The 66,459-nt window shown below is 45.3% G+C and overlaps 1 protein-coding gene and 1 pseudogene across 1 annotated transcript; one reads left to right on the top strand and one right to left on the bottom strand.

The window, feature by feature from the left end:
• Nucleotides 1-5,961: 5,961 nt before the first annotated feature.
• Nucleotides 5,962-25,796, bottom strand: LOC143664680 (uncharacterized). The gene is made up of 7 exons (XM_077138132.1): nt 25,729-25,796; nt 24,252-24,350; nt 22,756-22,935; nt 21,143-21,252; nt 8,671-8,767; nt 8,251-8,323; nt 5,962-6,275 (listed from the first exon to the last, which is right to left on the bottom strand). Coding segments are annotated over exons 2-7 (570 nt in total). The 5' UTR covers nt 24,254-24,350; nt 25,729-25,796; the 3' UTR covers nt 5,962-6,167.
• Nucleotides 25,797-26,216: 420 nt separating this feature from the next.
• LOC143664679 (golgin subfamily A member 2 pseudogene) lies at nt 26,217-29,360 on the top strand (annotated as a pseudogene).
• Nucleotides 29,361-66,459: the final 37,099 nt, after the last annotated feature.

Below are 66,459 nucleotides of genomic sequence, written 5' to 3'. Positions count from 1 at the left end.
TATTCAAAAATAAAAAGAAGGCAAAAGGGCCCAAGATAGGTGAGGCCAGCACCCCTTCCTCTTTAACAGGTGCTTGGAGGAACTCAGAAGACCCCGCCAGACAGATGGGGCCCAAGCCCTGACGGAGAAACATCTAAAACCAACCGCTACAGGGGGCTTTTGCACCCCATGGCACCAACCTCCTCAACAGGCAAAAATCATAGCACTAACTTCTTAACCGAACATAATGTGATTTCGTATTTTCAGCCACTCATTGCACATTTTAGGAGAAAAGCCACGATCAAACATCCAATTGGACAGATTTGGCCTTTGCCTTAGTGATATTCATCAGACAGCGTTTCCTAAGGAAACTCAACTTGGCGGGTTAAACCAAAAACGCTCCCACCGAAGGCTTCCAGGCCACGCCGGCGGGGTCAGGGCCCTGTGAACAAGGACCCTAACCCTGAGGCCCTGTGAACAAGGACCCTAACCCTGAGGCCCGGCCAGCAGGCCCCTTCCCAGGCTGGAGCCCCGCTCCGCCGCCCCTCTCCTGTGCCCAGCCGCGCCCAGCGCCCCACTCCCTGCACCCACCGCCCCACTCCCGCGCCCGGCGCCTCACTCTCGCGTCCGGCGCCCCACTCCCGCGCCCGGCGCCCCACTCCCTGCACCCACCGCCCCACTCCCGCACCTAGCCGCCCCACTCCCAGGCCCGGAGCCTCCCCACCCGCGCGGGCTACTCCCCGTGCCCTGCACCCCGCCGCCCGCCCAGCTCGACGCCCCGCCGGGTGGTCCCCCACCCCCACCCCCACCCGCTACCCCCCTCCCCGGCTCTCTGCCACCACGTGCCCACCCCCGCTCACCTTGCAGAGCTGAAAGTGCTCCCCTGCAGCGTCTCGGCCATCTCCGGCTCGCAGCTGTCGGGTGGCGTGGGTGGCGGTTGGGGCTGCGCAGCTGAGGACGATCCGGCGGTCAGGCCGTCCAGACCTTTCCTGATGTGGAATTTCCTCAGGGTCTGAGCGAAGCCCCCTCCCGAGGGTTCCAGCGGCCCCAGGGCGCGAGCGGGGCCCGCACAGGAAACTGCGACTGCGGCCCTGCGCCCACCCGCTCACCTGGCCGCGGGTCGGCCCCGCACCGCCCCCGCCGCTCCTGCTTCCGCTCCGGCTCCGGCTCCGGCTCCAGCTCCCGTCCGGCCTCTGCTCTCGGTCGCGGCCGCCCGGCCCCACGCAAACGCCCGGGACCCCGGGCCAGGCCGGCCCGCCGCTGACTGGACCGCCGTGGCTCCCTGAGGGGTCAGCAACCAGCGCCAACGCCCGCCAAGACACGATAGACGCCAACTGCCGTGACCCGCACACGGGACCACCGGGCGGCAAACGAGTCTGGGCGGAGCAGGCGGCCGGCGTGCGCAGGCGCAGTGCGACCCACCAGGCCTCCGGTTGTGCGCAGGCGCATCGTGTTCACTCCCGCTGAGCTTGCAGTCGGGTGTGCGCAAGCGCAGCAAGAGGACCCCGGTGGTGAACTTGGACATGTGCATGCAGGTCAAAAGGCCAATCTCTGAAATATGTTTTACAACTAATTGTAGTGCTGTGCTTTGAAACTTGTAGCTTTTTTGTATATATGCTATTTTTCACAAAAAAAATTAATAGTATGTTGTTGATTCTCTGCCCTTCATAAATTCACATATCGAGGTCAGTAATTATACTTAAACACCACGTGTTCAAATTAGAAATTAATTTCAAATGAATGAATGAATGATCCATTAAATGAATTAGTTCAATTATAAAAAGAGGATGATTTTTCCCTTTTGGGGATTTTAATATTTGCTCATCCCTTAAATATTTGAGTGAGAACAACTCTTTTTCTCAGGTTGAAAAGCCAGATTTATTTTTTTAAATCCCTCTGCCCAACATGACATTCTAAAAATTACTTATCAGGATTTGAAACTAGTGTTTAAAGCATACATTTTTAGTGTCCTCTCCTTAGGAAAGTTCTCTGCAAGTATTCTCAGTTTACCATATTCTCACTCATTCCCTACAACAACTCAGAATTTCCTAATCCAGCCTCAAATGAATGAGGGAGTAGAGTCATCATATCATCACTTAAACTTCAGTGGTTTCTCAGGTTCTTTACATGGAGTCCAATTTATGTACTGCTTTCCGTGGAAAAAAATGTTCCTTTATAGAAGGATGTGCTTATAAAGAAAACCTGTATTATCTCTGTAAACCAGGTTGCAGACATAGATACTCTATGAAGAGGAGGAAAATTCTGTAACTGCCACTCAAGTTTGGAAGTGACATGTTGCCATTTCTATAACTTGTTAACCCAAACACATTTTTATATCATTTTCTTTTGATATTCAGAAGTAAATTACAAGAAACTTTGCCTCAATTTTAGAATTCATACATTTACTTTTATTACAGATAATTCACACTTATTCCCATTGTCATGGGAACCCTAACCCTAACCCTAACCCTAACCCTAACCCTAACCCTAGCCCTAACCCCTAACCCTAACCCCAAACCCTAACCCTAAACCCTAACCCCTAACCCTAACCCTAACCCCTAACCCTAACCCTAACCCTAACCACTGAACACCTAGAACTTTCACTGAGGTGGAAGTCCCCTGTATTTTTGTTGGATTATCTCCCATCCCCTGCCCTACATAACCTTACCAATAAGTATAGAGTAGGTGCCACTTTTTGCTCACTAAGTCCAATCAGCATGATGTCATAAATGTAATGGACCGGTGTAATGTCTTCTGGGAGGGAAAAACGCGCAAGTTCCCTACGGACAAGATTATGACATAGGGCTGGAGAGTTGATATACCCCTAAGGTAGGACAGTGAAAGTATACTGATAGCCTTACCAGCTGAAAGCAAACCGTTTCTGGTGGTCCTTACTGACAGCTATTGAGAAAAAAGCATTTTCCAGATCAATAGGTACCAGGTACCAGGTGATGTTTTGATTTGCTCAAGTAATGATGCCACATCTGGAGTAGCAGATGCCATTGGAGTCACCACCTGGTTAAATTTACAATAATGTATTTTCATACTCTAACTTCCATCTGTTTCTTCACAGACCAAATAAGAGAGTTTGTCTGGTCTCTTATGGGGTTGTGGTGGGAATCACCACCCCTGCATCCTTCAAGTCCTTAAGAGTGGCACTAATCTCTGCAATTCCTCCAGGAATCTGGTATTGCTTCTGATTCAATATTTTACTAGGTAGGGGCAGTTCTAGTGGCTTCCGTTTGGCCTTTCCTATCATAATATCCCTCACTTCATGAGTCAGAGAGCCAATGTGGGAATTCTGTCAGTTGCCTAATAGGTTGATATCAAGTACACATTCTGGACCTGGGAAATGATCACAGAATGTGTCTGGGGAACCACTGGACCCACTGTGAGATGGACCTGATACATCAATCACCTGATCTCTATAAGCCCCTACTCTGACTGGTGGACCAGATTGATATTTTGTATCTCCTGGAATTAGTTTCACTTCTGAGCCAGTGTCTAATAATCTCTAAAATATCTGATAGTTTCCTTTTCCTCAGTGCTTTCACCCTGGTAAAAGGCCATAGGTCTCCTTGGTGAAGGCTGGGAGGAAGGTTACCAGTGTAAATTTTGGCCAATGTAGCAGGGTCCTTCCCCAAGAATACCTGGTCCTCCCCTCCTTCAAGGGGCTCTGGATCTGAGCACTGTTTTAAGTCTGGGAATTGATCAGGGGGCCGTGACTCTCTGTTTCTGTAATTCAAGTTACATACCTGCTCACTTGACCTAGAATTCTTCTGCTTATATAGTTCAAACAAGAATTTAGTAGACCACTAATCTATTTTACTTCTATGTACCCCATGACCTACTAGCCAAAGTCATAAGTCTCTGTGAGTCAGATTATTTGGACTGCTGCCTTGAGTCTGCCATCCCTTACAGTGGCCACACCCACTTTGCCTACGGTGATTTACTGCAGCCACATGGCTTCTGCCAACTTGGGATCTGGTCATCCCCATTGTGTTTAAGGACTCCAGCTCAGTGACAGCAGTTCGCACAGTAATATCTGCCCTGCAGAGAAGGGCAACTACAGAGCTCTTCAGGGATGATGGCACTCATCGTATGAATTTATTTTTCAAAGTTCTGCTGAAACATGTATCCTCTGGACATTCCTGGGGTATATGAGCAGGTCTTACATGATAAATCCACTCTAATACTCCCATCTCTCTAAGCCTCTGGATCCCTTCATCAACCTTATACCAGGGCAGTTCTGGCATTTCAACCTCAGGTAATGTCAGCCACCTTCTGATCCATGTTTCAGCCAACCATCCAAACAATCTGTTGATGCTTTTCCTAACCCCTCAAGTTACAACACTGAATGCAGAATCTTTGCTTAATGGGCTCATATCAATAAATTCAGCTAGATCCAACTTAATGTCTCTTCTGCCATTATACCACACCCTTAATATCCCCTGATTTCTGTCTATATAGACTAGAAAATTCATGCAGAACTTTTGGAGTATAACATAACTCCTCATAAGTCACACTTTGTACCTCACCTTTCAAGGTCTGTTGGGACTTTAGTCTAGTTATAGGTCTTGAAGAAAAGACGGGTGGTAGTGGAGGGTCATGAAAAGAATTAGAAGTGTCTTTCAAGCCAATTACCTGAAGGTATTCCATTGCAGCTTCATCTGGAGAAAAGGGAATGCTTGTTCCAGACAGAGAGTGAGAGATGTTTCCTCAGAGGAGGTGATTACAGGGTTAGCAGGCAGTGAGGGTTAATCTTGCTAGGTGGAAGCCTTAATTTTGACACTCTTATAGCCTTGCTTGAATTTGGACATTTTCATGGCCTTAGAACTGTAAACTTGCAACCTAATAAATTCCCCCTTTTAAAAGCCATTCCATTTCTAGTATATCACATTCCAGCAGCTTGCAAACTAGAACCCCATATATTCTACCCATGAATCCACTCTATATTTATATACTGAAACATTGTAAACACCTGTTTTAATAAGGCTTTCCTTTTAAAGTAGATTTATAGTTTTAAAATCAAACTTCTCTGTCCACATAAGTCTTCTTTTAAATCACCTTCTCTTACTTCACTGTGCTTTTCTCATTATTCCTTACTGGATGCTCCTCCCCAAATATAAAATTATTTTTGCCATACTCCATTTCCATTTGCTTACTCTCCTTTAAGCAACTGTATACCCCACTCCAACTTCCTTTATTTCCTTCCTTCCCTTTTTCAAAATCAGGCTCCAAAACTCTCCTCTAGGAAGTCTTGTCCAACTGGGCTCTCATATCATCAGTCTTTCATTTCCTTACTCTCTATTTTCATATCCTTTTCAAGCAGTATAGAAAGATGATAGATGTTGGAGTCATTTAATCCATGAGATTTAAATCTATTATACCATGTATTTGCTGTGTAAGTTAGGGCAGAGTACTCAACTTTATGGAAGGTTTTATTTTTCTCTTGTGTAAAGTGGGAAAGATGATAATTCAAAGTGGCCCAAACTCTGCTGTGAGAGATGCAGTCAGCTGTGGTGTCTAGCACACACCTGGCACAATAAATTCCTTCCCCTGTAGCATGTGAAATGTCAGGATAGTGCCTGGAAGGATATTGGAAACTCAGGAAATATTCATAATGATGATTTAATGCACTAATTTGAGACAACACAGGCCAGACCTTGTGGCTTTCATTTAGCACATTCTATTAGGATTAAAGGATTAATATATGCCAGAGGATCAGTCTTCACACTTATGCTTAAGCACATGAAATACAAATCAAATAGATGTAGTAAGATTGATCAGTCTGAGCTGAAGAAGTAGTTAAAGAAGAGACTTGCACAAGCTTAAGGAAGATGCTGAAAGGAAAATGTGTGTAGTAGGTGGAGTCTTGGATTTGTGCACATGGAAGCACATTCTGATTTATTTGAATAGGTACATGTGAAATCAGAGGAATGGGCAAGATTAAACCTTCAATGTATGATTTAGAATTCTGCAATAGCTAAAAGCGTTTTATTCTTTGAAATAATATTCACAAGTTTTCTCAGCCAAGTGAGTTTGGATGTGAACATTTGGGCTCTCCGAGTTGTCTTCTTCAACCTCCCTCCTCAGGAGAGCCACAGAGCCTCAAAGAAACCTACCAGGAGAGGGATGGGCAGCTTCTCAGTCTCCCAAACATTTGTGAGAGAAGCTCCAAAGAGCTCTCATGGCTTTGGGCTTGGTGGAGCCATGCAGATGTTTCCTGAGGAGAGCCAGAGTCCCACCAAAAGGCCCAGTTTATGGTGCATGGTCTCCTGCCTTCTGGTCTGCAGCTGAGGAAGAAATGTGATTATCAGAAGTAGCAGAAAGTTGTAGTTTAATTCATTTACCCTTATTTTCACCATTTCCATTTTACAACATATTGATGCGTATTATTAGAGAAACTGAGTCATTTATTGTGTAACACTTCCCACATTCTCAAATTGGCTGATTGCATCTTGTGAGGTTAATGTGTTATTTTTTCCTTTGGTTTGGAAACTGATAGTTACATCCAGAGGCTTAATCAGACTCAGGTTCAATTTGTTTGCTGGTAATAATTCCCAGACGACGCTATTTACTTCCTACTGCACTGCATCCAGAAGTACTTAACATCCAGTTTTGCTAGTTTACTGATGTTTTAAGAATGATGAGGGAATTCTGGTGTCAGATACCATTTTTACAAAAAAACTAAGAAGATTTGATATACAAATCAAGCAGAGCATGGTAAGCATCAACCTTCATAAGTCTCTTTTTTCTCTAGGTATCCTGTTTGGCTTTCTGATTACTAAACCATGGTGAAAACTCTCCCCTAATAAAGGGATCTACCTTTCATGTCACAACCTGCTTAACCTGCCTCTCAGCCAGCCACTAGTGCTTCTATACTGGGGAGCCCACAACCCTCAGGAACCTCCATACATGAGATGACTCCACTTTCTCTAGTCATGTTCCTTGGGAAGTAGTTATTAACTGCTGCCTGTGTGGTAAGATACCAGGTGGTCTTGTTTCTTGTGACACCTCACCAAGCTACCCAGAGATGATTGATTTTTAACTTCCCAACAAGCCCCATAAAAGGAATGCTGAAGGAGAAGAACTTTCAAAGAAGAGGGACTCAGCAATGAAAAGTTACTTCAAAGAGATCTTTCATACAACTCAGCTATGAAGTTATTACTGATAAAGTAACTTAACATTTTCTTAAATAATCTGCTTATACCAAATATAAGAGTCAATGAAGGAGCCAAGTTTTGGGGAGATAGACAAGAAACATTTCACCAAATACCCCTAAAGGTCCACTAGCTTGGCTTTCCTAGGAGGTAGTGAATGCATCCTTAGGTGGAATGCTCATAGCCCTGGGATGGGCTTCTTGTTCTGCCACTTAGCTGGGTAAGTCACTCAATCTCTTAGAACATCAGTTTCCAGAACTTTAACATGATTGATAGTACCTGCACATCATGGGACTGAGTATTAAAATGTACAAAATGCAGAATGTACTGCACAGCACATGATGTGGTTCACTGCAGCAGGTTAAAAGTAATTTCCATCATCAGAGAACACAAGGCAGCCAAGATGTCCAGTCTCTTCCCCTAATGTAGACCCTCACCCCCAATCCCATTTGGTTGAACAGCCTCCAGAAGGGATGCAGTCATGCCACTTTCCTTCCTACCTTGATATTCACAGACCTACCATCTTTTAAAAGGACAGAAAGAAAGCAAACACATTCTTAAACCCAGGAGAGGATTCTTGCATAGCCAGCAATGTCAACATGTGCAAACATTTGTTTAATATGCTCATTAATATATAGATTGAGCAATTGTACGCAGTGGTTTCCCTAAACTGAACTTGATTTTAATATTTCTAAAACTGTCCAAATATATTCAGTTACTCATCTTTAATACATCTTAAGAAGAATTCTCTATCCCTAACATAAAGCTATTACAAAATAAAAAATTTTTAACTTTGTGCTTATAAAATGACAAACATAAAAATAAAAACAATTTAAGTAGAAATTCTATTCTGGCAAGACTACATGACAAATTTGTTTCAGAGGAGAAAATACCTGTGAGAGAGTACTGGAACGGTAGGAAAAAGAATGGCGAGAAGGAAGATTAACACTCCCCTGACCATACACGTTGAGTCCAGTTTCAGTCTAGACCTGGGTCTAAAGCAGACATGGAAACTGAGCTTGCTGTAGGGAAGAACTGAGAGCTAATTCAGGTTAGAACTCCAAGGTCACTTTGCAAACCCAGATTAGATTCTAATTCAATTCCTTACCTGTTTTCCACTTGAGTCCTTCCATTCCAGGTGTGTCTCAACTGTGCAGTCCTTCATCACCTTCTGCTCTGGCCTTGGCACATGGAAGAGCCGTGGAATGGGGTAAATGTGAGTTCATTTTCTATTAAGGCCTTACGAATCCCATATTCTAATAAGACACATGGATACACGCACAAATGAATTATAATCGGTAGGAAGTGACCCAGAGATACAAAAAAGAAGGTGACTATCTGAAGAAATGGAAACAGCTTCTTAGACGTCAGTTAGGTCTGGTGGTCAGACCTTTGAGGTTTCTCTAAGCCTGATTTTGAGCAAGGACTGATTTTTCCACATGGAAAATCATCTCTGTGTCATGAGTTCATTTTTAAACATGGCGACATGAGCAGAGAGAAGGCACTTGCAGAAAAAAAAGTGGCTCACCTCTTGGCCGCTGGCTCTGGGCTGGGTGTCTGGGCTTCAGGAGGAATTGATCTCGCATTTCTGGAGAAGAGAAATGCTGCTTCAGGAGGCAGGTTCCCTGCAAGATGGAAGAAGAAACGGACTCCCTTGGTTCCTGTGGCAGGAGTTCAGTGGCTTGAGGATGGATCATTTAATACTACAAGAAGGTTCATGTCCTTTACAGAAAAATGTCAAAGTATAGATTTGCATGGACTGGTGATGGTTACGATCAAAGCCACCATGCTGTGAGTTTGTGCACTCCACTGAGGCATGCTGCAGTTCTCCTGAGCTTCTGGCAGAAAGAAAATCTACGTCTTTTCTCAAGGGGGAGACCTAGCATTATGCAGCTTCCCAATCAAAGGAGTTTTAAAAAGTCAACAGAAGAAAATCTTTAAACATTTATCATGATTGAAATACATAGATCAGTATTTCAGTGGACAATGCAGACTTGCTATGTTTCTATCTGAAGATGTTTAGGGTTTTCTACTTTCTGCCTGGGCATAATGAGATTTGTACATTTTAGCAAATCACTTATACCTCTGATGCTCAAATTTACTATTTCAAATACTATACTCCCAAACATGTTGAATATATAGATCAAAAATATCTATTTTCAAGCACTTGTGGTTAATATTTTTTAAATAACTGGGCTATATATGTTCAGATTTACTATGATTACTTTTCTCTACCACAAGATGTTGAATAATCACATATTTCAGTACTTTTTGCTAGTTCTATAACTAGAGCTATCAAGATCAAGGGATGAAGGTCAAAGCATGGCAGGAAGGGTGTTTGTTTTAAAGCTGATGCCCTCTAAGGGTGATCCCCACAAGCAGTGATTAGAGGGAGTACTGTAAGGTGTTGGAAACTCAGAAGCAAAGTGTAAAACAGCATTTTCAGAGAGGAAAGCGGAATACACAATCATCAGGATTCGACAGCAAGTACTTTGTTTTCTTCTTCCATGCTTTTAATCACTTCCCCTATATCAAATTGCAAAGACTCTGCACTGAGAAATAAACTTAGAGATTTAGATTTTACAGAATAGAGCAAAAGTTGCCCATCTTTGGTTTCTAGTTTATCATTGAAGTAACTTGTGTCTTGCTTTTCATTTTCAGTGATCATAGATACAATGTCAATATTCTGGACAAGAATTGTGGAAACTTCCATATTTTAAGGTGAAAGAAGCTTCTATGACAGCAATGAAAATCAATTCATCAGGATAACCAAAGAGCTAATGTACAGTTGAGAAACAAAAGCACATTAAAACATGCTGTATAGAACGGCTGATTACAGACCACTGTGAATGACTATTCTTAGGACTCTTTAGTGCCAGCAGTGGTGTGTGAAGCTGTTTGAAGCCTAAATGTTACCATCTGCATGTTTCACTCACTTTGTTGTTGATTTTTATAAAAACATCAACTTTAATAAAAAAACATGAAATGGATGGAGGAATTTTTATCCTCAGATATCTATGTGGTGTCTCTCTGACTTTAAGGCCGAGAATGCACATTTCATAGGAAAAAAACCTGATCTTTTATTTGAGATCCTTTGAAAACATCCTGAATTACACAGCAATGGTCTCATAAGATTGTTGAAAGGATTACAGGAGATCATGTTCAAGAGAGAGCACTCAAAAATTTCTAGGATCACGTTCACCAGCGGCAAGGCCTGCCACATATTCTGTCCCTTATGTTTTTCATGTTTAAGCTGCTTTTTCACTGTTATGTGCATCTGTGACCACAAAAAGAGCATGATAAGTCCATATATGAATGAACCTTAAAACATTTTTAACTTTTTTTTTTCTTTTTGCATGGCTCAGCACCAGGAATGGCATGGCAGGCAAAAACTCTGCCTGCTGAGGCACCGTGGCCTGCTCCATTTTTAACTTTTAATAATAACAGTGCTGAAGTTAAGAATTAGTTCATGTATTTTAGAGGAAACAAGACAAAACAATTTCCATGACTGTCAGTCTGTTTCTCATGATCAAAAATACTGAGGTAAAGATGACCTCATACGGCAAAGCCTTAACGAGCAGCCAAGAGCGTGGGTGCTTTTTGAATGATGTGAACATCATTTCTTCTTCAGCTCTTGGCCCTGAGTGCCAATCATGTCTGTAGCTCTTCACAGAGGAATAAATCCATGAACCCTACTGGTTCTGCATCCTCCGAGATCAGTTGTCACCATGACGTCCAGGTTCTATGGCTCACGCCATAACTGACAAACTGTTTTCCTCAATTTTGCCTCCATGTTTTGATTTTTTTTAAATAAATTTTTTTACTTTCATTAAATTTTTCCCAACCTGGAGAAGGCTGAGCCCCAATTCAATGTGAGTGCTATCCTTATAAATAGAGGAAATGAGGATCCACAGAGAGACTCCAAGGCAAGTTGCCGTGTGATTTGGAAGCAGAGATTGAGTTATGGCAGAAGCCAAGGGAGAGCAAGGCCTGCTGCCTCCCCCAGAGGCCAGGAGAGAGGCTGGGACAGACTCTTTGCTGCAGACATCAGAGGGCACATGGTCCTGCCCCACCTTGACCTCGGACTGCCAGCCTCCAGAACAGTACGGCAGCACATTTGTTGTTTTAAAACATTAGTGTGTGACATTTTGTTATGGCAGCCCTAGGAAACCGAGACAGTTAGCATCCAGGAAACTGACAATGAAACACAACACATCTCCATCACACAAGACTTCTTATTATCCTTTTACAGCCACACCAACTTCCTTCCCAGTCCTGCTAGCTCTCTGATCCCTATCAACTACTAATATAGTCTCCATTTCTATAATTTTGTAATTTCAAGAATATTATATAAATAGAGTCACACAGTATGTAACTTTTTTGAATTGGCTTTTTTGTTTTGTCACTGGGCATGACCCTCTGTAGACTCAGCCAGGAAATTGCAGGTATCAATAGTTCTTCCCTCTGTATCACCTACTAGTATCCAATGGCACGGATGCATTACAGTTTGTTATAGCACTCATCCTTTGAAGGACATCTGGTTTATATCCAGCTTTTGAATAAAGTAGCTAAAACACTCATGCGAAGGTTTAGCTGTGAGCATAAGTCTTCATTTCTCTGGGATAAGAGCCCAGGAATGGAATTGCTAGGTCATATGGCAGTTTCATATGTTAAAGAAACTGTTCAACTGTTTTCCAGGATGGCAGTTCCATTTTACACTGCCATAGGCGATGTATGAGTGATTATGTTTCTCCATATCCACACCAGCATTGGCACTGTCATTATTTTTATTTTAGTCATTCTGCTAGGTGATAACCTCATTGTGGATTTAGTTTGCATTTCCTTAATAGTGAATGATGCTGAACATCTTTCCATGCACTTGTTTGGCATCTGTGTATCTTCATTTTTATGGAACCTAGGGTAATTTTCTAAAAGCATTTTACATAGTGCTCTCTTTCTGTAAGAATACTGTCCATTTCACAGATGAGGAGGCTGCTGCACAGAAGGTTAATACCTTGAAGTCAAACATTCAGGATTACAATTCAGCTGCTTTTGGAGGTCACACAGTCTCAAAAGCATTGAGGCTTTCCCAGTTCTCACGTGAAGTTTCTCCTTTCTTTGACAACCTTACATGATGGAAATTTGATCTTACTACAAAGTTTGTGGTTTTCTTTACAGTCTTCTCTAATAGGTCTTGAATACAGATCTTTTATTACCCATTAGGCTATAAGAATTTCATGGGAAAAGATTGTATATGATTAATCATTTCATTCTCACAGGTCTTGGCACATTGAGGAAATACAAAAAAAAATATTGAATGATTCTCAATTTTTTGCCATGGGTGGGAAAAAAGAAAGGATGACTTAAAATAGTTTCTCTTTCATTTACTGCATTCACTCAATAAATGGTGTTTGAGCCTCTATGAGGAAAAAGCACTATGTCTGCTTAGCAGGGAACAGTAAATTTTTAGAAAATGTACATGTGCATTCATTTATTCTGGTTTTGATGTATTTTTGAGCAGATTTTTTTTTTTGCGTGGGCAGACACCAGGAATCGTACCTGGGACTCTGATACAGCAGGCAAGAACTCTGACTGCTGAGCCATAGTGCCCGCCCTTGAGAAGATATTTAACCAGACATTAACAGTAATGCAAGATATGGTCTTTTACTGAGGAATTATAACTTGCTAGACAATGCAGAAATACACTATTATAATTGTCTCTTGGTGTAAGGCAGCATATGAGTAAATGCCTGGTGGTGTCAAATGCTTATGTTTTATAAGGAAATGGTCAATTTGAGTTGGAATGGTCAGGGAAGGCTTTGTGGAATTGCTGGGAGAGAACCCAAAAGGCTACACAGTGCTTGCATATGTAGAGATCTAGGGATGTGAGGATCATAGTGAGGAAAATGAGTGTGTCTTGTTCAGGGAAGGGTGAAATGTATGGCCTAGATAAAGGAGCTACACTGGGAACTAGTGAAGATAAATTTAGATTACTAGGGCAGAAATTTACTTTTCTGTATTTTTTTTTGGAGGGAAGGAGGGGGGAGGGGGGAGGAACTGCCAGAGGGAGAGAAGAGGGGGGCCGGGGGGCAGAGGGGGCAGGGGAAGGTAGGAAGAAGTTTGGGGAGAGAGAAGGAAAGAAGAGGAAGGATGGAGGAGAAGTAGAGAAGGGGAGGAGAAGGAAGAGAGGGAGAAGAGGGAAGCAGGGGGGGAGGGAGGGGCAGGGAAGAGGGACGGGTGGGGTGGGGACTTTTCTGTATTTTTGAATAACTCAAATTTAATTTCTATTTTGATCCCCCATTCCAAAAGTGTAGAAATTGACTATGTCTCCATTTTCCCCATCAATGTGTCTATGTTTTGTGATTTTAGAATGCCAAAGAGTTAGGCAATTATTGAGGGTGGGGCGATGCTTATGTATTGTTTGTCCTTCAGGTCATCTAGTTAGGCTGGTATCTGCTGTGTGGCTCTACCTGCCATCCAGTCTGGGGTACTGGTTATATAACTGTTGCTGAGACATAGCACAATGAAATCCTACTGACTCTACTGGCTTTTATCCAGGAAAAGGAGCACATATGCCATAACCTAATGGTCTCTCACGTGTTTTTCTCATGGAATGGGTTAAAGGGAACCTCTCACTGAGGGCTCATGTTCCTCCTTCTTTGATTTTCTGCTAGGGAGTACTAGTTGTGACATAATGAGGAAGATGCCTTGCTTTTAATCATGAGGTTTTCATTCAAATCTTTATGACATGAATCCTTTTTTTTTTTTTGCCCCTAGAGGATTAAGTTTTAAAAACTGTAAGAGTTTGGTTTTCCTATTTCTGCTGTAACATTTCTTCCGTAGGGCAATGACACAGCTTTCTGAAGGGAAGAAGGGTGGATGCAAGGTACACCTCAGAAAATATCACTTCAAGGTTATTCAAAACGGTTGGAATAGCGTTTGGAAATGTCAATGTAAAGAACAGAAAACAAAAGCTGATGAATAAAAGGGGCGTGTTCTAGTGCTGCTGCCTTGGGTTTTCTTCCTCTCTTCTTGTTTGCGTGGGCAGCACTGGGGATTGACCCCGTGTCTCCAGCACGGCAGGCGAGAACTCTGCTTGCTGAGCCACCGTGGCCTGCCCTGCCTTGGGTTTTGATTACTATGTATGGTAGATTATAGTAATCACCCTCAATAAATAGTGAATGATGTTAGTCCTATAACTAGTTGTTTTTCTGGTTCCTTGCTTGTGTAGTCTCCTTCTACACTGACTCTTGGCTTGGCCGTGTGACTTTCTTTGACCAACATAAGCAAATGAGAAGGAACAGAAACTTGAAAAGCATTTGCCCTCTCTTGCTGTTGGGAGCTATTCCTTCACCACATGAAGAAGCCTGGGCTAGCTTATTGGAGCCAGTACCAACTGACAGACATGTATGGGAGCTCCAGTAGAGCTGCCTGCTGAATGCAGGTGGTATGAGTGACCCCAGGAAAGAGGATAATAAATGCCCAGCTGAAATCTCACTGCCCTCCCCCTCTCTACATGGGACATGACTCCCAGGGGTGTGTATACCTTCCTGGCAACATGGGACAGAAATCCTAGAATGAGCTGGGACTCAGCACCAAGAGATTGAGAAAACCTTCTTGATCAAAAGGGGAAAGAGAGAAATGAGATAAAGTGTCAATGGCTGAGAGATTCCAAACAGAGCCTAGATGTCATTCTGGAGGTTATTCCTACATATTAATAAGATATCACCTTTTTAGTTAAGGTGTAACAGAGAGGCTGGAGGAAAGTGCCTGAAAATGTAGGGCTGTGTTCCAGTAGCCATGTTTCTTGAAGATGATTGTATAATGATAATACTTTCTCAACATGACTGTGTGATTGTGAAAACCTTGTATCTGATGCTCCTTTTATCTACCTTATGGACAGATGAGTAAAACAAAAGGATTAAAAATAAATAAATAATGGGGTAACAAATGTTAAAATAAATTTAGTAGATTGAAATGCTAATGATCAATGAAACGGAGGGGTAAGGGATATGGTATGTATGATTTTTTTTCTGTTTTCTTTTTATTTCTTTTTCTGAAATGATGCAAATGTTCTAAGAAATGGTCATGATGATGAATATACAACTATGTGATAAAAATAAATTAAAAAAAAGAAATGCCCAGTTGACCTAGACCAAATTACTAATATATCAAACCATGAGCAAATAAAATGGATGTCTAAGCCATGAGTTTGGAAATGGTTTTATTGAAACAATACAATATAATAGAAATGGAAAGATAGAAGAAATAATTTTTAGGAAGGTTTTCTCAAATTTAGATAATAGGAGATCAAGCCTATTGATAATAGGAGGCAAGTCTAAAAATTCATTAAAAGTGTTATGGTGCTCATTTATTCATTCAATATTCCAATTAAAAGCAAATGATCTTAAGTGCATTTTTTAGTTTAAGGTGCCTCGTGTTCATTCCTGTGCCAAGAAATTTGCTTATTTTTGCACACAGACCCACAGGATATAATCCAAATTCAGCAAACTCCTGCAAATATTCTGGAGAAAAAAAATAGCCCTTAGTGGGATATTAGGGAAACTGAAGTATAAGAAAGAATCAAATATAATGATGCTGGTTCTAATCTTCAGTGACTTGGAAACTGGTGGACAAGTAGCTCAGGGAACCAATGTCAGATGGGATGTTGTCATAACCCTGCAGGTGTACCTTTTTTTTACAATCACTGTAATTTTCACCTTGGCCTCAAGAGGCTATTTTATTGTCATTGGTTAATGAAAAACAAAAAAGTTGTCTTGTTATAAACATATTCTCAGATACTAGACTTATTTCAATCCCTGATGAAATGGATTTCCCTAAAGATTTTCTCAAAGCCATAAGCTAAATGACATAAAACCAAGAAATGGCAAAAATATGAGGGGACTCATGATTCACGCCCCAGGCTCTAAATCTAAACTCTATCCTGTAAAATGGATTGCTGACAGCTTGCTATGATTAACTGGGCTCAAGTAAAACTATTTCTAGTCTCAGACAACCTCTACTAGCCCTATTTAAATATATATACATATATATGTAATATATGTCATATCCAATATCTTATTTAATTCTTACAATAATCCAAGGATTTAGATGTTATTTTTATTTGCATTTTAGAGATGAAGAAACTGAGGTTGACATAGGATAACTGGCCAATAAAAACACAGCTGGTAAATGCTGGCATAGAGGAAAAGTTGTTTTGACATTTAAGTTATTTTTTTCTCAATGATGCTGTTTTATTTTTTCAAAATTGCTTCAAAGCACACTGAATTCCTGAGGTGCCATGGGTAGGGATGGCTGAGCAGGAATAGTGGAGAAATAAAACACAGAGCCCTCTGGGCCCCTTACCCTGGTTCAATCAAAGAACTCACAAATGCATACCTATCTAGGGCTTCCATTTTTAGGTTTTGTTTGAAAAAGGTTCCAAACCATTATATCATATTGTGGCCTCTCCTGACACTATTGTAAGCTCTACTGCTATTTCATGATGTCAAGGACCTCACATCCTTTGGTCTCACAAGAGTGTCCACCTCCCCACTCTAGGAGACACTCTCCTGAAGAAGGGGCAGGAGGACCCGGAGCTCCAGCATCTCTGTCCTCGGACCATGCCCAGGGTCTCAGAACTGCCAGTGTCTCAGCATCTCCCATGACCTCTGACATCTTGTTATTTCTCACAAAAGCCAGCTAAATTATGCACTGCACCTGCAGTGTTCTCCCTATCATCTAGCTCCTTGAGCTTTCCTCCAAGAGGGAAGCAGTGTCTTCTCCAATATCCTGAGACAGTTTTCAATGTGAAATTATACAAGAGAAGCCTGTCACATAAAAGGGCAAAAATGGGGTACATATTTACATATGGCATGGATATAAAAGCAATTTCATATATGACCACTGAATCTTACAAGAAATCCAATAGACAAAACTCATGAAATTTCACTTCTTAAATGAAGAAGTACCATTTAAACTTTGGAAGTAGAAATTCTTTTGGAAGTAGTAATAAAAACATAAAGGAATCTAGAAATTGTTCATAAAAAATGAACTTATTGTGTAGGAAAGAGGCAGCTGAAGAGAAAACACAAGTTTGTTGAACTGTATCCCCTGCCTCAGGCTTCTTCTCTTGGTGTATGTATTAGTTTGTTAAATGCTGCTGGAATGCAATATACCAGAAATGGGTTGGCTTTTTAAGGGGGATTCTTTAAGTTACAAGTTAATAGTTGTAAGGCCTTAAAAGTGTCCGAACTAAGGCATCCAGAGAAAGATACCTTGCTTCCAAAGAAAGAGTCAGGTGACATCTATGTTTCCTCTGTCTGATGGGAAGGCACATGGCTGGCATCTGCTGGACCTTGTGCCTAGTTCCATTGCTTCCATCTTTTAATTCCAGTGGCTTCCTCTCTAAGTGTCTAGGGATCTTAATTAGCTTCCTTAGGTTCTGGCTTACTTAGCATCTCATGGGAAGGCACATGCAGTGTCTGCTGGGCTCTGTATCTACAAATGTCTGTGTCTAGGCATCTGCTCTCTCTATCGGCACTCCAAGCATCTCGAGTTATCTGCATCTATGTCATCTCTGAAGCAGCTATGTTTTCTCCAACATGGCTTCCCTTTTAAAGGCTTCCAGAAAACTAATAAGGACCCACCCTGAATGGGTGGAGTCACATCTTTATCTAATAAAAAGGTCACATTCACGATTGGTTGTGCCACATCTCCATGGGAGTAATCTAATCAAAAGGACACAGCAACAATGAGTGGGTCAATCTCCACAGAAACAATGTAACCGAATGTTTCCACCCAACAACATAGAATCAGGATTAAATAACATGTCTTTTGTGGGAGTACAAAACACTTTCAAACCAGCACAGCATAATTTGGGGAATAATATCATTTCAGCAGGAACATTGTAACTTCATTTCGGGATTATTTTTTCTAGTTTCCTCACCAAGTAGCAGATGAAAAATATCAGCCAAGTATTTCTCTGAATGAGCCACAGTTGGTAGGGAGGTCCAATGAGTATGGTGTCAAGGGTGCTCACATGGCCCAAGCCCCCGAGGATTTGCAGGCATATCATGGGCACAAGCTCAGGTAATGACTAGACTGGGGGGGGTGTCCCATGCCACTGTCCATATGAGGACACTGTGGCTTGGAAATTCTGCTCAGGCTTACACATTCCCCTTGACAGTAAGGCTGAGAGTTGAACTTCAAAGGCCAGAAGTTTTTCTCATATCAAAGCATTTTGTTATCACTCTATGCTTTAGTCAGTTTAGAAAAGAGAAGTGTCTCCACTACTCTGTTCCCAATTTCCCATTTCACAGCCCACCTTCCCAAACCCCATTAGAACATGCAAATGACTATGCCACTCTAGTGGAGGGTAATTTAATCTACTACAACATGATAAATGACCATACAATCTAGAGGAGTATAATTAAAATGGTATTTCAGAGTTAATACAGATTCTAAGTGGGGACTAAGTCCCCCAGGCAGGAAAAATGAAAGAAATCATTACCTGTTTTTCACTTTCCAGTTCTGGACTGCTGAAAGTAAGAGACCAAAGAAAGTTTGGGGCTATAGACACTGATAAATTATGTGCTGTCATATGATTGGATGAGGAATGTTGCTCAATGTTGTGTAATACACCAAAAAGGTATCGCAAGAGAATAACATTGGCTCGTGGCAGCTGGTCTAAAAGTCTAAACATAGAAAAAAGCACTTTCAAAGCAAGCCATTTTATGTAAGAAATTATGAATTCAAAGAAACAGAACAGGGCAATTTTATGTATACTATGATCATAATCCAATAAAAACATAAAGGAATCTAGAAATGGTTCATAAAAAAATGCCTGAAATATTTCCCTGAAACCACTACAGTGTGTTTTTACTTGGACAAATATTATTAATACCTTATTTAAGATAAATGTTTAAAACTCCATAACATTCCAGAATGCGCTCAGCTAAAGCTCACAAATGCTTACTGAGGAAATTAAACATCAATTAAATGTCAAGGTCTTCCTTTATTTCTAAGGAATACTGTCTCATGGTAGAAGTCCAAACTTTATCTACTAAGACTTTCAGGGACATTCTAAGATCCTAAACTCCACTTTGCCAGTGGCCAAGGCCAATTTTATCCCAAATCAATCTCACTGAATGACTTTCTTATATAATTTTATATTTTATTTTCCAATGTTCTAGTTTTTTAACTGATATGCATTTTTTATTGTCATGCACTGAAATGATCTATAACTCATATTCATAGTTTTTACTTTTTTCAACAAGAAGCTACAACCTGCAGAAAAGATGATATCCAAAAATGGGGACAGTGACAGGGACCCCAGTTCTCAGTACTATGGATACAGTACCCAAGGTCCACCCCCACCCAAAGGGTCAGTACACAGAGCTGTGAGCAGTCAAGAACCATTGGAGGTAGTACTACGAGCAGCAGAAAGCTTTGGATTTGGTAGTCCTCATGTCTGAGGGCCTCCCTCCAAACTGCAATGAGGGTAGATAAGGGGTATTAGCAGCCAAGAGGTGTAGGAAGTGATTCTTGATGTACCCAGATAGTCTTCTCTAAACTGTAGTGGGGGTAGAGGATCGTTTTCTTTCATGGCCTTGGATTCTGGTGACTTTGACAACTGTTCCTTGGTTCCTAACTCTTCAATGCAAACTTTATATACTATAGGTAGAAGGGATCTATCGAAAGCAATGGGAGGGAAATAATTCATAATATTTCAATGTTGCTCAAAAAAAATCTGTGCTAAACAGACATGCAAACTACATGATATGGAATTCTTGGGTTTTCACAGAAGTAATGCTCAGGAAAATTGTGTTGGTGGGTACTTCTTTCTAATCTCCTGTATTGCAAGTAGCATTCACATTAAGTCTTTTTTCTTTCTTTTTTTTTTTTTTTTTTTTTTTTTTTGCATGGTCAGGTACCAGGAATCGAACCCGGGTCTCTGGCATGGCAGGCGAGAATTCTGCCTGCTGAGCCACCATGGCTGGTCCACACATTAAGTCTTGCCAGCAATTTCCACTTGTATGGGTATAGACCAGGAATTCTTTTTATTGTTGGGTATTGACTTGGCAACTTCCCCTTCCATTTTCTTGGCCCTTTTCAATGAGTTAAATGCTCCAGTGTTCTCCCACAGTACCTGTTGGTTTCTCTTTGGTGACACAGATTATACTTTATTGTAATTTGGAGCTTATATACTTTTCTCCTCTATAAGACTCAGCTCCTTGGGGAGAGGGATTAGGTCTTTTACCTCTGTGTAAGCAGTTCTAGGCATGAATGCATGCAAAAATATTTCAACGCATTCAACTTCTGAATGAAATAAGGATTTCTCTGGCTAGTTAAATATTTGCCCAAGTTAAGATTATAATGATGGCAGATTGAGGCCTTAGCAACTCTCTTTGACTAATGATTTCATCTATTGATATCAGATTCAAAAGATATACAATAGTCAAGGATTCCATATTAATAAAATGAGCAGAAAAATAATAATTCAATGATAGCAGTAAGGCATTCATCAACTTTGAAACTGACCTCCATAGGTGTAAATGAAACCATTTTGCAACTGTCATTATTTTAGCACACAAAGTTGTAAAATATAAGCTAATTTCTTTCTAAGAGTATACTGATTTTTAAATATATTTTTATTATGAACAACACACAAACATACAAACATTCTTGACATATAAGCATTCTTGAAATGGTTACAATCAATGGCTCACAATATCATCACATAGTTGCGCATTCATTACCATGATGATGTTTTTGAACACCTGCATCTCTCCAGCAAAAGAAAGAAAAAAGGAAAAAAGGAAAAACTCATACATGCTATACTCCTTACCCCTTCCTTTCAACAACCACTAATATTTCAATCTACTCAATTTATTTTGACCTTGTTCCCCCTATTTGTTTATTTCTTATCCATATTTTTAAAGAGTATACTGATTTGTTTCTGAGATGTGATTAGAGGAAAATTATTGTTGTATCATTACCTCTGGATTGCAGTTCTTTTCTCTTTCTCATTCCTTTGATCAAGGACATCAAGCCCTTTATCATAGAGATTAGATGAGTATACACTTCATTGGATATTTTGAAGAATATCCTTTACAGAGATGAAAATAATATTATTCTTCCAGAAAGTATATAATAGAAATATTACAGAGAAAACATTATATAGACAAATTCAGTTCATTCCCCACACCCTTCCCAGCTACCCAAAGCGATCTACACAGAGCACAGTTCCAATTTTCCACCGACTTGTATAGCAAGAAGCATATGCTTGGAATTTCTCCAACTAAAACTTAATGGCATAAGAGCAGAATCTAAACTGTGGTGGGAACTCAGATAAAGCCCCTTCTTTCTTTTGAAGTATCCTCTTTTTTGTACATTTTTTCTAACTAGTTAAAATTATAAGCCTGGTAATACACCATGCTAAACTCATTATTTTCTTGAAAAGAAACACACACACACATTTTGACTAATTTTGCCTTGTGCTCTTATTTCCTAGGAAGGAAAGTTCTGAAACAAACAACACACACACTGAAACAAACAAACAACACAAACACACATACAAGACAGGGTTTCTGACTTGACATATGCGTGTTCCCCCTGGAAGAATGGTCCACTCATAATAGCTTCCTTCTTCCATTATTTTAATGGTACAAAAATTCAAGCGCACACATTTGTAAACAGCAGATATTGGATATAAGCCCAAGTCCGCAGCAGACAAACTACATATTGCTCACTACAACCCTTTGGATTGGAGTATATATATCCTCCCATAAAAGGAAAACAATCAAAATTTAGATATATCACAACTTTAGGCCTATGAATACTACAATTAGAGGCATATAAATACAAGCTTTCTAAGTGGTGGGCTGGGAAGTTTGTGAATTTATAGGGCCAAGACGTTTATGATCAAGTCTGAATACCACACAATTGGGACTATTACAACTTATGAAGCTTTAATTTTTGTGCTGGAAGGAGAGGAAGTTGCCACATCCCTTTGGTAGTTTCAAAGGCATACCTTCTTTCTGCTGGTCTCACGAAACAGTCCAAGTCTCTTCTTAATAGGAGCTACTTCAGGAAATGACATCATGGTAATGACCATGAACCCAAGCAGGTAATTGTTCACTCATTCTAATGTTTACTGAGCTCCTCCTTAGAGAACTAAACAATAAAACACCTTAGGTGGGTTGTCCCAGTGGGAGCAAGTACCCCTGGGGACCCCAGGACAGACCCGCTGCTCACATAAGATGGCACTGCAGTGGGTCCCTTGCCCAGGCTGCCCCACCCTTGGGGTTGTGCTGTGTCAAGGGTGAGACTCACATTTGGGGGCAACATGGGCAGAGTCACAGCCCTCACAGGCCAAATGGAAGCCCACGAGGCAGCACAGTCTGTGGGCAGGGGGCTTACCCTGGTCCCCAGGCACTGTCCTCCACCGCTCCCAGCTATGCCACTAGAGCTTCCTGGGAGGCTGGGAGTGTGCAGGGGTGGGGGAGTGGGGTTGGGGGCCCACCCCTGCAAGAATGGCCATGGCAGACCTCTTTCCTAAAGGGGATCTTGTGAAGTGCTCGCGACTTTTCGTGTGGACAGTTGAACTTACCCATCATCCGTCGTTACTGTGGGAAAGTGACACGGGGCCTGTGGGTGGCCCAGGCTCCCTCTGCAGACTCGTTGTGAGCCACCAGCTGGGGAGGCCATCCTCTGCCCCCCCAGACTGAGATGAGGTGCAGCCACCACAGGCCAGGGCAGGCCAGGGTGAGACACACAGGGCTGCATCTCCCTACAAGAGAGAAAGAAGGAAAGGCAGGCTCAGGACAGTTCACGTCAATGTGAAGGAAGAAAAAACAGGATCTTTTAATCCACTCCTGTCAATGCAGACATACTGTGGGCAAGACCTTTTGATTAGATATTTCCATGAGAATGTGATGCCCCCCCCCCATTTAAGGTGGGTCTTAGTTTACCAGAGTCCTTAAAAGAGCTCACACAGAGTTCAGAGCTGATGCAGGGAGATGACACCACCATGACGTTTGGAGATACAGACAGAAATGGCCCCAGGAGATGATAAGAGATGAAACCCATGCAAAGTCTATTCCAGAGAAGCTAAGTGAAGTCCCACACATGCTTACAGAGGACACCACTGGAATCAGAAGCTGAAAGCAACAAACAGGGAGCAAGGACCAGCAGACACAGCCATAAGCCCTCCCAGCTGACAGTGTTCCAGATGCTGGCAGCCTTTCCTCCAAGAAAATGTCCTCTTGTTGGCATCTTAATCTGGGCATTTTCATGGCTTCAGCATGACAAACTCATAACTTAGTAAGTCCCCTTTGTAAAAGCTGATGCATTTCTGGCAGCTTTAGCAAACTTGAATGCCATCATAACCAGGAAGCTCTCAGGAGGAAGACGTGGGGAACAGAACGATCCCAGGCCTCCGTGAGCCCCAGAGCAAAGGACAGGCCTCCTCTGGGCCCCACACATGGCCACTGATGGAAACTGGGGCAGGGGCCCTGGAGGGAAGCCTCCTGCAGCTGCTGTCCAAAAGCCACAGATGGGAATTCCTGCTCTTGAACAGGGACTCGAGAGCTGAGCCTCCTTGCTGCCACCACTGGGGCCTCCCCAGACCATGGGGCCTGATGACCTGAGACACCACACAGGATAAGGAGGGGAGCCAGTCTCCTATAGGTGCTAGGCATGCACTTGGCTGGGGGCACAAAGCCTGTAGTGCTTTCTGTCTGTCCTTAAAAAACTCACCAAGGACACGGAGTCACCGAGACCACTGAAACTCTCCTCCTGTCCCTCGGTCATGGAGTAGGATGGGCAACAGGGGGACAGCATGGGGCATTCAGAGGGCACACAGAGGTGTCCTCCACACAAATGCTGCCCAGCACTCTAATCCAAGCCCAAGGGACACAGTCACTAGAGCATTTCAGGGTCAGGCGACTGCTGCTGGCTTTTTGTACCCACCCTAGGGAAGTGGCAGGCATTTGGAATATCTTCTCTTGTGGGCAAATCGTGAGGACATGCCCAAAGGGTAAATCTGTAGACAATATTGCCGTGAAAACACCTTCCCCAGCCCCCAGGAGGCCCACAGTCACTTACATGACAAACTTGTCCACGTGCGCAATGGAGACGTCACATTCTTCCCCCGAACCCCTCACAGAGCAAGGCCAGGAAGTGTGGCTTGTGCATGTGAACGACCTGGGGAGAAGCACACATGGTTAGGCTTGCTTGTGTGTATGGACAGTAGGGGAGAGGCACACACACTCAGGGCCGCTCATGCGCATGGACAGTCAGGAGGTGGCACGCACGGTCAGGAACAGCAAGAGAGACCTGCACCCGGGACTCTAGGCATTACCCTACCCTCCCGTATCCCACTGCTTATTTCCTGTCATCATCCATTTTCCCATTTCTATAAATTCATTAAAAAGGATGCAGAATTTCTTTATACCGCCTTTAATAATTTAGGGCCATATTTTCCTAACTATAAAAAGTATATTATGCGGCGCATGGGTGGTTCAGTGATAGAATGCTTGCCTTCCATGCAGGAGATCCAGGATTGATTCCCAGACCAAAAAACCAAACAAATGATAATAAAAAGAAAGAAAAGTACATGCAAATCTTTAAATCATTTACAATCTCATAAATAAATATAGTCAGTGGTGACCTTCCAAGTGTCCCTCCAGAAGGGAGCAAGAAGTGTTTCTATGAGTGTGCATGTGTGCGTGTGGTATTGTGTGTACAGTCGGGCACACACACAATTTGCTCCCTCCTTGGAAACAATAAATGGAGCTCCCCGGAAGTGAACAAGTGATCAAACCTGGCACTGCCCCTCTGCCCCCAGCCCCATTCCGTAACAGAGGAGGATGCTGAGGCCAGCAAACTGACCCCCATCAGCCAGATCTGTTCCACAACAAACACCACAAACCTCAACTTCCTGGGCCCCCGTTTCCCCAGCAGGAGTGTGGACCATCCACCACGTCCCCCATGACCCACCAAAGGGCCTGTGTTCCTCTGCTCACCCCCTGCACCAGCCAGCTTGTCTTGGGAGATTCCTGGAAACCCATCAGGTTCCGGGCCTGCAGACTACCCATGGAAGTCAGACTTGCCAATCCCCACAATGACCAGAGCCAATTGCTACAATGAATGTCCTCATATTTGCATATAATACCCTATGTTTCCATGGGAAACCCTAATACATACCCTTTTAGGCTTCTATTTACTCAGAAATCTGCAGTTTTTCTAACACTGGGGCTTTATGGATGAGAACCTACATGGGTGTGGGATGAGGCGCCTCCTTTGAGCTGAGCAGAGAGTGGCAGTGGCACTGATCCCAGAGAGCACTGGGCACAGGTAGGTGGGGGCTTCCCTCATTGAGCCAGGGTGTCCAGCCAGACCCCTAACCCGCTGTCAGGCAGCCCACCAGGGTCCGCACCAACTCTGAAGGGGCTCTGAGGGGAGGGCGAGATTGAGGGACGGTGGAGTAGGGCAGGGGATAGGTAGGATAGGCTGGACCCACTGCGGAGGTAGGAGAAGAACTGTGCGGGGCTGAGCCTTCCCTTTCTAGCTCCCCACCTACCTCCTGAGTCCAGGACCTGGTACCCATCTCCGGATAGTCTGCAGTGGAGGAGGGTCCAGGGCGAGAGACGAAGATGGGCTTCAGGGCTATGGAGTAACTGAAACCCTTCGTGGGAAATAAAGAGCCACCAGGATGGAAGCTGAGCTCGCACCCAGAGGGGGGCCCACCCGGGAGTGGGAGGAGGGAGTGGCTGTGCCACGCCCTCAGGGTGGGAGGAGACAGCTGCTGGCCCCACCCCCAGAGGTGGCAGTTACAGCGGTCGCACCCCTCCCCCCAGAGTGGGTGGAGATGACTCTGCAGGCAGCCTTCATTGTGAGCTCACCCTCCAGGCCCCACACACAATCACCTGGCCCCACCCCCTTTCCCTGTCAATCTTCTCATTGCCCAATAGGTTGGGAGGCTGAGGCCACGCCCACATTCCATGCTGCCTAGCACCTCCCTGGTCCCTCCCTTCCCTGGCTCAGTCCCACATCAGTACAGTAGCTAGTGAATGCAAGTCTACAGTGGTTGCTGGATTACATGATGTTGCTCCATCGACCCTTTCCCCTGTCCCAGATGTCGGAAGAAGCCAGACGGCAGAAATTGGCCACGCTCAGAAAAAAGTTTTACACAATCCCCCTTCCCGAGATGTCAGAAGAAACCCAACAGCAGAAACTGGCCTCAGCCAGAAAAATGTTATGTGAATTTCAGCTGAAAAACAACCTTCCCATTCCACCAAGAGTGAAGAAGAAAGAGAAGGTACAAAAGGGCCCTGAAACATCAACGTCGGGTGGCCACTTGCCTGGGAATGTGCCCAAAGACCACGCCACTCCTCCTTCACCGGCCGATGACACCACCCCTCCTGGCAGTGTCCATCTTGCCTGTGCTAGTTCCCCATGTACTAGTGGCATGGCATCACCTAAAAACTCTGATGTCGAAAATGGTCCTCTTCCCTTGGAGGAAAACAAGACTATGTCATCTACTGAGAGCCTGCAACAGATTTCACGACCTTTTTTTCATGGGTTCCTGCCTGAGTCCTCACCCAGCATCAACAGGAAGGACCAGATATCCTCAAATGACATGAAGAATCTAGAGAGCCAATACCAAGAGTCATCACTAGCCCTGGATTCTAGCAGTCCTACACATGATCAACTCACAAAGAAGATACAAGAGTTGAATCAAGAAAAACAAGATGCTTGTAAGCAATTGGAGGAAGTCATACAAGAGTTTGAACAAAACTTCATCAACCAGCAAGGAGCTCTAAGACAACGGCTGCAAGAACATCATCAGACAATTGGGATTCTAGTGTCTGAGAAGGCGCAGTTATACATAGCTCTTATGCACACTCAGCAGGCTCTCATGCAGAAAGAAGGTGAGGCAGAGGATCTTGTAAGTCACTTGCAGTCTGAAAGGCGATGTGTAAGTGAGCTGGAGCACACTCTGTCCACGGTCTACACTCAGCAGAAGCAGGTGGACAAGACCAACCAAGAGCTAACCAGAGAACATGACAACCTTAAAGTAGAGTTCTGTAAACAAAGCAAAAGCATGAGGCCCTGAAGCAACATAACTCAGAACTGGAAGAGAAACTTCGGGTCTTGCTCATGGAGAAGTCAGCCATGCAGCGAGGGATGGAGGAGCTGCACAGGAAGCTGGAGATGAGAGAACCTGCAAAACCATCACTGCTGCAGCCTGGAGATCTTAATGGCAACCAGCAGTTACAGCAGGCCCTGGAGGAGCGGGAACAGCTGTAGCTACATGTGGGACAGCTGACAGAAACTCTGAAAAATACGCAACAAGACAAAGACACAATTGCCGAGGCCCTGAGAAAAGAGTGTGCCATTTGTCAGGAGCAGGTTCAGCAGTTTCGAGAACAGGTGAGAACACCGAGAGAGGAAAAGCTACAGAAATTGGAGGACAATTTAGTTCAACTGAAGAACGAGACAGCTGCACCCCCATCCCAGAAGCCCCCAGCCGGGCCCTCCGAGATGGGGCAACGGCTGCAAGCAGAGGCTAGCTAGCTGCAGAAGAAGCTAGAGCACCTAGCAGGGCAGCTGCAGGCCCAGATGAAGGACAATGAGGGCCTAAGTCATCTGAGTCAGGAGCAGGAGGTGAGGCTGCTGCAGTTGGAGCAGGAAGCTGAGCTCTGTGAAGAGCAGGCGGCAGAGCAGAAACACATTCTGGAGACCATGGAGAACAACTGCGGCACCATCACCCGCGCTCTGTCCCAAAACTGCAAACTCACAGAGCAGTTAGATGGATTACAGAATGACTTTATCAGGCTGAGCAACGAAAATATGGAGGTAACCAATGCCCTGCATTCAATTAAGACAGAGCTGGCCAAGAAGCTGGGAAAGCTGCAGGAAAACCTGGAGGGACTCAAAGAGACACCAGAATTAAAGAGCATAGAGGCTCAGGGTTTGCAAGAGCAGCGTGACCAGTACCAGAGCCACCTGCAGCAGTCTATACTTGCCTGTCAGCAGCTCGTGGCGGCCTATCAGCAGCTAGCCACCGGGAAGGAGATGCTGCAAAAGCATTTAGGGATGCAGACCCAGCTAGTGGAAAAGTTGCCACACGAAGATGTTCAGAGGGAGGCTATGGCTGAAATGATGTGCCAGGAATTCCAGGGGACTCAGGAGTGCCTGGAAGCTGCCAATCAACAGAATCAACAATTGCAAGCCCAGTTGGGCCTTATGAGCTTGCTTGTGGAAGGAAATGTTACAAAGAGTGAGCAAGGAGATGAAGACGATCAGCACCCAGAGCTGACCATCCCTGAAGACCTAGACAGTCGAGAGGCCATGGTGGTATTTTGGAAATCAGCCATAGCTAGTGAGGAAGAGCGGGAATGTCTGCAGAGGCAGCTGAAGGAGCAGAAGCTATGCTGCCAGCACCTGGCTCGCCAGGTGACCTCATCTCAGCATGAATCAGAGGCACCCCCTACCACCGGGATCGGTGGGAAAAGTGTATCAGGGGACATTAATCAGGCTCTGCAAGGGGATATGAAGAAGCTGCACCGATGCTTTGCAGAAATTACACAAGAGAAACTAGAATTGATGGACCGGATGGAAGAACTGGAGCATCGCTGCCTCCAGCTATCTGGAGAGATAGATACAACTGTTGAGCGCATCACCCTCTATCAAAATCAGAGGGCAGTAATGAAGGAGCATCACCATGTAAAAGAGGCGAACATTAACCACTCAGCAAATGAGAAAGAAGATATTAAGGTGAAACTGCTTGAGATGCAGGAGATCAATAAAATACATGTTGGTGAGTGCAAAGAATGGCATGGCAACTTTATGGCAGCTACCAAGAGCCCTGCTGATCAGGCAACAACAGCATCCCCAAGCCACCAGGAGCCTGCAGGTGACAACGGCCAGGTCCTTCACAAGGGGAACCTGGCAAATGATGTGGGATCTGCAAAGGGAGAGGCCCTCCAAGGCCAAACTGTTCCAGAGACTCCCACTGCCCAGCAGAAAATACAACTGCTACGTGAGACTCAATACCCTCAAGATCACCATGGCCTGGGCAATAATCCCTGCTTCCCCTTCTTCTACCGGGCTGAGGAGTATGAAGAAGCAAAGGTTCGGGTTATCTAAGCCTGTCTCTCTGGCTGGCAAAACACCGGGTAGTGGGGCTGGGGGCAAAGCCTCAACTTTTTCCCAAACAATCCCTCCCCACCCCCTTTTCTGTCCACATTTCCTACCACCCTTTATCTCTAGAGTAGCAAGGTGGGGCCCCTTAAAGGCTCTTTTGTGCCTCATAGACCCCTTTCTACCTTAACCAAGATAGGATTATGTTTTAATTTCGGGGCTTTGATTATTTGGTTCTAATAGAAGCTAAAAAAAAAACAGAAACAAAGGCAAAAAAAATTTTTAAAATAAAAAAGCTACACAAATATATATGTAGAAAAAGGCAGGACATCTGCTTGTAGAAACCTGTTTAGCAAAGTAAGTAAGGCCTTTCAATGTCCAGATAGAAATATTATTGAGGTGCAATTCAAGAAATAATGGGGGGAGAAGATGGCGGCTTAGTAAGACGCGCGGATTTTAGTTTCTCCTCCAGAACAGCTACTAGGGGAGTAGAAACGATACAGAACAGCTCCCAAAGCCATGACAGAGATAAAAAAGACAGCGTAGCCCATCCTGGAACGGCTGGCTGGCTGAGAGAACCCGCTCTGGTGAGATCGCCGAGGGGCGCGGGTTTCACCGGGCGGGGCGGCAAGCGGCCGGAGTCGCTCCCTTCCCCCTTCCCGGGCCGGCTGGGAGAATTGGACAGGCGGTCCCCTCAAACCTTGGCAGCTGGCGCCACACCACGCGCGGCCCCCCTGGTCAACTGAGAATTGGATCGGAAATCCCCAGGCCGTGGAGAACGGTGACGGGGGGGGCCCTTCCAAACCTGTGACTCCCTGGGAACGGTGCACTCGCCCAGGCGGGCCGCTGCGGCTGGCGCCCTCCCGCCACGCTTGGCACCCCGGGCCGACTAGGAAATTCGGACGGGCGCTTTCCAGGGCTGCGGCGGCCAGCGACCCTCCCTGCGTTCAGACCCCGGGCCGGCTGGTACTCTTCCAAGCCGCTTCGGCTAGCAAACCCCCCGGACGGTGAAAGTTTTCCAAAGTTAAAGCACCCACAGCACCTTTTACTGGTGGGACCCGCAGACAAACATGTGCCACGAGCGCCACCTACTGGGCAGGATAAGAAAAACAGAACCCAGAGATTTCACAGAAAAATCTTCCAAACTTTTGGATCCAACACCCAGGGAAATTTGTCTAAATGCGCAGATGCCAGCAGAAGATAATGGATCACGCTCAAAAAATTGAAAATATGGCCCAGTCAAAGGAACAAACCAATAGTTCAAATGAGATACAGGAGCTGAGACAACTAATGCTGAATATATGAACAGAAATGGAAAACCTCTTCAAAAACCAAATCAATACATTGAGGGAGGACATGAAGAAGACATGGGCTGAACATAAAGAAGAAATAGAAAAACTGAAAAAACAAATCACAGAACTTATGGAAGTGAAGGACAAAGTAGAAAAGATGGAAAAAACAATGGATACCTACAATGATAGATTCAAAGAGACAGAAGATAGAATTAGTGATTTGGAGGATGAAACATCTGAATTCCAAAAACAAACAGAAACTATCGGGAAAAGAATGGAAAAATTTGAACAGGGTATCAGGGAACTCAAGGACAATATGAAGTGCACAAATATACGTGTTGTGGGTGTCCCAGAAGGAGAAGAGAAGGGAAAAGGAGGAGAAAAACTAATGGAAGAAATTTTCACTGAAAATTTCCCAACTCTTATGAAAGACCTAAAATTACAGATCCAAGAAGTGCAGCGCACCCCAAAGAGATTAGACCCAAATAGGCGTTCTCCAAGACACTTACTAGTTAGAATGTCAGAGGTCAAAGAGAAAGAGAGGATCTTGAAAGCAGCAAGAGAAAAACAATCCATCACATACAAGGGAAACCCAATAAGACTATGTGTAGATTTCTCAGCAGAAACCATGGAAGCTAGAAGACAGTGGGATGATATATTTAAATTACTAAAAGAGAAAAACTGCCAACCAAGACTCCTATATCCAGCAAAATTGTCCTTCAAAAATGAGGGAGAAATTAAAACATTCTCAGACAAAAAGTCACTGAGAGAATTTGTGACCAAGAGACCAGCTCTGCAAGAAATACTAAAGGGAGCACTAGAGTCAGATACGAAAAGACAGAAGAGAGAGGTATGGAGAAGAGTGTAGAAAGAAGGAAAGTCAGATATGATATATATAATACAAAAGGCAAAATGGTAGAGGAAAATATTATCCAAACAATAATAACACTAAATGTCAATGGACTGAATTCCCCAATCAAAAGACATAGAATGGCAGAATGGATTAAAAAACAGGATCCTTCTATATGCTGTCTACAGGAAACACATCTTACACCCAAAGATAAACATAGGTTGAAAGTGAAAGGTTGGGAAAAGATATTTCATGCAAATAACAACCAGAAAAGAGCAGGAGTGGCTATACTAATATCCAACAAATTAGACTTCAAATGTAAAACAGTTAAAAGAGACAAAGAAGGACACTATATACTAATAAAAGGAACAATTAAACAAGAAGACATAACAATCATAAATATTTATGCACCGAACCAGAATGCCCCAAAATACGTGAGGAATACACTGCAAACACTGAAAAGGGAAATAGACACAAATACCATAATAGTTGGAGACTTCAATTCCCCACTCTCATCAATGGACAGAACATCTAGACAGAGGATCAGTAAAGAAATAGAGAATCTGAATATTACTATAAATGAGCTAGACTTAGCAGACATTTATAGGACATTACATCCCACAACAGCAGGATACACTTTTTTCTCAAGTGCTCATGGATCATTCTCAAAGATACACATTATGCTGGGTCACAAAGCAAGTCTTAACAAATTTAAAAAGATTGAAATCATACACAACACTTTCTCGGATCATAAAGGAATGAAGTTGGAAATCAACAATAGGTGGAGTGCCAGAAAATTCACAAATACGTGGAGGCTCAACAACACACTCTTAAACAACGAGTGGGTCAAAGAAGAAATTGCAAGAGAAATTAGTAAATACCTCGAGGCAAATGAAAATGAAAACACAACATATCAAAACTTATGGGATGCAGCAAACGCAGTGCTAAGAGGGAAATTTATTGCCCTAAATGTCTATATCAGAAAAGAAGAAAAGGCAAAAATGCAGGAATTAACTGTTCACTTGGAAGAACTGGAGAAAGAACAGCAAACTAATCCCAACGCAAGCAAAAGGAAAGAAATAACAAAGATCAGAGCAGAAATAAATGAAATTGAAAACATGAAAACAATAGAGAAAATCAATAAGACCAGAAGTTGGTTCTATGAGAAAATCAATAAGATTGATGGGCCCTTATCAAGATTGACAAAAAGAAGAAGAGAGAGGATGCAAATAAATAAGATCAGAAATGGAAGAGGAGACATAACTACTGACCTCACGGAAATAAAGGAGGTAATAACAGGATACTATGAACAACTTTACACTAATAAATACAACAATTTAGATGAAATGGACGGGTTCCTGGAAAGACATGAACAACCAACTTTGACTCAAGAAGAAATAGATGACCTCAACAAACCAATCACAAGTAAAGAAATTGAATCAGTCATTCAAAAGCTTCCTAAAAAGAAAAGTCCAGGAACAGATGGCTTCACATGTGAATTCTATCAAACATTCCAGAAAGAATTAGTACCAACTCTCCTCAAACTCTTCAAAAAAATCGAAGTGGAGGGAAAACTACCTAATTCATTCTATGAAGCCAACATCACCCTCATACCAAAACCAGGCAAAAATATTACAAAAACAGAAAACTACAGACCAATCTCTCTAATGAATATAGATGCAAAAATCCTCAATAAAATTCTAGCAAATCGTATCCAACAACACATTAAAAGAATTATACATCATGACCAAGTAGGATTCATCCCAGGTATGCAAGGATGGTTCAACATAAGAAAATCAATTAATGTAATACACCATATCAACAAATCAAAGCAGAAAAATCACATGATCATCTCAATTGATGCAGAGAAGGCATTTGACAAGATTCAACATCCTTTCCTGTTGAAAACACTTCAAAAGATAGGAATACAAGGGAACTTCCTTAAAATGATAGAGGGAATATATGAAAAACCCACAGCTAATATCATCCTCAATGGGGAAAAATTGAAAACTTTCCCCCTAAGATCAGGAACAAGACAAGGATGTCCACTATCACCACTATTATTCAACATTGTGTTGGAGGTTCTAGCCAGAGCAATTAGACAAGAAAAAGAAATACAAGGCATCAAAATTGGAAAGGAAGAAGTAAAACTATCACTGTTTGCAGACGATATGATACTATACATCGAAAACCCAGAAAAATCCACAACAAAACTACTAGAGCTAATAAATGAGTACAGCAAGGTAGCAAGTTACAAGATCAACATTCAAAAATCTGTAGCATTTCTATACATGAGCAATGAACAAGCTGAGGGGGAAATCAAGACACGAACTCCATTTACAATTGCAACGAAAATAATAAAATACTTAGGAATAAATTTAACTAAAGAGACAAAAGACCTATACAAAGAAAACTACAAAAAACTGTTAAAAGAAATCACAGAAGACCTAAATAGATGGAAGGGCATACCGTGTTCATGGATTGGAAGACTAAATATAGTTAAGATGTCAATCCTACCTAAATTGATTTACAGATTCAATGCAATACCAATCAAAATCCCAACAACTTATTTTTCAGAAATAGAAAAACCAATAAGCAAATTTATCTGGAAGGGCAAAGTGCCCCGAATTGCTAAAAACATCTTGAGGAAAAAAAACGAAGCTGGAGGTCTCGCGCTGCCTGACTTTAAAGCATATTATGAAGCCACAGTGGTCAAAACAGCATGGTATTGGCATAAAGATAGATATATCAACCAATGGAATCGAACAGAGTGCTCAGATATAGACCCTCTCATCTATGGACATTTGATCTTTGATAAGGCAGTCAAACCAACTCACCTGGGACAGAACAGTCTCTTCAATAAATGGTGCCTAGAGAACTGGATATCCATATGCAAAAGAATGAAAGAAGACCCATGTCTCACACCCTATACAAAAGTTAACTCAAAATGGATCAAAGATCTAAACATTAGGTCTAAGACCATAAAACAGTTAGAGGAAAATATTGGGAGATATCTTATGAATCTTACAACTGGAGGCGGTTTTATGGACCTTAAACCTAAAGCAAGAACACTGAAGAAGGAAATAAATAAATAGGAGCTCCTCAAGAATTAATGGGGATGAGCTGCAGGCTTCCTTCCACAGTAGAAAGACCATAATAATTTTATCTTTCAAAAGTAAACAGGAAGACATGAGCCTGTCTTAAGGAAGACATTAACCCTCATGTAAAGAACTAACAATCTGTGACCTTGGAACAAAATGCAAAAATGCAGCAATCCAGACACTCATGCATAGCCCTTAAGGAATAGCAAACAGAAAAATATAGAATATTATTATACTTTAAAAATTTTTTTTAATAATAGGAATGTCTTTTGAGAAGCCCAAAATACTGTTATAAAGTAGATAACATTTCTAATACAGATTTAAAGAAAAACAAAAAAAAAACTTAAAACACAAAGACAAAAAGTGCAAAAAAGTAAAATAAAAAACACAGGCAAAAAAAAAAAGACCCACAGTTTTAATAATTGTAGCTTATTTTGAAGAACTGCCTCTTGAAAGGAGCCAAAGCTCATGGGTGGCCTTCATACCCTCTACCAAGTAGTCTCCTATTCATAGGGACTCACCCACCCCCTGTTTAGCGGGGTAGATTCACTCTTTATTCTGAGGGGCTCATATGTCCCCTCTTCAGAGGCACTGGTGGGGACACTGGTACCACTTTATTCAGCTTCCCTATTGGGTAGTATTTACACATTTATGTAGGCAAGGGCATGGGCTGGTGGTGAGATCGATGCGCCCGCAGAGTATAGATACTGGAACTTTGTGACATTTTCTATATCCTGGAGGCAGGACAGCCCCCTGTATAACAGAGGCTGGGGCTGGCTAATGGAGTGTAGTGCTCCATTTAGGGGGATGGGGAAACTTATTTATTGATATATAGAAAAGCACAGAGAAAGGAGGTGGGAATAGGATCTGTACCCTAGTGATAACAACAACTTGATTTATTGATACATGGGAAAGCACTGAGGAAGGAGGGGGTAGGGTGTCAGACCCTAGTGACAACAACAGTTATTTTGATTTTACCCTTAATTCTGAATAAATGGATCCAGCCATCAAAGAAATGCTAAATGAACATGTAATGGATTTAGTCACTTAATTTTTTAATATTTTTGCAAATATGCTCCCTTCCCCATTCCTCCATCACACCCTCCCCCAATAATCTGGAATCCACTATCTCTATGAATTTTCCATTTCTAGTAAACGCTGAGAAGTAACATAACACTTTTGTCCTTGTGTGTCTTCCTTGCCTCACTGAACATGGTATTTCAAGGTTCTTCCATGTTGCAGCTCATCTCATCGCTTCATCTTTTCTCATGGCCAAACAACATCCTGTTGCATGTATGTACTCATTTTGTTTATCCATTCATTTGTTGATGGGCATTTGTGCTCCACCTTTGGGGCTATTGTGAATAATGCTGCCATAAACACTGGTGTTCAAGTGAAAAAAATAATAAAAGGAACAAATCCTTTACAGCAGTTTTAAATAAAAGACAGCCTTTATGGTTTGACTTGGGGAGGGCAAAAAATGTCAAATGTTGTCAGGTTTGAGCACTATGTTAAGTAGGAAAATGGGTTATTGTGAAACAATAGTTGGTTCCTTATTTAACCAAAGTGACAACAAAATGTCTTCTAAATTAATGGATGATAAGGTCAACCTAAACCTCAACAACAAATTTTATTCTGATATGGCATAGATCCTTTTTCTTCTAGTCAGAGTACTCAGGTGGTTAAAACCTTTTTATAATCTTTCATTAAGATCAGACCAATAATCTGCTTTATTTTAACAGGGAAACTAAACTCGTTTTTTATGAATACACAGTTGGATGCAAAAAACCCTTGCAAAATATTGTAAACAAGCCCATCAGTTTTTTGGTTAGCATCGACTACAACAAATAGAATTTGTTTTCACAACCTGGTACAACTTGCCTTATCGATTCAGGTCTTGTCTAACACATTGTAACCAGACACTTATGAAACCACACTCCCTTACACGAGCTTCACTTCTAGTCAGCATTGACCACCACAAACAAGATTCACTTCAACAAACTTTCACAACTTTCCATGTTCATCCAGAGTTTGCCCTCCTCATTCTTAAGCACAAAACCACACCCCTTTCTTTAACAAAGCACATCCTGAATATTTTACATACCCACGTACCTTAAATTACCAAAAAGATCTTCAAAACTTTCTTTAGACATCCTACAAAATGCGATCAGTTTTAAAACTAGCTCATCAAAATATTTTCATTATACACAAAATTACATTTCTTTTTACCATCTTTAACTCATACATATGATGCTCATTTTTTTATACTGGAAGTTAAAACCAATCTCTTTTTTGTATAATATCTTAAGATTTTGAACAAATCTTCAGAAGCATCAAACTCTGAAGGCTGCTCTGAACAATAAACCACCTTAGGATGGAGATTCTGAACTGAAGAATGCCGCAGAGTCCAGGTGTCCTGAAGCTGCCCGGCACAGGTCCCTTCCTGCCAGGGCCACAGGGCAGCGCGGGGGTCTCCTGGAGGTCCACTCCCCCTCTGCTGGAGAGCCCCAGGGCCCATCCCTTCTCATGCCACCTGCCGGATGCCTAAATGTCGAGCCCAACAAAGAAGCAGGAGAGGGGACCAAGCACTGCCACCACACTTCCCGGCGAGCTCCTGCCACTTCTCACCAGAATCACTCCCTTGTCTCCAGACAGGCTCATCCTCCAGAAAGGACATTCGGGTCCCAGAAACACCCAAGGCCTGTGCACAGGCTCACCCACACCCAGCCAGCTGCACCAGCATTAGGCCCTCAAGGTGGGGCGCAGTGGTGTGTGGCTTCCAGGGTGAAGTTGGCAGGAAGCAGAAGCACCTGGCTCTGCCGGCATTCCCCAGGATGCTGAACCCCACGACCAAAAGCACCACCAGCAGCGCGGCGCCAGTGGGGAAAGGCAGTGAGACGCGGAAAAGTAGGCGGTGAAAGTGAAAGGGCTTCCTTTCACCTTCTGCCGGGGCCTGTGGAGGGGGGGTGTCGCTGCCTGCTACCACAGCTGCCCGCAAGGGCTGCCCATTGAAGAGAGCCCCATGCTGGTCCAGAACTGGGTGGAGGGAGCAGGCAAGCATTCCGGAGCCTTTCCTGACACTTCCTCAGGGAAGGTCACCAGCTGTGCCCCCCCCAGGGCTCTGTCCGAGGCCTGACCGCTCTTCTGGTGCCACCGGGGCCTCGGAGACAGTGCACTCAGCTACAGCTGGTCCTTGATGTGGAACCTGCCCTCACTCAAAATGACAGAAAGAAGGGAGATGAGAGAGCTGCACCACCTGGCAGGCTCTGTCCACACAGCTGGAGGACCCCTGCCGGCCCACCAGGCACAGAAGAACCCTGTGGCCTCCTCCGTCACCTCAACCCTCATGCCCAGTCTCCTTGGGATCCTCAAGCTCCCCCCCCCCCCGCTGACTTCCCCGACTACTGGCCCTTGGGCATCAGCACCACCATGCAGCAGAAATTCACCCTGCTGTGCCCAACTCAGTCTCCACCCTCGACCCTCCAAGACACCTCCCAAGGCCAGCCAGAGTCCTGCCACGCGCCTGTGGGTGCATTGCCTCACATGGCCCTGGCTGATACAGGTGTGCCCCACAGGCGTCCGCAGGCTTGCTGCTATCCCACCTCCACAGCTTCCCCCGAGCCATGCCTGCCTCGGCCCCAGGACATGACGGTGTGAGAGAGCTGACCAGACACTCCACACCCAGCCCCATGCCCTGTCCACTCTGTCCTGTGCCCCTGGATGGGGTCACGTCCCCACTCCGGCCAGCCACCCCGGTTCTACCGAGGCCATGTTGGCCCCCACCACCCCTCATTCCACCACCCCGCCACCTGTGTCCTCTTCACCCAACGCCCACACCCTGATTTTTCAATGGTGCCTCCATCCACACCCCAAGGCGGAACCGACAGGGCGCGATCCCCAAAGCAGCCTCTGGGGGTCTGGGGTGTGTGCAAGGTGGGAGAAGAAACAGCCTCCAGGGAGTCGCTCCACCTGCCCAGAAGCAGGGAACTTGCCTCATCGTGGACGAGGACTGCTCAGGAACAGCATGGGGCACGGGGTACATGAGGTCGGGAAATGCCAGGACAACATCCTAGTTCTGTCTCTGGGCTCTCAGGGACCCACAAAAAGTCTGGCCTGCCTCCCCCTCGAACCTCGACCCCTGAGCCCATGAGTGTGCGGAGGATTTGACCACAGGCCGCTGTACTCGAGTAGACAGGGGCCGGGGTCTCCACCTGGGGTCACTGCTGCATGAATCTTTCTCCCCTGGGGAGCACCCCCAAGCACGGACATCCCCAAGCATACATGCTGACAGCTGGGACATAAATGCAGGATCTACACCGGCCTCTCTGCGTGGTGTCCCCACCGGCACTTCCAGGTGGTGTCTACACTGGTGTTCTGCGGGCTTCACAGCCCTGAAGCAACACCAGCAGAGGCTGCTCAGGATCAGCAACTGGGGGCCAGCGGCACTGCCCAGAGGAGCAGGAAGCACAAGCAGGCAGCAGCCTGAGAAGCAGCTCACCTGATGAAACTCCCGCAGCCAGTTCTTCTGCAGGTTTTCTGTCTGTGAAGAAGAAAAAAGTAAAAGACACTTAGATACAGAAATTGCCTGTCAGCTGTATACAGACGCACCTGTGCAAGCAACCTCCATAAGGGGGTACCCCAACGTGGTAATGGGCAGCCCTTGGGCTCTGCACCCCGGACTGCTGTCCCCCACCTCCCAGACACAGCTCAGGTGCCTTGCCTCACAGGCATGCAGTGGGATCCTTGAGGGGATGATGTGTCAGGGCACCTGGGTGGTTTAGAGGCAGTAGGGACATTCGGGGTTCACCATGGGGGCCCTGAGGGGGTCATGACAAGGACCCTAGGGGAGAACGCTGTGGGGACCTGGGGAGAGGTGTCACTGTTAAGCCGGGCAGGCCCATGGTGGGAACCCTGGGAGGGCAGATACCACAGAGACACTGGAGCTGAACGCACGGGACTGTGGAGGGTGGGCACTGTGGGAACATGGAGGGTGAATACCAGGGGGACATGGGGCGGACACCATGAGATCCATGGAGGGTGGAGGCCACAGGGACCTTTGATAGATGCTGTGGGGATGTGGGACGGATGTGGTAGAGACCTGGGGTGGACACTGGGGGGACCTGGGGTGGATGCATCACCCACCCTCACACCCCGCAGAGGACCCAAAGTCACCCACCCTCATGCCCAGGATAGCACCCAGTCACGCCCCCTCATGACCAGCCCTGCCCCAGCAGAGAACCCATAGTCACCCACCATCACACTGAGGAGAGCACCCACAGCCACCCACCCTCACGCCCAGCAGGGCACCCAAAATCACCCACCCTGAGGCCCAGCAGGAAACCAACAGTCACCCACCATCACACCCAGCAGAGTACCCACAGTCACCCACCCGCACACCCAGCAGAGCACCCATGGCCACCCACCCTCATACCCAGCAGAGCACCCACGGCCACCCACTATCACACCCAGCAGAGCACCCACGGCCACCCACTATCACACCCAGCAGAGCACCCACGGCCGCCCACTATCACACCCAGGGCACCCAAAATCACCCACCCTGAGGCCCAGCAGGACACCCACAGTCACCCACTCTCACGGTTCACACTAGGCAGGTTGATTCTAAAGTTGTATGGTACCAAAAACAGTGACTCAAAGTCTAATAAAAGTGTTTAAAAGAATAATGTTTGACTACAATAAAAAATATATACATATATTTGTATAATCAAAAAAAATAAGTAAAATCAAAAGGCAAAAGGCCAAACTGAAGGCATTTCCAACATGTACCACAGATCAGGGGTGTGCTGGCTTAAAAGGATGCATGTCCCGTAGAAAAGCCATGTTTCAATCTAAATCCCATTTCATGAAGGCAGAATAATCCTTATTCAATACTGTTATGTTTGAAACTGTAATCAGAGCATCTCCCTGGAGATGTGATTTAATCAAGAGTGGTTTTTAAGCTGGATTAGGTGATGACATGTTTCCACCCACTTGGCTGGGTCTTGATTAGTTTCTGAAGTCCTATAAAAGAGGTAACATTTTGGAGAATGAGAGAGATTCAAAGAGAGCCAGAAAAGAATGACACAGCCACGAGAAGCAGACAGTCCACTAGCCAGCGACCCAGGGAGATGAAAAAGGAAAACGCCTCCCAGGGAGCTTCAACAGGAAGTCTGGAGAAGAAGCTAGCAGATGATGCCATGTTCGCCATGTACCATTCCAGATGAGAAAGCTACTCTGACTGTGTTTGCCATGTGCCCTTCCACTTGAGAGAGAAACCCTGAACTTCATCGGCCTTCTGGAAACAAGGTATCTTTCCCTGGATACCTCTGACTGGACATTTCTATAGATTTGTTTTAATTGGGCATTTACTTGGTCTTAGAACTGCAAACTAGCAACTTATTAAATTCTCCTTTTTAAAAGCCATTCTGATGCTGGCATATTGCACTTCGGCAGCTAGCAAACTAGAACAAGGGGTATGTGAAGAGTGACTAAAAACAAAGGAGAAAAAGGAAGACACACCTGGGGAAACCTGGTGCCAGACAACCAGGGACCAAGTGAAAGTGGCAACCTCCTCCTCGGGGAGCAGTTAGGTGGTTCAGCTGACCGAGACAGGCCAATGTGTGTCCAACCTGGCAGGGATCACGGGAAACAACCCAGAGAAATCCATGATCAGGACACTTGACAAGATGACGGGTCAACACTCTTTAAAGCATCCATGTTAGAAAGGCCAAAACTGGTGGGTGGGAGGGGTACAGGCAAAAAGGCTGAAGGGGTGGCCCCAAAGGATGGCATGGGGAACTGGCACCCCGGCAGCAAGGACAAGCATGGGCTGAAAGGGTGTCAGGGAGCCGGGGGCCAGGTGCCTGGACCACCTGCCAGGTGAGCTCCTGCACAGCACAGTACAAGGGGGCAGGCAAAGGCCCAGGGCCCAGACATAAGGGACTCACTTGGGGGCTATAAAAGTCACTTTCAAACGGCTTCAGGAGGAAAGTAACTGTATGTGCATGTGTGCACGCAGTTTGTGTGTGGAGAGAGAGAGACACAGACGCAGGCAATCAACAAGGGCAACTGAGAATGAGAGGCGGAAGCCAGGGCTTGAGGGTGACAGAGGGGAGGCTGGTGAAGAGAGAATGATACTACCACGTTGTTTTTGTGCTTTTCCTTAAGACTGAAATGTTGTAAAATGGAAAATGGAAAAAAACCTGTCCAAGGGTATTTTCTTAAATCAATGCTGTGGTAGTTAGGTTCAGGTGTCAACTTGGCCAGGTGAAGGTGCCTAGTTCTGTGGCTGTGGACATGAGCCAATGGCACATGAAGCTCATCTGCTGCTGATTACATCTGCAGTCAGCTAGGAGGCATGTCTCCTGCAATGAATGATGTCTCATTTAATTAACTGGATGCTTAAAGGAGAGAGCTCAATGTAGCACAGCCCAAGCAGCTCAGCATTCCTCATCTCAGCACTCGCAGCTCAGCCCAGGCATTTGGAGATGCAGAAAGGAATCACCCCAGGGAGAGTTGTTGGAACTTAGAGGCCTAGAGAGAAGGTCAGCAGAGATCACCCTGTGCCTTCTCTGGCATGCTGTATTCTGGCAGTTTGGCAGACTAGAACAAATGCTTAGGTTTCAAATATTTTATTTCATTTGGTTTCAATAGATTGATCATTGTAATTGCAAGTCTTTTATAAAGTTACACAACCAAGGCAGTCCTTAAAGAACAAATTTTACTCTTCAAAGTTGTTACTGTTAAACAAAAAGCAATAAAAATGCACAACAAAGCATTTCAGCGAAAAAAGCTACAATCCAGAAACATACCGTAAACACACCATGGGCCTAGGGGTGCCCAGATGGGGAGGGAGGAATGGGGTACCAAACCACGCTGAGCCACATCATACACCACCCGGAGTCAGATCCCGCACCACTAATGACACAAAGGAGAGCAAGAAGACACTAGAATAACATAAAGTAGAGTTTGAAAGAATAAATATAAAAACAACAGATCTCAGATATAAAAGATCCTGCCGACTAATAAAAATGTCCTAGAGACACATGACAGCAGCTTTGAAGAGGTAGAAGAAAAAGCAAGCTAGAAGAAAGGACCATTGAACTCGAATGCATAAGAGAACAAATGGCAAAAAAGATGGAAACATTGGGACTGGATCTCAAGGAAACAAACAGCACAAAGCACGTAAATATAAGAATCACCATGTCCCAGAAGAAGAATAGTTGAGTAAAGGGCTAGAAGATTAGTTGAGGAGATAATGGGGAAACACTCCAACCCTTATAAAAGACATAAATATGCAAAGGAAAGAAGCCCAATGAACCACAAATAGGATAAATTCAAATGAGACTACTCCAGGACACATACTACTCAGACAGCCAGAAGCTGGAACTCAAAAGACTCTAGAAGAGAAAAGAGAAACCACCACGTGCATTACCAGGTGCAATGGCAGGTTCTCGTGTCAACTTGGCCAGGTGATGGCACCCAGGTTTCAGGTCAGGAAAGCACTGGCCTAACGGTTACTGCAAGGTCATTTCAAGGCTGGCTGATAAATGAGAAGGCTGGTTTATTAAATCATTAGTCAGCAGACTGCACCTGCGGCTGATTACACCTATGATCAACTTAGGGCATGTCTCCCACAAAGGAGAAAATCCAATTGGTTAGATGGGATCCAATCATTTAAGAACCTTGAAGGAGGAGAAAGGATTTTCTCTTCTTCAGCCAGTGAGCCTCTCCTGTGGACTTCACTGAGGTCCTTCCTTGCAGTTGGAGCCTGTAGCCTGCCCTATGGTTTTAGGTCTCGTGCATTCCCACAGGTGTGTGAGATACTTTTATAAATCTTAAATTTGGAGCTATCTCCTATTGGCTTTGTTTCTCTAGAGAACCCTGACTACACCAGGTGACCAAGGAGCCCAGGACCAGGGACTGCCAGCAGCCATCCCTGAATGCCACAGTTTTATGTGAGAAAGCATCACCTTAGTGATGCTTTATTTGGACTTCTCCTGGCCTCAGAACTACGAGCCAATAAACTCCTGCTTCAACCAGCTCATTGTACGGTCTTTGCATTAGCAACGAGGACACAAAAACTCCCCTCCTTTTGTCTCTCCATGTTGCATTTAAAATATTTCTTTCTGCCCTATCTGCAGTTCATTAAGTCTACCTTTACCGCCACCAATTTCTAGCTAATGCCTTGGGCAAGAACACAATGTCAGAAAAGCCTCATTTATAAAATGGAGTCATTACCTCTAATTCTCCCTCCACGAAGGTCTAAATGTAATAATAAATACAAAATGCAATGCTAAATAAGATCTACTCAGTAAAATGCAGTCCTACACCATTCCTCATATTTGGTTAGTCCCAAATCTCAACCTCTAGCAAAAACCTGTCTTCTAAGCTTTAAAACCCACAAATTTACTGACTAAACAATCACAGCCATGTCTACATCAACACATCCAAAACTGAACATTCCCTCCACTACTTCCACCCTGGCTCACACCTACTTCCTTACTCTGGTCCCTTTCTCAGCATGGTCGGGGCAGAGTGGTGATGGAGGCAGCTTCTGAGGTGAGGGCACCAAGTTCAAGTCCCTCACCTGCCTGCTCCTGGCTAGAAGACTTTGCTTCTGTTTGCCAATGCTGTCAGAATGCAATAGGGCAGAAATGGCTTTTATAAATGGGATTTATTAAGTTGTGAGTTTACAGTTCCAAGGCCATAAAAATGTCCAAACTAAGGCATTCACAGGTATATACCTTGAATCAAAAAGGCTGCATCCTCTCCTGGCTTCTGGTTTCAAATGGTTCTCTCAGACCCTGGGGATCCTTCTGGCTTCTGGCATGCTCAGTATCTCATGAGATGGCATGTGGTGACGTCTGCTGGACTCTGAATCTCCAAATGTCCCTATCTGTATCGGCTTTCCAAATATCTGGATCTGCTTCCAACAAAATGTTTCCCCTTTTAAAGGACTCCAGGTAAACTAGTCAAGACACACCTTGAATGCAGAAGGTCATATCTCCAAAGAATCAAAAGGCCACACCCACAATTCAGCATGTCAGACCTCCATGTTAACAACATAATCAAAAGATCCCACCCTACAATACTGAATCAGGATTAAAGGACATGGCTGCCCCCACAAGACTGGATCAATCTTTAAGAGAACATGGCTTTTTGGAGGTACATAATTTTAAAACCAGCACAGACCTCAGCCCAGTCATGTAAACTCTGTCCATCTCAGTTTGGCCATCTGTCCAGTTGGCAAGACAACAATACCCTCTACTCCACCAGACTGTTTTTGAGTTCTAAATGGGATATCGGTAAAGCAGGTAGAACAGTACCTTAAGAGCCACGTAATGAGGATTCCAATTAGACGATGCTATGAATTATTCCCTTTCAGATCTGGGACCCATATATTGCTGGAAAAAGAACAGAACGTGGCTGCAAGTGTGTACTTGGCTGATGCTAAAATTGAAACAGGCATGGCTGGGAGGGTGTGCCAGCCAAGAATGGCATGGAGGCAGAAGCTGCCCTGAATCACCCCCCAGCCCCTCAGGGCCAGGTCTTTCAGTCCCAAAAGAAAGGGGAGGCCCGTCACAGAGGTGACCCCTGCATCTCCTGTCTTCAGGGCAGCCAGCCACTTCAGGCTTCCCATCATCTGAAAGACCTTTTCTTCCCTACCTCTCTTCTGAGGTCAAATCACGAATAGCCCTTACGGGAGAAGATTTCCAAAGAAAGCCATCTCCCATTCATGGCCTTGTTATAAATTAGACCTTATGGACAAAGGCCAGAGAGAAGTGACACCCATCCAGTCATCCCCTTTGTCTGCTCGGTCCCCACCTAGGGGCTGTCCACCACAGGATGAGCTATCATTTCTGGGTAAAAAATTCACTGGCAAGAAATCAGTATTTCCAGAAGACAAGGAAGTAGCAGAGAATCGCATAGGTGGGGGAGGATGGAACAGAACAGGCTGGAGAAGGAGACATGAGGAGACAGGATTCATGAGAAAGCAAGTGGGGTAGAAGCAGTTTCAGAGCAAGGCCGAAAACCACCCCCAGAAGGGGTCCCGCCCTGGGGGGTGGGGGTGCACATGTGATTTCATGTGAAGCTGGCCACACATGAGGGAAAATGTTTCCAGAAAGGGGAAATAGGATCACAAATATATTCTCACGACAGAAAGAAAGACATTTAACTAAAACTACTAAATGACATCACAAACAACACAAAACCAAAACCCCTGTGTGACTTCAGTCACACGGTTATAAAATTCAATTCCAGAAACACATTTCATTTTTACTATTAAAAAGAACATATGGGTAGGTGACCATTATGCTCTGTTTTTATACTAGTGGGAATACACTGTTCTTAATTTTCTTCACTTCATAAATTTCTAGCTGCTATAAGGAAGCATATTGATAAAATGGGATGAGATTGACTATAAAAAAGGAGCTGGTTCAATTACTATGGAAACTTCCAGAATCATCCATGCAGCAGAAACAAAGCAAGTGGGCAGGAACCCAGAGAGCAGTGGCCAACCCACAGCAAGGGCCCCTGGTGCCATGTGCCCCAGAAGCCACCCGCCCCGGCTGAATGTCCCCCTGCAGGAGGTGACTGCCCAGGTAGGAGGAGGTTGCTGGAGCCAGACGCACCCTGGACTGAGACCAGCTCTTCCAGGCGGCTCTTCTACACCTGGAATCCCCCGAGGAGACCAAGAAGACATGCGTCTGGACAAACAATGGGACTGCGATGGCCAAACCTCAGGGAGGGGAGCGCTTTAAGAGGTGCTACAACAATTCCAGTGTGTGATGCGTTATCCACAGTTTGAAAATACACAGTCCTCAAAATGAAAAGAGCTTTAGCTTGCGGCATTGGGCAGCAAAATCTCACCTGAATTAATGTAGGGCAACTTATAATCTTTATCTTACTCAATATGAACAGCTGTGCATTTTTCTGGAGAACTCATGTGCTCTAATATGCTCTAATGTGGGATGGCCTCAGGCCCTTCAGGGGTAAGGTGCAACCAACCTCCTGCAGCCCCTTCTAATGCCTAGAAAATCCTGAAGTCACACACACACCTGGCCCCACAAGCTGTGGGCTCCTGGAAACACCTCAGCAACTCCTTTCCCAAGGATTCAACTATCCTCAAATTTTGGCCCTAGAAACCCAAACCACCCTGATATCAGAATTCTGTGCTTCCCTGCTGAGTTCTTGAGGCATTCTCTCAAATCAGCAGGGTGCCCAGAGCTGTAAGCACCTTTACAAGATGAGGGGCTCCCCACAGGAACCGCCCACCCCAGCCTGACAGTGTGGCCCACCTAGACACGAATGAAACACTCTGATCAAAGAGTGAGGCTGGCACAACAAGCCTCCATGCATGTGCTTTCACTCCAGCTTTTCCCAAAAGCTCCATGCCAGGCTTGAGAAGGGCGGGGAGTCCTGAGACAAGAGGAGGGGCTGTGCATGACAAACCTCAGTGGGCCGGTAGGGCCTCATCCTGTGGGGCAGCGGCCAGTGAAGAGGAGTGCCAGGGTGGGTGTCCTGAGGCCATGACTGGTGCCTGAGGAGACGACCAAGGTCCCAGGTCCTTTGTGGGAAAGGGCTAGCAGTGCTGTCACGTGGACCTCGCTCTCTGCACCATGGGGAGCCCCCCGCCGCTGGCTACCCTCGTGCTGTTCTGCAGACTGGAAGGAAGGGCGGGGTGGAGGCCCCAATCATGGGCTGCATAATGGCTGCAGCACTGTGCCCTCATGTGCAGCTCTAGGTAGGGCGGGCCCTGTGCAAGTGGGGGGGCACAGGCAGCCAAGGGGCTGGGCATAGGGGGGCTCAATGGCACCGAAACAGGGCCCCCCAGCTCCCTGATCAATGACAGAGAAAAATGGGAAAGCAATTCTGCTGCCACTCATCCGTTCAAAGGAACTACAGGCATCTGCCTCTCAGGTTCTAGCTGGGGAGCAAGCAATCCTGGTGCAACACTGGAAGGGTTGGAGAGGGGGCCTTGTCCAGTTCAGATGTATTCTGGAAGCCCAGGGGCACGTGGTGGGCAGCCGGAGAGCAGGAAGTCTTGGACGGAGGTGGGCAGGGGTGCCTGTCTACTGACTGGTGACCCAGGAGATAGGGGGACAAGGAAGCCCTGGGATCTCTGGGATGAACAAGTGGCAAGACAGTCCCCAAAACAGGATGGATTTGAGACCATCTGCCAAGACACCAGGGTTGGTTTTGGGATGAGGTGCTGGGTGTTGGGGGGATCCAAGTTGGTGACATCAGCCCCCTCTATTAGCACTTGGGGACTGTCCATTTCCCTCCAAGGCTCTGATGAGCCCCACACAACAATGTGAGGGGAAATCAAGGCACAGCCAGTGAGGTGACAGCCAAAGGTAACCCAGCCAGGACAACGTGGGAGTCCCATGCCCGGGGAGCAGGATGTGGCTGAGGCAGAGACTGAATGGGAAGGGACGGGGGTGTAGACCAGAGCCACCCGGGAGGGGGCACATACCAGGGCTGAGAAGCTGACAAGGGACACGAGTCTGTGCAAAGATGGAGAACACCCCAGGTGTGCCCAGGGGACAGCATGCTGGGGAGGTAGGATGTTGTGCACGAGAAGATGCTGCTGAGGGTGGGCGCTGGACACAGGCGAGTCCTGGGCTTGGTTTCAGAGAAGTCCTTGGCACGGGGTGAGGAGGGCACATGCCAGTGGGGGGTGCTCGGGGATGGAAATGGGGACCTGATATGGATGGCCCCTTGAACTCAGGACAGAGAAGGATGCAAACACCTCTCTCTGCCAGGAGAAAGGCAGGAGGAGGCATGCAGGTGAGCATGTATAGGTGGCCACGTGCAAGTGCACATGTGCAGGAAGGCATGCACAGGTGTGTATGTGGAGATGTGTACGTGGAGGTGTGTATGTACAGCTGGGCATGTGCAGGTGTGTACGCGGAGACAGCCTGAGAACCACAGACAGGTGCCAGCTCGACATCGTGCCTCACTGCTCGTGCCAGCCCAGAGAGGTTCCAAGGACAAGAACTGCCTCCACCCCCAAGTCCCACGTGGGCTGTGCCAGCTCAGATCTGCTGGCAAGAGCTGGTTCTTGCATGTCATGGACACCAGCAGGCAGTAGGAATCAGGCCCGGCCGAGTGCCCCTGGGTGCCCAGTAAATACTTGGAATATCAATGCTCTAAGAAAGGCCCCAAGTCATCCTGAATAAAAACTAAACTTTTAAAGGCGTGCAGGCCTCCTCTGATACTTGTCTCTGCACGTCCGCACAGCCCCTCTAAGGGCACCCGAGGCTCTGCACTGCAGCCATGTGCAGCCTGGGCTCCCCACAGGGTCTTCACCAAGGGACTTAACCTGCAAACATGCACCTGCTTGTGCTCAGATCACCCAGGCACAAGCGTGCTCACATGCATGCACACACTCACCCACATAAGTAGGCCCACTGCCCAGGATGTGAGGCGTCTGTGTGTATGTAGTCCCCACATGCGTGCATGGCTCCCCTACTCCAGATGAAGCCCAGGGCCTGCTGGCTGCCCTGAGGCTGGGGAGTTTGTGCACCCCAAGAACCCAGCCTTGGCACATGCCCCACGTGAGTGGGTCTCATCGTCAAGCGTCTAGTCACAAGAAGCAAGGATGCATCCCACCAGCCTTTCAGGGCTGAGTCCACGGCATCATGAGGCAAATGCACAGAAGTCACGTGTATATGTCCCCCAGGCAGGCGAGACCTCCAGATGAGGTTTCAACGCCCACCCTGGGGCAGGGGAAGGGACACGCAGGGGCAGTCCCACATGCGAGGGGCAGGGAAGGGCCCAGGGCCCAGGGCTGTCAGCAGGGACTCCCAGGCAATAGGCTCACCATTGTGTTGTTCTTACCTCAGAAAACTTCCTGGTTGAAGAAGTCAAAGAGTTTCTTTTCAAACTGGAGCATAACCTGCAAAATCAAAGTTTTGAATCCACACGTCCAGGTCGCGGGGCCAATGCACTCACCGGGACACGGCCCTTCTGAACTCCTCCCCCACCTCGGTCACATGGCCCTCTGGGCTCAGGGGTCCACCAGTGGCATGAGTTCCTCATCAGGGCCCTGGCCCCAGCCCGTAAGCACCCCTGCGGGGACACACACGCGCACCTTGCAGTCATTGTGGCTCTTGCGGAAGATTAGCTTTGCATCTTCGGTGGTGTCCGCAGCCCAGACGGTGTGCATGGTGTCTTTTGTGCAGAGTGTCTGTGGGGAGACAGAGGCTCAGACCGAGTGCTCAGCCTCAGCCTAGGCAGCAGCATCTGTGGGGGAGGTCATGCCGGCACCCCTCAGGAAGGTGCTGGAAAGCACTTGGTGCCATCCTTGCTGTGATCTTAAAGAAACACCACGCAAAACGGGGTACACGCTATGGCTGCTCCCAGGTAAAAGCCACCATGTGTCATGATGCTCAGAACCCCAGCTCTGTCCTGGAAAAAGGTCTGGTAGGAATGTGCCAAGGGGAGCCTGCGGCCCCCCGAAGATAAGACAGCTCCCAGGAGCTTTCCACTCTTACATTGACAGTACTCCACAAGCGGTCTCGTTAAAAACTGAGCAGGCTCATTATGACCAAAGCAGAGGTGAGGGGTTAGGGTGAAGGGCCCACCCCGCCCTGGGTTCACGGGCAGTGCAGGGCCATGGAACCAGCCCTGTCGGGAGAGTCCAAGAAGGCCAAGGCAGGCATAAATGACCCGCTGGGCCTGCAGGTAGGGATGCTGGGCACATCGAGAGAAGGGTGCTGCTCTTGGCATGTGGCCCACATTTGCCTGGCAGAGCCGGCTAAGGGGAGTGGTTGAGTGACTGCCAGCCCACACCGGGGTCCGACCATCCAAGCCAGGTCATCACTGCTAAGGCCAGCAGGGAATGTTCCAGCTAAACAGACAGCGCAGGGCCTTCTGGCCAAACTGCATGCAGCAACTGGCTGTTGTCAATGCAGGATGCTTCGAAATTCCTTGTTTTCAGTAAACGGGGTATTCACCCAGAGGCAGTGACCAAATGACACCCCCAGGGAGGGGTGGCCCCACAGTACTAATCCTGCCACAGGGGGCAGCCGAGGGATGAGTTCCATAAGCCTGGAGAAGCCATGAAAACACATAGGTAGGAAACGAAGTGCAAGGCTCATACCTGAAGGCAATGGACGTTGCCAAGAAGTTGAAGGTCTACATGAATGGGAGGCATCCATGCTGCCCATAATGAGAAGGGATGAGGATGCCGGAAACTGGGTACCACGTCTGGAGGAATCAAAGTGTGCCACCCTGCTCCTGCACAGAAGTGCAGACTGGACGGCGACCCACGGGGACTGCCGGCAATAGGCCCTTCCAGAGGCAGGAGTCAGACGGCTGTCCCTGGGGGTGATGGGACAGCTGATAATAGGCTGGGTTTGTGCATAAATTATACTTCATTAAGGTGGCTTTTTTTAAAATATAAGAAATGATTTTTATTTAAAAAGAAAAAAAATGTGCCACAGAATATGGGCCTTTAAGTTATCCACTGATTTTGGCTTTAAAATTGTAAAAAGGGATTTTATAAAGCTTAACAGTAGCTAATTTTTCCTGCTTAATTTCGCTATTTACATATATTTTAGCTTCTGAAATATCCAGCAAAAGCATTTGTGTCATTTTATATTCACGGCTATGCATTTGGTGTGAGTTAAGAATTATAAAGAAAAGAATTATGGGCCCCATCAGGTTGAAGATAAACAATCCCAGGGAGGTTATCTGTTTCTCGCCACCCCCATAACTCCTTGCGCCTAAATTACTTGTTGTAAAACTGCGGCTATCTGCAATAGCCACTCCCATGACTCATGATCAAGAAATGCTTGCTGTAAAACTGTTAAAAGTGCTTGTTATAAAACTGCTCTTATCTGCTTTTTGCAAAACAGCACCTGTGACCCATGCTCGACCCCCACCCCCCTCATCTTACCCCTTAAAAACTTTTACAAACTCAGGCTCAGGGCTCTCTGTTCCTGCGTGTTCAGTGAGCCCCACACATGTGTGGAAAATAAACCCCTTGCGTGTTGCATGAGAGAACGTCTCTTGGAGTCCTCCTTTGCGTGGCAAAACTCTCAAATTCTTACAAAATATTCTCCCTGAAAGAGCCCATGAGTGCAGGACCAGGCACCGGGGAGTGCGCGAGGGAAGTATGGGAATGGGAGGGGGGCAGCATGGGGACACGGGCAGTGTGGGGACAATGGAAGGGTCACAGCATAGGGACATGGGAAGGGTCACAGCATGGGGACAAGGGAAGGGGCCTTTGTTTCCTGGTGCCATGTTGCCCAGGGCCCTGACATTCAGAGCACAGAGGAGCTCATCTGGTCAAGCCCTCCAAAGTGCTGTTGCACCCACAGTGAGCAGTCAGCCTGCCACCTCGCGGGGTCCCACGCCCAGCACGCGCCTCAGGAGACCCACATCCTGTGTCCCCGAGGCGTCCACGGGCAGCTGCTTCCGCCCTGCTTTACTTGGCCACTCTGGACTCCTAAAGGTGGCCAAGGGCTTCACACAGAGCTGACCGCAGGGCCCAGGAGGAAGGCCCCGTGCCCCCCGGCGCCCCCATTCACGCAGGCTTAACGGAGGGTCAAGCCCCTCCTGCAACGCCTCTCGGCCCGCTGGCACCAGGGTCACCCACCTGAGGCCTCCGCCTGCCCGCCTGCCTGCCGGCCTCCTCACGGAGGCATCACTCTCCTGTGAAGGGAGAGAAACCCCCACGCACTACTGATAAGAAGCCCTACAGGCTTCGCTCCTCCTCAGTGGGCCCAGGGGCGCTGGAAGGTACCTTGGTTCTCCCGACACCCAAGCCCACCCACAAGCCCCTGCCGGGTTCGCGTTCCTCGGGGGAGGACATGGCCCCCGTGGGCGGGCCCCGGCCTCCCAGCCCCGGCGGCACACCGGGCACTCCTCCGGAGGTTTGGGCTTATCCCCCGTCGCCCCGTGCCCCAGTTTTATCACATATGTGGAGACCTGAGACAATGCATCCTTTATTCAGGTGGTTCAGTCCTCCCCACAGGCCCGCTAGGCGAGGCACGGGCTTTGCGATCGGTGTTTTGATCCCAGTTCTGCACCTGGAGCATTTTTTTGGTCTCCCAGTTGCCCTGTTGGCCGGGCGGACACCATCCCAGTGTGCAAACCCACTCGGGCTGCTGGTCCCCACAGCACCCAGGCACGAGCAGGTCTGTCCTCACTGAGACAGGTGACACCGTGCACACGACTCTCCACCCCTGTGGAGATTGCGGGCACAGCCCCTGGGCAGCTCCTGAGAGTGGGTGAAGCAGCAGGCACCATGCTCAGAGGCCACCGAGCCCGCCACAGAGGTGGCTGCGCTTGGGCCTACTCCAGCCCGGGTGCAGTAGGGCCCACTGGCTCCATCTTCCCAAAGTGCCCCGCAGTGTGCTGAGGACAGAGCACCCGGCTTCCAGGCATCTCCAGGAGCATCTTTCCCTGCCAAGGCAACTCTGAAACAGAAGTGGCCCTTGTAAGAAACATGGTGGCACCTCTTCAGCTTGTTGGAAAGAAATCAGCCCTCTGCCCCTTGTGCCCGTCTCCTGAGCTGGCCAGTTCTACGTGGTTCCAAAATGGGGCTTTTACTTGTCAAGGAACCCCAGAGGGCACCCACACAACCTCTGGAGACTCTCCTTCCTGCATCACAGACCCCAATGTTTTGCCACCTGAGTAGTGGGGATGGAAGGGGCCGCCAAGCACAAAAAAGATATCAAACCATAACTACAAGTTTAATATTAAGGGGAAGAGAACAGACATGAAATTTTACCCACTGTAAATTCCATTTATAAAAAGTTCAGAATCTCACCTAAATTTTTAAAAGTGAAGATAATACTTGTGCTTGGACTTTAGTGATGGGAAGGGGGAAAGGATGCAACTAGAATTGCTAGTAACCCACATGTCAGTGGGTGAAAATTTCTCAAGCTACACACTTATGTCCACTTATGTATGTATGTCATTCTTCAATTAAAATTCTAAAACACAATAAAAATAGATGCTTGTGGGCAGTGGCTCAGCAGCCAGAATTCTCGCCTACCATGCCAGAGACCTGGGTTCATTTCCCAGTGCCTGCTGTGTAAGAAAAAAAAAAGATGCTCTCTGAGGTCCTTCCAGCTGCTGCATTATATGAGATGGGGTTGGGAAGGGGCTGGGCTGGGGCACAGAATAGAGGGGTGGGATCTAGGGAAACAGGAAGAAACAAGATTTCCAGGTGTCTCTGCAAAAAAAGTAGAAGCAGCATAGACTCACCCTGGAGAACTTAGACACCATGAGGACAGGAAGGGGGAGAACGGAAATGGTCTTACTCACTTGTCAGATGGACTTTCTGGATGAGAAGTCCCCAGCACACAGCACCTCCAAATATCTTTAATTTTCTTTAAAAGTCACAGTTGCTTTTATCCAACATTATATCTCATTATTGCATTCTCTGTATATTTATTTAAGCTATGAAATGGGGCCATTGTGATTTTAAGGTGTGCTTTGCATTATCTTTTTAAAGAAAAATTGATGACATTTTTTAGAATGCCTTGGTGTCCAAAGACAAAGAGTTGCTTATAATTTAGAATCACATATCTGAATAAAGTCAGGGTCTCAATTGAAACAAGCAGCAACAGAAGATAAATAACCAAACCAGGAGTAAATAATTATCCTTTTAATTATAGCTATATCTTGAAATCAGCAGATAATATTATTTTAATAAACCTCCTGGTACATGATTAGGGAGAAAGCCTTCACTCCTGAACATTTCCATGTCAGCACACAAAAGAGATAAGGAAACTTCAGAGCAATTAGCCTTTATAGACAACTGAATACAACATGTCCCCAAAGATTTGCCTTTCCATTGCTTTCCCCCAGGTGCATTATATGACTGGGGAGCAAGGGATTTGGACTAGCATTTCTTGAGTACATATTAGGTGCCAACACTTTAACATCACAGATAATCCTCATGAAAGGACCCATTCCTCCCATGAGGACACAGAGAGGCTTACATAACTCACCAGGTCACGCAAGTGCTCCATCAGAGCAGCGGTATTTTAATTCAGGCTTGTTTTAACTTCAAACACATTGTCTTTCACTAACACTCACTTCTTTAAAGCCTTCATGGGAACTGCAGATGCCACAGTAGTAGAATCAAGCTCAAACAGCACCAAAGGAGATGAGCACATGCTAATTATTTAAATGATGCAAGATCTCTGTTTCTGCTAGTTGCTTCTGCAATTAACAAGAGGCATATGACCAAGAGACCTAACATTTGCATTGAAGAGAACCCATACCAGCAAAAGTGGTGCAGCGGGTTTCAAGACATGGAGTTTGTTAGGACGCAGTTGGTTAGGGAAGACTTCCTGGAAGTGTGCATGAGGAAAACTTTCAGGATATAACAACTTGGATGCCACAAGGGATGTTGAGGGTCATTGATTCCATATACTCCTTTTGCAGTAATGCCTCTCCCTACTAAATTTATCTAAGAAAAGCTACTCTTTTGACCAATTTTACTGTCTCTACAAAAGCCCAGTTCTTACTCTATTACCTCCTTTACTTATAAACTTTGAAAATGTGTTCATTTCTTTAAAACAAAAAGATCAAACTTTCTTATTGTTTTTGTATGTTCCGCTTCATGCCATTTCTACTATTGGGAAACCTCCATCATTCAAACACTATCCTGAAATCTTACCTGATTCTCCACCTCACTCAGCCATCAATAAATACCTCAGAGGTTCCCTTTTTCTTCTTTGAAATCATATAGAAAGAAGAAAAGAACTTCTATTATGGCATTAATTTTTCTTCATGTGAACGTATTGGTGTGTTGGTAGAATCCCTTGAACTCATGGGTTTACTTAGCATGGGTATGTTATGTAAGTACTAAGAACAAACACAGTATTATTTTTATAATAGCACAATATCACACACTGAATCCCATAGTGGGACATTCATTGTGGTTATCTGAAACTATATACACCTGGACAAATGCTATGTGTTTTACCTAGAATACAAATACAATAGGTGGTTCAAAAGAGAAACTTTTGAAGCCTTCTTTGGAGGAGTGGCCTGAGAGGCCTAGTGAGTTTTTTTACACTTATCATATGGAATCATGTGAAGTTTGATCCTGGCTGGTTTTAAAAACTGACAGAAAACCCCACAACTCTGCAGTCCCATTTTCCCATTTCCCCCAGCCACTTACTTAAAGACTTCCTGAGGCTAGACAAAGCCTCTAATTCACCGTGACCCATGGGACTTCAATGCCAGCAATCACTTAGAAACAGAATAGGGCCTGGATATTATATCCCATGATAACAATTGTTGAAAATCATAACTGGTACCCATTGCCTATGAATAACATTTTTACCCTTTTGCACAGCATGCAAAAAGTATTATTATCTAATGTTTCCCATTTGCCAGCAAACCTGTTGCCACATCAAACTACTAGAAATTCCCAAACATATCACCTTCTCTTGAACCCTCCTGGGCTTTGCACAAGCTGTTTGTTCTGACTGAGGTCCATTAGAACTACAGAGGCAGGGCTGGCAATTCCAGGCCTCTCATGAACACTGTTTTCAAACAGCATTTCCTCTGTGAACCTTCTCAGACCTTTCCTTCCCCAGGTTCACACATGCTCTCTCCATCTGGCTGTTTTCCATGTACTTGTGTATGTATCTGGTAATGTTTGCCCCTTCCTTTTAAAGATTTTGTCCACATGCCAATTCTTTCCCATAGCTGTACTATGGCTCTAAGCTCTTCCTTTTATTTAGCTTCTGTCTTGAGCCCCTCAAATGGTGCCTGGCTTTTAAAACTGTCTTTTGAATGATGGAATAGACATAAGTGCCATCGAACACTAGACCTGGAACTGTAACAAGGCATTCATTTATACTAGCTGCATTTGCTGGAGTCTCAAACTTCTTATGTCTACAATAAAGATAGGTTTACACCACTCACTTCAGAGAATGATTGCAAATCTCAAGTGAGACATTGCATTTATTAATTTATTCTAGAAGTTATAATGAACTTTTACTCTATACAGGCCCAAAGTGAAAGGATGTGAGGTAAAAATGGTTAACAGAATATATTCTTGCCCTTGAATAGGTCAGATTATGAAAGAAAAACTTCTGGATAGAAATCATTCCTTAAATATATCATTATTATTATACGTACAACTTTCTAACATACACACGTGCTGAATAGAGTTCATATGTGTGTGGGGCAGACCAAGGGCCAGCATTTCTTCTGACTAATCTTACAGCCCTTGGTTCTCCTGCACAGTTACTGCAAACAGTCTCAGCTTTAACTTTTCTCTCTGAATTTCTTCCACTTGAGCACACTGCATCGTGAATACAGACGTGTGGTTGGATGCAGAAGCCGTTTACCTAGCTACAAAAGATGAGGTTGTACCCAAATGAGTCTATCCACATAGTCTCTGAAAGAAAAAAAATGCAGGCTGCTTAAATGAAAACAGAGGTCCCAAAAGCCACAAGCAGGAAGGAAAATGCTGAGTCAGTGGCTGTTGAACTTGAAATGTGTTCTGACTCTTTTTCCTTCTTCTTTGTTTTGGTGGGAGCGGGTGGGTGGGTTGTTTTGCAGAGTGGGCTGAGCTATAGTATGAGAAGATTGTGAATCCCTGAAACCAAGGGAAGGGGTGTGGCCAGAGAGGGCTCAGGGCTTCTGTGGGAAGAGCTCAGAGAAGGAAAGAAATTTTATGTCTTGAGTGGGTTTCAGGAACTCAAAGATGCAATGCCAAAGAAATTAGGGGGTGAGAGCAGGGAGGAATGGACAGATGATGGATGTTCAGCGAATTGGTATTTTGTCAGAGAAAGCAAGATACTAAAGGAAAGGAATATTGGAGAAGGGAGTGGGGTTAGCTAAAAGATTTGGAAGTATGTAACCTACAGATGAGTTAAAGGATCGGATTAGGGTAAAAATCAAAAGAAAGGGTACATCAAAATGTGGTTATATCAGGACAAACAAAATGGTGTTTTATTTGTCTCAGAAGAAAGACCACAGGAAAATACGAATTCAATTTGACTACTTTATTATGCAACCAGAAAGTACCTGGAGATTAATTCACTTATCCAGTAAATTCACTTAATTTATTGTAAGTACAATAAAGTCTAATTTTAATCAAGTCCACATCTAATCTGCATGGATGTGCCATAGGGAAATTTGTTTTTCTAGCAACAATGGCATAAAACCTCCTGCCTAGTCTACTGGTGCCAGTGACAAAATAATAGCTTTCAACTCTAAACTCCAGAACCAATGAGGAAGGAAGAGCCATCTGAGGTGGGCACTCTCACTCAATGCCCCTTCAGCATCAGCCAGTGTGACCTTTCCTTAACCAAGCAGGGACTCGGAAGTCTGGATTCCAGTTATCTGTGTCAGCAAGCCACCCATATATTTGAACAAATATACTGCTCTATTTTGTCTTAAATCAAATATCTGTAAAACAGAAAAAAAATTCTAGTGTTTGTCAGAACCATGGAGATATAAAGCAAAATCACATGTAAAACAGGAAAATATGGATCCCGCAACTGACAACTGAATGCAGTTCATCTTTAAAATTCTCTTTTCTGTGAGCCTCATATGACTAACTGTTCTGATTCCACTCACTCATTTATTACTTTAATTGCTCAACATTATTTATTGATTGTCTGTATGATTGTCAGGTAATGTTCAAGGTACTGGGGATAGAGCATTGAATAAAATAGTCAAAATACTCTGTTCTAATAGAGCTTACATGCTGTCTCAGTATCCTTCTCTAATTCATTTTGCTATTCCTTCCCTTTTCTTTAATTAAATTTATTCACTACAGGCCAGGACCTATATTAAGTGTGCAACATCTACTAGCTTATGGAATCTCCTGCGAGCTCTAGAGGTGGCACAGACACTGTCCTCATTGTGTGTTAGAAGAAGTGAGGCACAGAAGGTGACACTGTCTGAAGTCTCTCAGCCGGCAAGTAGTACAGCCTCCAGTCTGGGGCCAGGTTCTGCTCTCTCATTGTTTTTACCTGTGCCTTTTGGTCGCTTGACGGTTTTGAATGAATTTACTAATCCTTTTGTAAGTACAATAAAGTCTAGTTTAAATCAAGTCAACTTCTCATCTGCATGGAGGTGCCATAAGGAAAACTGATTTTCTAACAATGATATAAACCTCATGCCTAGTCTACCTTTCTCCTACCTGTCTGTGTGTCCTCAGAGAATCTATCCATTTTAATTGTCAAACCTTTATACTCTGCTCACTGCCAAAGCTCTATGCCAAGAACCGCCCCCCGCCCCCCGCCTCTGTTAGAATAAGGACCCACAAACCTCACAGGAGACTCTAGACCTGAGTCACAGGGCCCTGCCTCTCTGAGTGGCCTCATCTGCTCACACTTATCTGGCCCTTCATGCTACCCACCCTGGCCTTCTCGGTGTAGCTGGGTGCAGCCTGCTCCCTCCTGCCTCTGTCCACTCTGCACTCCGGGCCCTTTGGCTGCACGGCCCTGCCAAAGCCTCCCTTCCTGCTTGCCAGCTATACTCAGCCTTCAGGTGTCAGCTCAAAGGTGCCCAAGGGCCTGCCCCTCATCCTGCAGGTTAGTTTAGGGTCCTCTTTTATAGTCCTGCAGTATTGGTACATTTCATTTTTCCCAGTTATTAGTTTGTAATTATATATTTGCCTGATGACATGTTGACCTCTCCCAATAGAATCCAGAGGCTCCTGGAGAGACATGGTAATATCTGTTCTGCTCAACATTGTGCTGTCAGGACTGGGACAGTATCTTGAGACCCTGTGGGCCCCAGCAAACCTGCACTGAATGAAGAATTTAAGGATTAAACAATCTGCTGCAGGCATGTTTCACCATCAATTTCAACTCATTCCTACTGAATTTACAAATCTTACAAAGGTGACACGCCCTCAGAGTTGTCATACCACGCTCATCCTGATTCAGACTGCCTTATGGCAATGACATTGTCTCTGTTAAATCACCTTCCTCCTTCTGTGCCTGTCTCGGCTCCCCATTCTATAGGTGCAGCAAGGATAAGCTTCTGTTTGAATTAATCTTTCTAAAGAGTGCCTTGGCCTATAGCCTCATAATCTCCAAAATGTACTTTGGGACAATCATAAACACAAGTGTATTTGTTTTGGGATCTTTGCTAAACTGGACCAGATATTCATTTACATGTACTGACTTATTCCTGGGGCCAAAACTTATCATCATAATATACTCATGGTTTCTGCCATTTCCCCTTCATGTAAATCTGATTTCTTTGGGATGAGATAATTAACTGAAGGTGAAAAACTGGTGTCTTGGAAAAAGATTTAAAAATTGACTTTGAACATAAGAAAGGGAAGTTCCACGGATAGCTCAATAAAGAATGCAAAGAAAGAGATCAGGAAAACTCCAAAGTTATCGACAATAGAAAATAGATTATAGGCTCTATTAGGGTCCAATAGGAGGGATTCCAGTTAGAAATAATGACTTTCCTCTATGATGAGGGTTATTAGAATGTTCACTTATATTTCTGGTTAAGGATGTCTGAACTGTAACTTTCCCCCGGGAGGCGCTTATTTGGACTCTTGAACCCGAGCCTGTGCATCAAACCCACGTGTGTCTGCTTCACCTGACCTGCCGGAACCCGCCCTTCTGGACCGGACCATAAGGACGGAGTGGGGGCAGAAAGGGGAAGGCAGCCCAGGGTTAGGGTTAGCCTCAGGGCCGCCAGGGAGCGGCTGGGAAGAGGCCAGGGGCCCCGTGTGCCTGGGTTTCCTGCAGGACCCCGTCAGTACTGACCGCGGCCACAGTTTCCGCCTCAGACGAGTTCTGGGAGAAGTCCCACTGTGCTCACGTCCCCAGGCTGTGGGTGCTTCTGCAGGGGGAGCTTCAGGCCCAGGGAGCAGCTGCAGGCTTGGTGGACAGCGTGCGGCAGCTGGCGCCCGGGGCGGGGTCCGCGGGGACGCGCCTCTGCGCGCTGCACGGCGAGGAGCTGAGGCATTTCTGCGAAGAGGACCCGGCGGCGCTGTGCTGGAGGTGACACCACCCCTGGGCTCCGGAGCCACCGCAGGGAGCCCCTGCACGATGCCGCCGGAGGCTGCCAGGTGAGCGCCTCTGCGCCCTGCGATGCCCGCGTGTGGACAGGTCTCGTTAGGGATATGAATGTGCTGTTCTGACAAGGAGCAGGCAGACCAGAGATGTTAAGTAACTTGCCCAGAGAAACAGAGGCAAATGATAGCATCTTGTAATTTCTTCCTTGACCCACTGGTTGTTTAAGAGTGTGTTGTTTAGCCTCCATAAATTTGTGAATTTTCCAGGCTTCTACCTGTTACTGATTTCCAACTTCATTCGATTATGACCTGAAAAACTGTTTTGTATAATTCCAGTATTTTTAAATTTAACAAAATCTTTGTTAACATGTGGTCTATCCTGGAGATTGACCAGTGAGACTTGAGAAAAATGTGTATCCTGTTTTTGTTGAGTTCAGTGAACTGTAAATATCTGTTATGATTATTTCATTTATCATATTGTTCAAGATCTCTGCTTCCTTATTGATTCTCTGTCTAGATGTTCTATCCATTGACAAGAGTGGTGTACTGATCTCTCTAACTACTATTGCAAATGTGTCTACTTCTCCCTTCAGTGTTGTCTGTGTTTTCATCAGGTATTTGGGGGCACTCTGGCTTAGTGCATAGATATTTATGCTTATGTCTTCCTGATCAATTGATCTTTTTATTAATCTATAGTATCCTTCTTTGTCTCTTTTAAGTGTTTTACATTTGAAGTCTAGTTTGTCTGATAGTAGTTTAGCTATCCCTCTTCTTTTCCATATGTTGCTTACATGGAATACCTTTTTCCAAACTTTCACTTTCAACCTATTTTTGTACTTGGGACTAAATTGAGTCTCCTGTAAACAACATATATATGAATCCTAGTTTTGTTTTGTTTTTTTAATTCTGCCAATCTATGACATTTGTTTGGGGAGTTTAAGGTATTAACATTTAATGCTATTATCATAAAAGCTATAGTTTCCTAAAACATTTTTTCTTTTAAATTACACCTGCCATATCTTATTTTTCTTTCCTTTAACCCTATTAGTTATCTTTCCTGCTAATCTTTGTTTCTACACTCTTCTCCAAACCTGTTTCTCATGTCTTTTCCTATCTGCCTGTAGTGCTCCTTTTAGTATTTCTTGTACAGCAGATTTTTCGTTGATGAACTCTCTCAGTGTCTCTGTATCTGTAAATATTTTAAACTCTCCTTCATATTTAAAAGACAGTTTGCCATATATTGAATGTAAGAATTCAAGAGTTTTGCCATGCAAAGGAGGACTCCAAGAGACGTTCTCTCATGCAACACGCAAGGGGTTTATTTACCACACATGTGTGGGGCTCACTGAACACGCAGGAACAGAGAGCCCCAAGCCTGGGTTTGGGAAGCCTTTTAAGGGCCAGGATAAGGGGGTGGGGTTTGAGGGTTGAGCATGAGTTACAGGTTCTGCTTTATGCAGGAAGTAGATAACGAACAGTTTCACAACAAGTATTTCTGGCGCCAGGAGTCATGGGAGTTGTGAGAAGCAGATAACCACCCTGGGAAAGTCCCGGGTTATTTTTCTTCAGCCTGATGGGGCCCGTGACTCTTCTCTACAGTTCTTATCAGATGCATAGCAATAAAATGACACAAATGCTTTTGCTGGATATTTCTGTTATTCAGAAGCTAAAATATATGTAAATAGCTAAATTAAGCAGGAAAAATTAGCTACTGTTAAGCTTTATAAAATCCCTTTTTACATTCCCCACTCCTTTTTGTATATATCTCTAATCTTAGAGATTTTCTGGGTTATTTAACACTGAGTACTGTTGTCTGATGAGCATTAATTTGACATTTCCAATCTGCCTTTGTAAAAACTGTATAATTCTATTTAGAATACATGGTCCTATAGTTATTATTAAAAGTAACACAATTAAAGGTCCAATGAGAGCAGATAATAGCATCGTTAACCAGGGGGACTTAGTAAACCAAGATTCAAACCATCTCTGTTGTGCCTCTCATTCTTTTTGTCTTTCACAAAGGCGCTCTCTGAGTTTTGTCATGGACTTTTTAACAACACCAGAGTGATCCGCATAGAAACAGCACTGTTCTTTTAAAGCTGCACATAGTCCCCCCTCTTTAAGGAAAAGTAAGTCAAGTCCCCGCCTATTCTGCAGAACTACTTCTGAAAGGGAGGTTAGAGAGTTCTGAAGGGCTGAGACAGATCTTTCTATTTCTTTTAAGTCTTGATCTATCGCGGCCTGTAATTGACTGGTTTGCTGATTGCTATGTACAATGGCAGCAGTCCCTGTGCCTACACCAGCAGCGACAGTTACCCCCATAAGGACTGCTAGAGTTATTGAGATTGGTTCTCTTTTGTATCTGGTTTGGCTTAATAGTGTAGTTTCTAAGTCTGTCCCTGAATGATAGAGAATTCGGGGGTATATAGAAACTAATACACAATAGTTGGCAGAACTGTTAAAAACCTTTGTAGACACACAAGGGGTAATTCCAGTGTCACATGCCCACTTTAAACCTGGGGGAGGTTGAAGGAATTTATCATTATCTTGGGTTTGATTAATGGTGGCACATAAGATTTTAACGTGGGGAGGAGGGTTACCTATACAAGTTCCTTGTCCCGTAACTTCAGACAAGGTGAGTTTATGTTTGCCATCCCAGTCGCAAGACGTGCCAGAAGGGAGGATGGTATATGATTTGTTTATAGCTATTCCTTCATAATAGGCGGCGAAGCCGACAGGCAAAGCCAGCATGACTGGGTGAGACTAGCTCGGGAGTGATTGAGGGCAGAAAAGGCTCCCAGAATTAGGTTGTATAATCGGTCACCAAGAGTTCCTGGATTGTGGGAAGTCGGAAGGGGTGGAGAAGTGGGAATTAGGGTACTAATGGGGTTACGGGGGGTATGGCTAGGCCTTCGTGGGGGGGTAGGTTTTGCACGAGGCCCTGGGTTTTTCATAGTTAGAACAGGGTTGGGGCCTATCCTGATAGCTTTTTTGGGAATTTCTTCCTTTTTAATTAGTATTAGCCCCCCCCCCCCCCCCGTCTGGGCCTTCTTCGTTGTATCTGATTCCCCAGGTCTTTCCACTGATCCAACCATTGTCTGAGGGGTTAGTGATATTTAGGAACACTTGGATGCAAGGGGGAAGGGAACCTGGTTTCTGTGCATAATTGCAGCCAGTGCCGCCCAGGTCACATCCACGGGGGAATCCAATTTTAAGGAAAGGATCGCCTGAGGTCGTCCACTTTGAAGCTAAAGTCTCACAGCCCCAGTGGGCACAATAATAATGTCCTGGGCTGTTACAATAACTTTTACCCGGATTGGATGCAGGACATAGGTAAACAGGGGCCTGGTTGCAGCAGGGCTCGGACGAGCCCCCATGAATGGTAAGACTACAAGGGGTCATTAGAAAAGAAGGCTCCCCTGCTCCCTCCCAAGTTTTTATAGTCTTCCCATCTTCCTATCTGGATATTGTCCATTTCCAAGGCTTATGCGGGTTGGACTTGGGTTCCCCTGGGGGAAGGAGGAGAAGAAGTAGTAGCCCTACGAACCCGCAACTTGAGAGGATTGTCAGTCTTTTCCAGTTTCCATTGGGACTCAGAGGGCGAAGGCGCAGGTTTGAGGTGAGATGCATGGATCCAGGATGCGATGCCATCAACCTTGACTGCGGTGGGGGTGGTCAAGAGTACCTGATACGGTCCTTTCCAGCGAGGTTTAAGAGTCTGTACCTGGTGGCGGCGGACGTAGATGAAGTCTCTCACCTGATATTGATGCAGAGTTCTGTTGTTTCCTGGCTGGTAGGAGGTGGAGAGCTGCCGCCACAGGAACCGCTGGGCTTTTTCCAAGGCTCGCAGCCTGTCAAGCAAGGGGGTATGAAGGGAACTATTAATTTCTAGAATGGAGGACATGTCCTTGACTGGAGGTGGCGCTCCATACAAGATTTCATAAGGGGTTAGATTACACATGAGAGCAGAGGGGGTATTCCTGGCCCTGAACAGGGCATAAGGCAGGAGCATGGTCCAATCTTTCAAGCCAGTCTCTATAGCTAATTTGGTTAGGGTCTCTTTAATTGTCCTGTTCATTTTTTTTTTTTTTTAACCTGTCCTGAGCTTTGGGGTTTGTATGCGCAATGCAATTTCCAATTAATCCCCAATATCCTGGCCACACCCTGACTTACCTGGGCTACAAATGCGGGTCTGTTATCTGACCCTATTACCTTTGGTAGACCGAACCGGGGAAAAATTTCTTCCATAATTTTCTTGATTATGACCTGGGCCGTTTTTCTCTTAGTTGGGTAGGCTTCAACCCATCCTGAAACGGTGTCTATAAAAACTAGTAAGTATTTAAGTCCATATTTTGCAGGTTTAATTTCAGTAAAGTCAACTTCCCAGAACTGCCCAGGTCGAGTTCCCCTTAGTCTTTTTCCGTTAGGTGCTTTTGTGGGGTAGGCGTTTATAATTTGACATGCCTGACATTTTCTGGCTACGCGATCTGCCAGTTCTTTCCTTTTTGAGGCTGCCAGAGGGTACAATTCCCTCTGGTCTTACAGGAGCTGCTGTAGTTTCTCTGTCCCCAGGTGAGTGAGCTGGTGGACCTGCTGTATGTAAGCTAGGGCTTCTGATTTTCCTTGGGGTGTAATTTTAGATAGTGTTTCAGGGGGTTGCTGGTTTTCTTTGGTTATTAGGACTAAGTTTATAGGGTCCCTTAATGCTGCCGCTTTTGCTTCTTCATCTGCTCGCTTATTACCCATGGTTATTGGGTCCGAGCCTCTCTGGTGGCTAGCACAGTGAACAATGGCTAGTTCTTTGTTTCAGCCCTGGCAGCCATGTTGCATGTTTCCGGCATCGCTGAGGGTGGATTTTATACATGCTATTTTAATTGTCCCCAACATTTCCTCCCTTTGTTTTTTTTAAAAGAATGGAGGAAGAATGCTGATCCAGCATTCTTTTGGCATTAACCTTTGCTGGGGGAAGTAGAGGCCTCATCCCCCAGGTTGTTTGTGGCTCTTTCTGGGGAGAGGAATTTTTGCAGAGTGAACCTGTATGCAAGATGAGGCATACTTCTCAAGGAGCTCGAAAATGGCCTTTAATTGTTTTGGCCCTCCTTTGCAGTGCTTTGCCTTGCACCCAGCGGTACCAATCATAGCATAAGCTAGAAGCATATTTTCGAGTTGTATGCTGCTCCCGTAAGAGTGGGGATTCTTACCCGAGAGGGTGGGTAGCAGTCAGATATTTTGGTTTCATACCTTGGTTAGTGAGATGAAGCCGGTGATAATGCACTTGAATGGGCCTGCTTAGGGCAGAATTAATTTGGTCCTTAATTAGCTGTATTATTCTTTTTTCTCTTATTAATTTTTTTTCCTCTCTTTTTCTTTCCCTCCTTTGTTCTTTTTCCTCCTCTGTTTCTCTCTTATAAAACACTTTTTTAGCTTCTTTGACTAAATCTCGCAAGGCTAGGTCCTGCAACCTGTCTAAGCGCTGCAGCTTGCGTCTAATGTCTGGAGCTGATTGGCCGATAAAGGCCATGGCCACTGAGGCTCTTTGATCCTCTGATTGAGGGTCAAAGGGAGCACACCTACGGTATGCTTCTATTAGTTTTTTTTTTTTTTTTTTTAAAGACTGAGGGCGATTCGTCCGCTCCCTGAATAATTTCTTTTACCTTGGCCAAATTGATGGGCTGGCGTGCGGCTGTTCAGAGACCCACTACTAGAGTCTGGCGATAGATGGACAGATGCTCCCTACCTTTAGAGGTGTTTGGGTCCCAATTAGGGTGGCGCAGCGGGAACCAATCGTCGATGACATGCTGGAGTTGGGTGGGTCTCCCATCTTGTCCGGGAACTTGCTTCCTGGCTTCCAGGAGGATCCAATCTCGCTCTTCCGTGGTGAAGAGAGTCCCCAGGAGTTGTTGACAATCATCCCAAGTGGGCTGGTGAGAGAACATAA

Source organism: Tamandua tetradactyla, chromosome 20 (assembly GCF_023851605.1).
Source record: "Tamandua tetradactyla isolate mTamTet1 chromosome 20, mTamTet1.pri, whole genome shotgun sequence".
NCBI classification, from domain to species: Eukaryota; Metazoa; Chordata; class Mammalia; order Pilosa; family Myrmecophagidae; genus Tamandua; species Tamandua tetradactyla.
The sequence above is the reverse complement of the archived record's forward strand: the minus strand, read 5'-3'. Positions and strand labels throughout refer to the sequence as shown.

Coding starts and splice junctions, on each gene's coding strand:
- LOC143664680 (XM_077138132.1), bottom strand. Junction 8,768..21,142: donor AAAAGAACTGCAATCCAGAG/GTAATGATACAA, acceptor TCCATCTTGCAG/GGAACCTGCCTCCTGAAGCA. Junction 6,276..8,250: donor AGGACTCAAGTGGAAAACAG/GTAAGGAATTGA, acceptor TTTCTTCCTCAG/CTGCAGACCAGAAGGCAGGA.